Source organism: Vicia villosa, linkage group LG6 (assembly GCF_029867415.1).
Source record: "Vicia villosa cultivar HV-30 ecotype Madison, WI linkage group LG6, Vvil1.0, whole genome shotgun sequence".
Classification (NCBI taxonomy): domain Eukaryota; kingdom Viridiplantae; phylum Streptophyta; class Magnoliopsida; order Fabales; family Fabaceae; genus Vicia; species Vicia villosa.
The window spans coordinates 162,594,902-162,666,990 of record NC_081185.1 but is presented as its reverse complement, the minus strand read 5'-3'; the positions used below and the strand labels follow the sequence as shown (position 1 = coordinate 162,666,990).

Here is a 72,089-nt window from a genome sequence, read left to right as displayed (position 1 = left end):
ACCATAATAAGTAGCTTGAACCTTGATTTGAATTCCAAAACTCAATGTACCATTATTTTGAGCTCTATCTTTCCCTATTTTTTCCACCAAAGAACTCTCCACAAATGGCTTATATCGATCAGCTTCCCAATCAGCTGTCTCCATAGTCATGAACTTCAAATGCAGCTTTGTAACCTCACCTTGGTACAACGTAAAAGGGTCTGAAGAAGCAACCGAGAGAGCATCTTGTGGATTTTGTTTGTAAAATATTGTGAAATCAATGCTTGTAAAGGATATTTTGGAGACATTTGTGTTTGTGATTGTGAATTTCGCGTCCCATGTTGCGGCGAGACCTTTTGTTCCTACGGTGAAATTTGATATGTATATTGAATTGAGCTTGAAAATGGGTGCGATTGGGTCTTGTTTTGGTAATCCTGAACGTCTATAAAAAGGTAAGAATATTAGTAACATTAACATTGTAAAACCTAGAAGGTTTTGAATTTTGTCGCATGTATGAGGGCTAATGCTGAAGATGTCTTCTGAATTATTATCGTCGGAAATTGTTCGAATTCTTGTGTTTCTGGGGATTGGTAATGGTTGTTCTTCACGATGATTAGCTTCGGTTTCTGATTGAGGCAATGTTGAAAATCTATGTACTTGATTTCTCTCGTTTTGAGGTTCAACAGAAGCCATGTGTTTCTATATTGTTGATAAACAATAATTATGGTTTTGAGAATTGAAGGAAAAATGAGAAAAGCAAAATCCTAGGTTTCTATTATTCGTAGGTGGTCTTTTTGTATTTATGAGGATGAAAATTTGGTTATGATGAATTTTGTATAGCTAATGTGGTTGAGTTTGTTGCTAAAGAAAGAAACAAGAATTGGTTTCAACAAATGTGACAGTTATGGTTAGCTTGTTGGAAATAGATTTGATGAAATCAGTTAAGACACCATTTCTTACAACTATTTTTAACATATTTATCTTTTTCTTTTAAATTAAATTTTTAAAGGAGATTTTTCTAAAACTGTCGATTTAGATTGTTTTTTTTTTTTTGGTTAAATAAATAAATATAATACATAATACAATCACAACATAAAACATAAATACTTTAAAACACGATTGTTCTCCCACAAAATAGAATAAAGACTCTTATACAACTTGTCACATCTGGCATTCAATCATACTTTCACACATAAAACATAGTAAAAACTTCTATCTCTAGATCAAACTAAGAGCTTTGATGTCAATTGCTGAAAAATGGTAGACTATGGAAGCAACAATGGGAATAATGCTCAAGAACTACAAGAATAATGTTCAAGAACTACAAGAGAGGAAGATATTGTTGTTACTCTAAATATAAGAGGAGACGGGTGAATTGTGATATTCGAAATTTGTTATTAATTTATAAAACTTTTATTTTTGAAAATATTAGATGATTAAAAAAGATAAAAAGAAGATGGAAGAAGAGAAACAAATAGCAGGAGAAAATAATGGAAAATAAAGAGGGAAGAGATTGAGAGACTGAACTAAATATTTATACAAGTTTGGCATAACCACTTAACTTACTCTTGTTTCTAGTAAAATCAAATTTGAGCTTTTACATGATCAGTCTACGAACCTTCAACAAGAAACAAACAAACAAACAAATAGAGTTTTTAGACAGACTTAACTCAAGAGTCTTCACCCAAGATTTTTTCTCAAGTTTAATTTCCAAACTTCAAATCATTTACAAATATATTGCAGAAGAGAATTACACTTTAAAAAACAGATTCATCACAATACCCGTTACAATACAACTCTCAGAAGGACTTTTCAATCTTTCAACACTACAACAACTTTGTAAAAAGAAATTTCAAAAACAAACATAATAGAAGAATAATAGATATTTCTATATATTTAATTTGTGAATCCATGAAATCATTTACTTTGTTTTTTTTTTTTTCATGAGAGTGTTTGTGTTATTCTTCTACATATAATTTTTTTCAAGAAAGTAGAAACTCGTATAATTTTTTTAGACAAATTTGTTTCTATATATTTAATTTTTGAATCCATAAAATCATTTAATTTGGATTTTTGAATTGATTAAAAATACTTAATCAATTCCTTATGTGCCTTAATAGGTTTTAAGAAGTTTTAATGAAATTAGGTATAGCTGAAAAAATGTTTTGCGTGTGTTTGATTGCAGTAGTACTTTAAGACTTACACTTGATCTTTTACAATTTAAATTGATCACTCTAAGACACTGAGCGCGGGACCAGACAAAATTTTACACTTTCATACTTCAAGATCTTCTACTTAATTTCTACATTAGATCAACACTTATCTTAAACTTGAATAAAATGATTGATGAGACTTGAGATATCTTCTTCTTAATCACATGTCATCTTCCAGAACAATTGGATCATTGATATCACCCCTCCCTTTTGTCAATTGTCACAAAGAAATCATGAATAGAGTTAACAATATCCAAAACTCATTTGAATTATGGTTTCACCTTCTTTAAGATCTTAATTGACAATTATTATTAGTTGTCACCATTAAAAATTAACTAACAGTTATACCTGCACAACACATAGATCCAAATTTATCTCGTTTTTTTATGATGGCAACACATCTCTCTGAGTAGTAGAAAAAAATAAAGTTTAATTCATGTTTTGGTCCCATAACTTAATTAATTGTTTCACTTTGATCTCTTAACTAAAAAACCTTGCAAAGTAGTCCCTTAAAACTCATTATGTTACCTAAAATGGTCTATCCGTTAGTTTTTTTACAAAAAAACATTAACTCTTGCCTTGCTGGACATGAAAAATCTGAACAGGCTTTTGTTATTTCTCTTTTTTTAATTGTCTATGTAAATTATGAAATTTTAACAAAAGGAGATGAAAGGAAACTCCATGCATTTATTTTATCACTTTCAAACCCTAAACCCAGCTGGAGAAGACAAGTGGTGCAAAGAAGAGCAAGGAGAAGAAATGAAACTCGTTGAATCCCTTTGTATACTGAATGAGTGATAACAACCTTTGTGAATCTCCAAACAAAAAGTTATTCAAGGTACGATTACTAGTGTTAACCATTGTTTCTCATCGATATTTTTCTTTTTACCACTTTCTTCAGTAATGCATTTTTAGTAAAGCATTCTTCTTTATTTATCCTAATTAGGTTTACACTATGAGATTTGAGTGTGTTGTAGATCATGGATTGAGTTCCTTGAATTTAAAAATTAGGTTACAATGGGTTAGTGGAGGTTTAGGTTGTAGACCCTGATTACTAGAGTTATTTTGAAGTGTCCAGTGGTTAAAGGGACTTGGATATCCAGTTGTGGATAGTCTGTGGTATTATGATGCTATGGATATTAATGAGTTTGTTTTGTTGAAAGATGATATGGGAACCAAGAGAATTAAAACAATAGTAACGATTAATGAGTTTGTGCATTTATATGTCATTCATCTTATAGGAAAACTTGAAATTATTGAAAAGCCAATTATGTTCTTAGAATATGATGTAGTAACCAATGGAAATGAAGCAGAAAGGTACATTTTGGAAGCTACAATTAATGAAAAAACGACACTTTTGATTATGTGAATTTGGAGGACAAGCTTGAACAAGGAGGGACCACTAGTACTAAAGTGGATGTTAATTTGGAAGGGACCATTCATGGAGTTGACTATAACCAATAAGATGTTAATTTGGAAGAGACCAATGATGGAGTTGATTGTAACCAAGAAGCTATAGAGTTGGAGGGGACCACTTATGGAGTTTACTATAACCTAGCAAACATGGGGGGACCAAACTGTAATATAGAAGAAGTTGACAGAGTTGATTGTAACCAAGAAGCAGCGGAGGGGGAGGGGACCACTAATAGATTTAAGTGTAACCAAGCATACATTGAGGGACCAAACTGTGATGCAGAAGAAGTTGAGGGAGTTGATTATAACCAAGAATTTATGGAAGTGGAGGGGACCACTGATGGAGTTGACAGTAACCATGCAAGCATGGAGGGGCCAAACTTTAATGCGGAAGAAGTTGAGGGATTTAATTGTAACCTAGAAAGAGAGGTTGAAGGTAGTGAAGATAACCAAGAAGAAGTTGAGGGTGGTGAATATAATGCTTTCAATGTCAATTTTGAATACTCCGAAGATGATATAGGAATTGTTGGAGATAGTAGTTGATGATAAGGAATTAGCTTGTGAAAACCAAGTGAAAACAAAAAGGAAAAGGCAAGGCTAAAGGGAAAGGAGGGAGGCTAAAGGGAAGGGAAAGCTCAAGGCTAAATGGAAGGGGAAACAGAAGACTAAAGGAAAGGGGAAGGGGAAAGCCAAGGTTTAGAGACCATATAAACAAAGGGAAGTGGAAGGATCATATAAAGGGAGTGGTACACTTGATTATGTGAATGAAGAAGGTGAGGTCTTAAAGGAAAATTTAAAAGGATTAAGTGATATTGAGGACTATGATAGTGATGAGTTACCTCATGAGTATGATAGTGAAAATGATGAGATTTTAATGGATGAATTTTTAACCTTCAAGCCCTAAAAGAATGGAACCCTACAAGTGGAAATTAGGTACTTATTTTTCTACAAAAGATGAATTTAAAGAGGGAATAAGAATATATTCTATACATTATGGAAGGAACCTAAAATTTAAGAAAAGTGATAAGAAGAGATTGAGAGTGATCTGTAAGTCAGGTTGTCCGTGGAAGGTATACTGTGCAAATATCCAAGATGAAGATACTTGGAAATTGAGGAAAATAGCGGACAAGCATACTTGTAGTAATGATTACAAGGTCCTAGCCTCCTCTCAACAGGCCTCACCCACTTATCTTTGGGTGCATCTGATGTAGGCTTGAGGGAAGCCTGTTTGTTTGGGAAGAGGCCCTGGCCTCCTTGTTGCTGCTTCTTGGGAATTCCTCTCTTGTCGAAGATGTAGGAAGTCTTAGTGTCCCTCCAATTTTGCCTTCGACTAGCGATCTAAACCCTCTCAATATTCTCTGCAGCTTATCTATCATAGACATTGTTGCACCTTGGGCACAACATGACTTGTGACCTTTTCTTCTAGCATCTGTACAAGAATTCCACAATATTCTCATCCTATAGGATAAGCAATTTTTGTTGATCTTCCATGCACTGATTCACCTATTCGACTTTCTCGCTCAGAGAGACCATGTTCACCTTTCTGCTGGGACCATCAGTGATTCTGATTTTCTATAGTCGAACATTGAGGCCCTCAGTGGCCTCAACCATGTTAACTTTAGTGGGGCCAGTGTAATGAGCATCAGCTACCTATAAAGGATTGGAATCAACCTTCATTTGTGCTTTCGCCTTTTTTCCGAACCTTAGTCTTCCATCTTTGATAGGGTTCTGGACAAGATCCCTGAAAAGAAAACTCGGTGAGGTTATGTGGCCCCAAAAAAATTTGATATTTACAAAACCCTCTTTTCAAGGAGGGCGAAATTGACTAGTAAGTCAAAGATCTCGTCACACTTTGTTACGTCGAAGGACTAGGTTTTCTTAGGGAACTTATCATTTTTCTCTGATTTGACGGGATTTTTCCCATTTGAAGGTGCAGGCATTTTGCTAGAATAGGGAGGCCTTTGCTTTAACTTAGTCAAATCAATTTCGCCCTCCTTGAAACCTATGGGATCACTAAATATTTATTGGCCATCCTCGTCCATTTCGACATAGGCTATCCTTTATGTCCTATTGTCTTTATTTGCTCTAGCCTTTTCCGGTTTCAATCGTTCGACCTATCAAACTCTATCGGCTAGTTGGGCCATGTATCTCAAGTATTGGGTGTCTAATTTCTTCCTAATGAAATAGTCTAAACCACCTGCCGCTATTTCGACTAACTTGTGCTCAGGCATTTGTGTAAAACACCTAGCCAATTATTTAAGACTAATTTTTTATTGCCCCGTGTAGAATTATTCATGGAACAGTCTTTCAAAGCGAGTCTAATCATGGATGGAATTCACTGGGAGTATGATGAACCACATGAAAGCATTCTTAGTCAGGCTACTAGGGAAATATATTATTCTCAAGCTTTCACTGTTTGCAATATCCCCAACCTCGATTAGATATTTGGTTATATGTTCGACAGTTAATTCACTGGTGTCACCAGAAAATTTTATGAATTTAGGGACTTTACATCCCGTGGGAAGTTTAGCCTGTAAAAAATATTTTGATAACAGAGATGTATAGTTTGGCCTATGAAGGCCTATATTTATCCCATTTTGTGTGATTATCCTTTCGACCATGGCTACCAAATTATTCTCTCCTATGATGCCATCATTCCTAACCCGATGAATGACATCGTCAGCAACTTGGGTTACGATTGACCTTAACCAATCTTGGGGCTTCCTTCTGCCTAGGTATTTGTGGTTCGACCCTAAGTAGTTCACTGTTTTGGCCTGGTCCACTTCGACCCCATTGGGTATGAATTATTGGGTTGCATCTTCTTCTAGTATGCGTCCTTGATTTTCTACTACTCATTCTCGACGGAGTTCTCGAATTGGTGCCTGAGGAGTGCGAAAGAAATTTGCAATATGAGTCATTTTCACTATCAATTGTTGATTAGCCTGGGTAGATATTTCGATTACTCGCATTATCGACTAGATTGATCCTAAAGACTCATATGTGTTCAATTTCAATGAATTTAGGTTTTCTAGGCCTAAATATAAAGCTAATTTTAAAAGAAACAAGAATAAATGACACTGTAAGGATTTGTGCTTGAAAGTAAAAGACGAAAAGGATAAAGTTTGTGCAAGAAAAGTAAAGGGTTTTCGACAAAAAAGATAAAGAAAGATGTTAAAGACTTTGAATGTAAATAACTGATTTATAACTAAAAAATAATGGTGTTTCAAACGTACATTCTCATAGTGACTATTTTCTCAATACGCTAGATACTTTGAGTATATTTGAGTATTTGTACAAAGTTAAACACACGGATAGTCTGTTTACTAAGATCCATATATATATATATATATATATATATATATATATATATATATATATATATATATATATATATATATATATATATATATACACACACACACACACTAATTCATCTACAACAGACTTCTACTTCGAAGATGACACGTTTCTCGTCTGCATGCGCTTCGCCTCTTGCAAGCCTACACGCGTCCTTCTCAAGGACAGATAAGGCCAAAAATCCCGCCCTTGGCCTATTTTGAAATTCACTTTGTCGAATTCCAAGTCTGAATAAAAAGTATTTCTAAGTCCCAGATAACATAATCAACCCATTAGGGTGACCAACTGCTCGTCACATGACTTTGTCGAAATATACCTTCTTTCGTCAAAATCAATATTTCTTCACAAGATTCAATCCTTTTCCTTTTTGGAGAGCGTCGAATTTGCAGCTAACACCCCCGAAAAAAATATTTGCAAACCAACCAAATTCTGCTAGACTAAAACTAACATCTTCACTAAAGACAAAAAAAAACTGAAATAAAGTTTCACACCAAATTAAGCATGATCACCCTCCATCTAGGATTCATATACCTATTCTTTCAAAAAGTTAATCTCTTAAAGACAAACTGAACCAAAGGATCTTAAGTCCTATTCTTATTCAGGGTTAGATTCTCTAAAAGCTCTAAATACTTTAAAAATAAAAATAAAACCACTTTACATTCAAAAACGTCGTAACCTTATTAGAAAGAAAAAAGATATTCTTACACTGATTTTAACACCCACACTGTAACATTATACATAAATTCTACTAATTCCATTTTTCTAATAATTTATCTTCTTTGGTTTTTGTGGAAAAAAAAATCTTGCTATGTTGTTTTATACGGTGTAGTGGAATCCGGTGCAAGAAAAACTGTAAAAATAGCACCCCTTTATTAAAAAATATGTGTCTATCTTAATTCCATAAAGATAACTCTATAGTTTATAAAGTATCTTTAAGATAAGATATTATACTTACATATTATATTATAACTAATGGATTTTTTCTTCAAATCTAAACAATAAATTTAAGTCGTAGCATATATTAATCATCAATAACCTATACAATTTTATTCAAATATAGAACATCTCATTAGAATAAGAGTCTAATATAACATAGAATTAAATTAACATTAAATGATTTTTTAAAAAAATAACCCGGTAAAAAAATATGCAAATAATCACGTTTCAGAGAAAATTACGCAAATAACCATGTTTCAGAAATGGTTAACACCAAGGCGCCATCTAAAATGGCTTTCTCTGCTTTATTTTGCCTTAGGCGCCATCTGACATGGCTCCTTCAGTAAAACCAAGCCATGTAAGATGGCGCCTCCACTGTCTTTTTAGGATGAGGAGCCATCTCATATGACTCCTCCTTGTATATGTGTTTTCTATCAATATTACCCCTTTTCTCCACCATTCTTCACATTTTCTCACTGCACCTAGACATTTCCTCCCAAATTTTATCATATTGGGCTCTGAGATTTTCACAAGAGATGACTATGTATTTTTCTCGCCCCTGAAACCGGCGATAAAAATGAAATTTTGGCACATCCATTTCATGGAGCGTCTTAAGAGATAATTGAAACACTGGATAGACAGAGACATTCCAAAGGGCGAAGAAATTAGAATATTCCATAGAAGAAGAACCATCACCTCACTTGCAACTGGAACTTCTTGCACTTGGTTGGAAGAAGTTGGAAGAGACAGAGACGTAACAATGATGATGCATGGTTCTGATGACATTGTTTTGGTGCTTGTAATTTCTTAGATATTTTGTCGTGCATTTGCCTTTTTTTGTATCTGCTGTATGTGTTGTTTTTTTAGTCGTTATGTCATTTTATTTTTAGCAAGTGTATGTGTTGATTCAAATGTTGTTAATAAAAAACCCCATGTTTAGATCTTAAAAGAAGTGTGCATACAAATTTTAATTGGTTGAGCCACTAGCACGAGTCTGACAAATTTTTTTATTGTGTCCAACTTGATGATATAAACCATACTTTCTTTCTAGCTTGTCAAGCTCGTCCATTTCAGATGTGATTCGCTTGCTTTTGGGACGGCCCGTTTTATTTCTTCGCATTTGGTCGTTGTGCCAAACAATTTCCCCCTCGTAGGCAGGCCAATAATCCTCTATTGCTACCACTTCAAATCCATTGTTGTATAAGTGGAGCAAGGTCTTGGACTTGTAAATGGGAGACAGAACTATTAATGCATCTATGTGAGAATGCGCACATGCTGCAATGACATGGGAGCAACGCATATGAAATGTTTGAAACTTTCCACAATCGCACCAACGTTCTTCTAGTAGAATCCTATACTCTTGTCTTGGTAGCCCCTCATTATGGTCGATTGTCTCTTTGACCATGAAATTATGGTTATGTCGGTCAAACCTTGTAACCATATGTGTGTTAGCCTTCACACTTTCTGCTTTGTAAATCTTGTACAACATTCACTTCGCAATTGTCCAGATCATAACACCGCGTCCCACCTTTCACCTCTTTGTGCAAACAACGAAGCCATCCTAAAATATATTGATTTTACCAAAGCAATTACAGGGAGGTTTCGTATTCCTTTGAAGACACCGTTCATTGATTCAACAACATTTGTTGTCATGTGACCCCATCGTTTTCTATTGTCGTATGACCTAGTCCATTTCTCCACTAGAATATTATCAATCCAACTACCTGCATCCGGATTTGACAATATGATCTCTCTGTGATAATCTTTGAATGATGGTTGAGTTAATTGTTGACATATAAGATCATAATTTAGTTTACGATGATCTTCCGAGCGATTATATATGAAGTTGTAAGCTTGAATATACACTCAAAATTGGTACATTTGATTTCGTACAGTTCTGCAATTGTTCGATCCACTTTAAAATCCACGGAGTTTAACATGTGGAACTTTTTTATAGCTCACATGCATTCATCCTTTGAACGAAAGTTGTCTTTCTCTTTTAAAGTTGCATCTGATTGCTTGCATGGGTTGTGGAATATGTCTGATGACGGTTCATCTCCACCCATGTCAATGTTTGACATGTGCAAAGGTGGTGTGTATGTTTCAGTTGGAGGGATTGCACCTTGCACATCGTCTTCAGAATCATTGTTCACCATGTCATCAAATTCTAACTCTAGATCTTTTTCGTCTTCATCAACTACATCGACCTCATATTGTTCTTCTTTGATGGGATAAACAACATGTGACTCATTTGGTTGTTCGAGCAGGATGTACAACTCAATCAAGTCGTTCCTAGAAAATTCATGATTACAAAACATGTTTTGTAGATCTTCGTCATCCTTAACCTCCACCTGGTAAAATTTTGTTTGGTCTCCAAAAAAGACATGATGTTGATAAAAGATGTGTGCCACCGTACCTTGATTGAGTTTGATATCTAATCGATTTTTGAAATATACGAAATTATCTTTTCTACTTAAACAAAATTGGGTAACTTCGGTGTTCCGAAGTAAAAATTCGGATACACCACATTGGTAAGTCTCACCATTGACGTGTGCATTAATAATGTATTGTGGTGCAGAGGTCATGTTGTTGTTTAAGTGTATGAGTGTTTGAGAGTTAGCGTGTTTAAGTGTTTCATATGATATAAATAAGTGCAGATGAAAATATTGAGCCAAAAAATCATGTGTCACACATAGGATATATGGGATGGAGCATCAATCATATTATTACTTTGGATTGCAAAAACTGCAATCATACGGTTCAACATAGTGGAGATGCACCAGAGTGACCCTGTTAAAATAAAATTCGGCATGCTTCAAGACATTTTGTCTGACCCAACTTGCTTGACACCTTAGCATCAAAAAAGGGTCGATGCCCAGTGGAATATTTATAATTGGCAAGATTTCGCACCTGAGTGGTGTAGGATGTGGAGGAGACGTGGCCGGCATGTGTTGCGATTTCCGATTTTCCCCAATGACCATTGAAACAACTGGATCGAAATCATCAAGATGAAATCAATGAAGTCGCCATCGATTGTTTATTTATCCCAAAAAAAGGGAAAGGAAAACATCGACTAAAACCTAAAGGGAAAAACAAACAAAGATCTTATGACTCAGAGATACAGGTAAGGGTGTCGGTTACGCAAGGAGAAGGGGTTAGCACTCCTCACGTCCGTCGTACTCGACGGAATCCGCTCTTGTTAGTCTAAATCTATGGGTGTTATCTAAAAGTCTAGAACCTAAAAGCTAAGGGAAACACACGAAAAAGGAAGAGAAAAGAAACACGGGGAAAAGAAAGAAAATATATACAAGATTGTGCTTGTTCAGGCCCCGCGACCTAATGCCTACGTATCCCGATTAAGGAATCAGAGCAGATGTAGTTCGGCTCAAAAGATTTTGTGTGTGTGTGTGATGTTAAACGTCGTGTTCCACTGCTGCTCGACCTTTGGAGACCTATACAATTGTCGTGGAACGGAGTTAACAAGTGCATAAAAGAAAATAAAAGAAAATCGAACAAAACAGTTTGAAATGAAAAGAAAATATAAAAGATGAATATGTACAAATATAAGTAAAAAAAAAGAGGAAAATAAACAAATTAGTATTTTTTTATATGAAAATAAAAATAAAGTCGAAATTTAAAATAAAAGCATGTTTTTGTATTTTTGGAGATATTAGAAAGATAAAACAATTAGTAAAACAAAATTAACAATAGAAACAAATAACATGAAATAAAACCAAATGGGCCACAAAAACAGAAGTAGAAAAGGGGTGCAGATAAATGTGGGGCGTTGGGCCCATTACTGGCCCAAGAGAGAATAACACTTAAAACAAGGAACAGCCAGGTGGGATGCATCCGCAGGCCCGGCCCAAGGGCAAGGCAAGTAAGGCCTTCGCCTTGGGCCTCACATTTTTGGGTTATATTGGAGGCCTCTAAATAATTTTATCATTAAATATATAAAGCAAAGGTGAATGGATTACATAATATGTATGATAGCTCAGCGGTAAATTTAGTTTACTCTCATTTTTCAAATTTTCCTGTTCTTTAATCAATTTTCATCCGTAAGCATTTTCATTCAATATATATGGTAAATATTTAAAATTAATGTTAAATATATATAGTTATATTTTATTTTTTATTTAAGCAAATCATATATAATTTGGATTTTAATATCTTATATATATTTTCATTTGGTTATAAAAAAAATCACTATGATCTTCTATTGTTTTCACCCAACTAAAAATAAATATTTTGAATGAATAATTCTAAATTAAATTTCTAAAATCGTACTCTCTTTTTAATATAGTTTTTAAACTATATAAATATAATAAGTAATTATTTTTATTATGTAGTTCATGAATTCCAAAAAATTATAATATTTTAGTTCATGAATTCCAAAAAATTATAATATTTTATTCAAACTATTAAGATTATACAACATAATATGATATTTTTAATAATAATTAAGAATTAAATTTTTAAAATTAATATATTTAAAATATTATGAATTTAGTTTATATTATTTAAAGATTTAATTGAATAAAATAATAAATTAATTCAAACTATTAAGATAATAAAAAATAACATGATGTATTTTTTTTAATATAATGATTAAATTAATAAAATTAAATATTTAAAAGATTATAAATTAATTTTTTATTATTTAATGATTTAATTGAAGAAAATAATAATTTAAATTTTTCATTAATAGTTCTTATAAAAATAATTTATTTAAATTTTGCCTTAGGCCTCCAAATTCATTGGGCCGGCCCTGTGCATCCGTACAGGTTAGGGTAATAAGGCAGTAATTCGAATGGGCTGAAGGGGGTGCTGCATAGTAAAACGAGTTGGGTTTGACCCAACAAAGCCCAAGACAAGTCTAAAATAAAAAATAAACCCTAAAATGATCAGAGGGATCCGCCTCATCTTCAATCTCACGGCTCCCTCCCCTGCTCTGTTTTCTCTGCTTTTATTCTTCTTCTACATTCCACGGCCTCTGTTTCACACTCATGAATCAACAATAATAAATCCTATCTTCATCACTCTCACTCGATCTCCTATCTCTCTTACGCTCTCTCTCTCTCGCGGTTACCTCTCTACTCGAATCTCTCTGGTTTTCGCTCACACAACAAACAAGGAGCGAATAGTTTGAATAAACAGAGCAATACAACTTCCAACAACAACAATCATGGAAAAGCAATAGCAACATGGCATAGCAATTGAAATAACTTGATTCATGGCATCACAACAACAATCACACAACATCAAACAACAGCCAAATACACCACATAATAAAGTGAAGAGGATAGAACCTGGGTTTGAAGATTTGAATCCGAGATAAAAGACCAGAGATGAGGTAATAAACTTCTTGCTCCTCTTGTTCTGTTCCGTGAAGAAATGTGGAAATGTCGTTGTGCTATCGGAGAGTTGAATCAGAGATGAAGATTTGTTAATGTGAGATTTGGAATTGTTGCGATCTGAATCGATGAAGATGATATGATTTATTTGGACCGTGGAAGAAATCGCGATGATGATGTTGTCACGTGAATTGAATCGGATAGTGTGGACTTGCTTCGGTTCAGAGCTTCTTGTTGGTGCTTGCAGATCAGTTGTGGAATCGGTGAGTTTGTGCTGCTAACGGTTGAATCGATGAGACTTTGTTTTGAATTCAAGTGTGAACCGTGTGAACTTTTTGAAAAATCTCTCGCTGGAAACGTGAACATGCTGAGAAGTAGGGGTGCTGGCGGTGTGGTTTGGGCGGTTTGGACGAAAAAAATCATCCGAACCACAAGAGAAAAAATAATGCGGTTTGGTTCGGTTCGGTTGGTTCGATTTTTTACAAATATTTTATTGAGCCATACATACACATATAGATGATAACATAATTTTGTATTTATATATTCATACACTATCAAATAACAACAAAACTCGTCATATTTTGACAACAATTTTCCATTTAATATGTAAAAATTAAATTAGCAAAAAGTGAAATATTAAACATAAAATAATAGCATAAAACAATATAAAAATTATTATAACGAAACAAAAAAATAGAAGAGACGAAAGATTAGTGAAAGTGAAAAAGAAAAAAAGTGTTGAGAGATTAGAGAAGAAGATATGCGATAAAAACGAAACAGAAATACGGAACATTTACATAAAAAGGAGAAGGTGAAAAAGAAAGAATATGAGAGTAGAGATAATAGAAGAAGAGGGAAGATTATGTGGCAAAGAAGGTGCGATAATGTTATTAGAGATTTTAGAAGATCGGGACTGAAATTATAAGTGTAAGAATGAGAAAATTGTTCGTAATCATAATGCTAATGTATAATAATTTTAAGTTTGGGTTGGATGTGACTTAGTAAAATTTAGGTTGTAACATAGTGCGGTTTGATTCGGTGTGATTCGGTTTACAAAATACAAACCGCAAATCGAACCGAACCGTGCAGTTTTGTAAAAACTGACCCAAACTAATCCGAACCAAATGCGGTTTTTTGCAGTTTCGGTTTGGTTTGATTTGATTTGCGGTTTTCTGTTGGGTTGGTTTGGTTTTGATCACCCCTACTGAGAAGCATTGGCTTTGCTTTGAATTCAAGTGTGAACTGTGTGAACTTTTTGAGTGGGTCCACTTGCATTTTTCCTATTGACATAGAGATAAAAGAACAAATAATAATAAAAAGAAAAATGAAATGGTTAGTAGAAAAAACTAATAAAAGTAGCCTAGAGAATTAAATGGAAAAAGATTAAAATTGATTTTAATTTTAATTAAAAATTCAACTTAAATAAAATTCAAATTGAATTAAGAATTAAAATTCAAAAATCAAAATTAAGAAAAGAACTAAAAGTGATGAAAATGATTATATTTTTGAATGAGAAATAACACTATAAAATTAAAAAGAAGATAAGGGGACTTTAAACATCAAATTTGAATGAAATTGAAATATCGACTTTTATATCGACTACTTCGCATCATCTCGCAAATCTCGTCTTTTGATTCGGTCACTGTCTTACACAACAAAAGAGAAACAAAACATTTTTTTTTTGCAATTTTGATTTAATGGTTAGTAAACATATGATAACATAATGATGCAAATGAACGAGAATCGTAGGGTAAAAATCAGGGTGCAACAACCATCGTATGCAACACACACGTCAATATATCAGCTGGTACAAATCAGTTACTAACCCTGAAATGTTTATGGCTGAACCGAGGTATTTGATCGACCCATGCATACGTTGGGCATCGACGTCAAATCAACAACAACAATATCAAGTTATCAACCACCATACACCGCCCAACAAGAATACCAACAAGATTACCAACAATCGTTTACCACCCAAAAACAATACCAACATCAAACCCAACACGTAACAACCTCCCATTAAACACAACGGCGAAGGAGATCCACGAGCACCCAACCCCAATGCCAAGATCAATACCAATACACGCACATGCCCCACACACAATTACAGTACCAAGAACAAAGACAATACTTCCGACATCTCGATACGGGCCCTTCATCATTTCACCATAGCCTACACATGGGCATACCTAAAGCATATTCCCCAACCGACCCAACATATAGTCAGCCATCACACTGTAGCACCCAACAGAGATATGTGTACTAAACTCCCCAAAATCCAATTCCTGCTTACCCCACTTTTTTCGGATGAGCAATGCTATCGAGTTTGCATGGACCCCACCCCCCATCGATGAGACCTAACTTTGACAACATGAGTCAACGGTTGTTTGAAAGCGGGACTTCGGCAGTTTTTGATCTGACATATTACATGGACGCTGAACGCATTGACTTCGCAGGGCCCTCGACCCAACCACAACAAGAAGATCCTACAGTGCATCAACGACGTAGGCAAGGACACTCTAGTCGTTATCAAAATTCAGGCGACCAATATATTTGATGTAACTTTTTCTCCTATGATGTAATCGTTTTGTATCAATGAAAATCGAAGTCTCATTTCTCCACAAAATTGTCCTTTCTTTTTATAAAAAAAGAAACTATGGAATGCACCTAGGCGTCATCTGAGATGGCTTAGTGCAAAACAGATGCACATAGGCGCCATCTCATATGGCTCCTCCTCTAAAAAGTTCAATGGAGGCGCCATCTCACTTGGCTAAACCTTTTTAGTCATTTCTAAAACATGATTATTTGCGTAATTTTCTCCGAAACGTGATTATTTGCATAATTTTTTTTAATACCTGATTATTTTTATTAAAAAATCACATTAAATTAATCATCAAAAAAAATAAAGTAAAACTACCGTTAAATTACATGATTTCAAGTTTATACTCCAATTATCATCAAGAAATATATAAATATATATATATATATATATATATATATATATATATATATATATATATATATATATATATATATATATATATATATATATATATATATATATATATATATATATATTCACAAAGGAAATGTGAGGATAATATTTCTTGCTCTTGATGTACGGATAATACTTCTTGCTCTTGTTTCACCCCAATTCTTTCCGTCTCTGATTCTCGTTATGAAGGAATATTTTTTTCTCATCTCCATTTCTACAGATCCTCATGGTACTCATGAAAAATCATGAACATTGAATTTTATTTTTTTTAAATTTTTTATCAAAACTATGAAACTAATAAATTTTTTCTTTTATATATATATATATATATATATATATATATATATATATATATATATATATATATATATATATATATATATATATATATATATATATATTATATTGCTATTTCTTTTTCGAATAATAAAAACACAATTTGTATAATTGATAAAAAAAAATACTTGTAGTTGCTAATATTTCTTTTCATGTCAAAAAAAATAAATATCCAACATAATCATATAAAAACTCATAATCAAAATATCTCACAATACATAAAGAAAAAATCGCAAACTAAAATTATCAAATATTCAAAAAAACAAATCTATTGATAAACATGTCACAATGCATAAGAGTTAGATGATAATCCAAAATATCAAAATAATTGTTAAAAAAAATAAACAAATAAAATTATTTTGGACAAAGTTAATGTAAATAAATGAAAATATTACTTAAAAAAATTATATATAATTATATAATTATATATTATATAATATATTGTGTATATAAAATTAAATAATATAGCAGGAATTGAAATTCCTATCCATACTTGGTAAAATGAGAGTTCGCATCTTAGTTCATAAGCAACCAAAATTAATAACTATGGCCAACAGTTTCAAGAATAATTTTAAAATTATATTATTAGTACAACTTCATAAGCTGTCTAATATGAACCATATTCAAATCTAATTTTTTCTACCTTAAGTAAATTTTTGTAAATATTATTTTTATTTCTATTTTTTATATTAAATTCTTTTTGTTAGATTAAATTATAATATTTGTCCATTAATTTTACTTGATTCACGAAATTAGACACTCTATTTTAAATTTAAATAATTTTGATCTCTTTATTTAGAATTCAAACCGATTTAGTCTTTTTTACGTTTTTTTTTTTAAATTGATGAGATATTTTTTTAATTTATATTTTTATCTATAAAATTCATAAATAATTATTTTTATTAATATGTTTGTATACAATTATTTTTCATATTTTAGAAGTAAATTTTCATTTAAAAAAAATAAAAAGATGTTACGTATAAGTGCAAAAATATGACAGGGAGACCAAAATTATTTAATTTTAAAATAAATGAACCGAAACTCTTTAAATTTAAAATAAAAAAATCAATTTAGTGAATGAGGTAAAATAGGATGATAAACATTATGATTAAGTCATTTTATTATTATGATAGGATCAAATGACTCCAAAATATCAAAGTTTAATTTGACACTAAATCTCAACCGTTAAAATAATTAATCAAACGATCCTATTAAATGAAATAAAATAAATAAAAAAATATATATAGCCAATTTCTTCCCCATAAAATAAACTATTTACATAATAGTTTGATCGAATAATATTAACGGTTGAGATTTTATGTCAAATTAAACTTTGACACCTTAATATCATTTTATTCTATTCCTATTATTATAAATGGTAAAAGTATATTACTTTTACTTTTAAAAGTCCGTACTAACCTCAATTTCATAAAGTATTATTTATATGTGTTTGTTTCAACATTTTTAAAAGTTATTTTTTTTTAAAATTTTAGTTGGTGAAGTTTAATTTGAACCTAGTTTAAATATAAATTTAATTATTCTAGATAATTTTTACTTTTAAATATATATTGAATTATAAATGATAAAGTTTAGACAAATTTTTTGCGATTGACCCATTTTAATTATGTTGATGGATAGCTTTCTTTCAAAAAATAATTATTTTGAATAAAATTATCATACTTACAAGCAATTATTAAAAGTATAATTAAAGTAGCTTTTTTCACAAGACCTAAAAGTCATTTCTTACTTTTTAAAATAAAAAATTCTAATAAAACCAAATAAATCACCTCTTTCAAGAAAAACTTGAAGCATATTATAAGTTTGAGTGGTGATTGATATGTACAAGATAGATATATGGTTCATCATATAAAAATATATATATTTAATTTAACTAAAAATTTAATAAAATGTAAATAAAAAATTTTGCACTGTCATCATATAAAAATATACTATTCTAACATATCATACGAATAATTTAAAATTTTCAGTTTAATTTGACAGAATACATATTAATACTAATTAACAATGTAAAATTAATTTATACTTTTGCTGTGCCATTTTCTTTATAACTAAATAATACTACCTTATGTCTTATTAAAAAATGTTTTTAAATTTATTGAATAATCAATGTATCTGGTCATTATATAAATCAGATACATTGATTATTCAATAAATCTAAAAAACAAACTTTTTCATATAAATAGGTTAAGAGGCAATAAATTATATATTAAATTATAATTTATTCAACTATACAAATTAATTCAAATATTTTTCTTTAACTTGTTTTCTCTTTTTTTTCCCCTATTTTTCTTCTTTTCTTCTTGAAGGTGTAACAGCTTTAAACATTCTCTCTCCTAAATTTCTACTATTTATATCTTCTCCTCCACTTCTCCTACCATCCATTGCATTACCTTACACCTCCTTCCTCCGACAACATGTATCAACCACAACAGCAGCTCTCCGCCACAAAATCCCTCCTCTGCATCTTCATCTCCGTAATGTCCGCCATCGTAGTTTCCCTCGGCGTCATTATGTTGATCATTTATTTAGTTTTCAAGCCACGCAACCCAGAGTTCCAAGTATACTCAGCCCAACTCACCTCCCTCACTCTCTCCGGATACTACCTCACCGCCAAATGGAACTTCGACATCATCATTTCCAACCCTAACAAAAAACTCGACATCTCATATAACCCAGTTTCCGCCACCGTGTTTTACAGCAAAAATATTAACCAATTCGGGCCTATATCAAACATTCCTCTTAAACCTTTCTACCAACCCAAAAAGAGTAAAGCTCTTGTCCGGTTCGAAACTCAGGTTACCAATTTATTTGTCGGTAATGGCATTGCTAGCGGTATTGTAAACGGACAGTTTCAGCATTCGTTGCAATTTGGGATAGAGTTTAGGGCTTATGTAATTCGTAAAGGTTTGTTTCACCCAAAGAATAGTTGGTTGAAGGTTACATGCGCCCCTATGAACTTTGTAATTGGTTCCAGGGCTACTATTTGGGATTTAGAGCATCCTGTAAAATGTAACATATGATGTGAAGGAAGAGTGGCAATGTACAAGTTTTTTTGTATTTCAAGATAAGAAAAGTTAATAATATGAAGAAAAGAGTAATGCATTATGAACACAAATGTTTATTCAATCTATGGATTAAACTAAATACATCCTTTTATTATATTTTTAAAAACTATCCTTAAGTTTTGGTCAAAAAAAAACTATCCTTAAGTTTTATGTAAAGTTCACTTTTTTTTTTTTAAATTTATAGTTAATTACTTTTTATTTTTAAATATTATATTTTTTGTTTTTTATTTTCATTTCTAAAATACTAAATTAATTTTATTTTTTAATTTTAAATTTATTTTTAAACAATTTTGATTTAAAAATTAAAAAAAAGAAGCTAAAATTTGTTCCCAAAAATAACTAACCAAAGACTTTTTTTTGTTGGGTTCTATGTCTTTACAATTAGATCAATGTAAGTTATTGATAGGTGATTCTCAAAATTTATAGCAATATTAAATAATTTTAAACTTTAAAAAAAAAAATACAAACTTAAACCTCGTTAAGTTAATAATGATAAATACTTAATTTAATAATTTAGAAGAAACATTTATTTAGATACTTATTTACTTATTTCAAATATTGCACAAATTTAAAAATAAAATTAATAAAATGTAAATTATAAATATTATTAATAAAAAAATAAATTAATTCATATTTAATTGAATTAACATTAATTCATTTTTACATTGGTTATAAATTTTGTATTTTTTATTTTAAATTCTAAACGGTTTAATATTAGTACAAATCTTGAGAGTTCTCTATCACTACATTGGTTTTTTTTTTTTTTAATTCAGAATTAATTAATATTATTATTATGAGAATTTTTATCCTCATTGTACATTGGTCTTGGTAAATGCATAGGATAGGATGTGGGTTTAAGATACATGGTCCGGTTAAATTTTATAAGAGATTAAATTGAATTTTTTTTAGATAATTAATTTGGATTCATTAATTTTTGTTAGGACCAAAATTATCTTCACTATTTTAAACATTTAACCATTTAATATCAATGTTAGTAATTAATTATTGTTTTTTCAAAAAAAACACAGTCACACACAATTATCTTCTTCAAAAATGCCCAAATTCAAAAACACACAAATTCAATAATATAAATTGCTCAAATTAAAAAACACACAAATTCAATAATATAAATTGCAATCAATTATTATACTTAAAAACTATTAATTAGAAATATGATAATTAAAAATACTATTTTAAAAAATTAGCAATTATAAAAAAATTATTATCTTTCACATTGAGCAACACTCGTCTTGTATTTTATCGAAGAAGAAGTAGTTGTCGGGTAAGTTGTTGGAGGTGAAGGAGGTTCTTACGGATGGTGACTGGATTATTTGAGGGGATTTTAACGCCATTAAGCATCATAGTTACAAGAAAGAGAGAACGTTGAATGATAATAACATTGGTATGAATCTTTTTGCGGAGTTTGTTGAGAAAAGTGAGTTGGTGGATATTTTTTGCAAAGGAAAGAATTTTTCTTGGTATAGCGGGGATGAGAGGTCTATGAGCCGTATCCACCGATTTCTCTTATCGGATGCGATTGTCAATAGATGGAGTGTGATTGGTCAAAAGATAGGAGCTAGAGACATTTCGGATCATTGTCCTGTTTGGCTTGTTTTGGATAATAACAATTGGGATCCTAAACCTTTTAAGTTCAATAACGAATGGTTCTCTCTCAATTCTTTTATTCCTTTTGTGGAGAAGGAGTGGAAAGAGATTAAAGTGGAAGGTAGAGGTGATTTTATTTTGAAAGAAAAGCTTCGTCTCTTAAAAGATAGATTAAAGTGGTGGAATAAGAACGTGTTCGGTAAGATAGATTTGGAAGTGGAGGAGAATGTGAGGGCTAATAATTATGGGGATGAGTGCTTGGAAGTTGATTTAGACGATAATCATTCCGATATCTTGTTGAATAGGAAGGAGGCGACTAGTAGATTTTGGTTGAACTTGAGGATAAAAGAAAATATGCTTACCCAAAAATCAAAAGTCAAATGGTTGAGAGATGGTGATTGAAATAGTATTTTTTCACAAGGTTATGAAGGAGAGGAGAAGACATAGTCATATTGGTCATATCATGTCTTCGGGAACTTTATTAGAGTCGGTGGAGGAGGTGAAGGACGAGGTCTGACACCATTTTTCGAATAAATTTTTGGAACTGGATCACGTTAGGATGTTGTTGGAAGGGATTTCTTTCAATAAGATTCATAGGGAGGAGAGTTCGGGCTTGAGAATCCTTTTCTTGAGGAGGAGATTAAAGATGCTACTTGGAGTTGTGGTAATTCTAAGAGTCCGGGTTCGGACGGATACTCTTTTTTGTTAATAAAAAATTGTTGGGCTTTCCTTAAAGAGGATTTTGTTCGTTTCTTTAATTGTTGCGGTGACTTCTTCTTTTTTGACTTTGATTTCGAAATTCCCTAATTCGGTATCGTTTGATGATTATAGATCTATTTGTTTAGTAGGTTGTATGTACAACGTGATTGTGAAGCTTTTGGCGGGTATATTAAAAAGGGTGTTGAATTCTATTATATCGTCGTGTCAAAGTGCTTTTGTGTTGGGTCGTCAATTACTTGATAGAGTGTTGGTGGCAAATGAAGTGGTTGATTATGCCAAAAAGAAGGGGAGGAACTGTCTTCTTTTTAAAGTGGACTTTGAAAAGGCGTATGATAAAGTTAATTTGAATTTTCTAAGAATAATGTTAGCGAAAATGGGATTTGGTTCGGTTTGGAGAAGATGGATGGATCTTTTGATTTTTCAAAGCAAAATGTCTGTGTTGGTGAATGGTAGCCCTACTAAAGAGTTTGTGGTGGATAAAGGCTTGAGGCAAGGTGATCCTCTTTCACCGCTCCTCTTTGTGTTGGTAGCGGAGGGTTTAACGGGGTTAGTTAGGAAGTATTTGGAGATTGGGGAATTCTGTGGTTTTGCCGTAAAGGGGAGATGTTTAGTTGATATTCTTTAATTTGCGGATGATACGTTGTTGATAGGGGAAAGTTCTTGGAAGCATGTGTTGGCGATTAAATCAGTTTTGAAAGCTTTTGAACTTGTGTCGGGACTTGGTATTAACTATCACAAGAGCAAATTGATTGGTATTAATACTAATTGCTATTTTTGGAAGTCGCGTCGTATGTTCTTTCTTTTAGGGTGGAAGCTAGTACTTTTAATTTTCTTGGAATCCCAATTGGTGTCAACCTGAGGAATTAATCATCTTGGGTCCCTATTTTGAACAAGATGAAGAAACGCTTGTCTGGGTGGAAAAATTGATTACTTAATATTGGAGGTAGGATTACTCTCTCGAAGTCTATTCTTTGCTCTATTACTATCTTTGCTATGTCTTTTTAAAAAAAGGCCGAAGAAGGTGATCAAAGAGTTTACGAGTATCCAAGGTAATTTTTTGTGGGGTAGTGTTGAGGAAAAGAAAAAGATTCATTGTGTGAGTTGGAGGAAGGTTTGTCTTTCTAATGATTTGTGGGGTTTAGGCATTAAAAATTTGTTGGATTTTAATTTAGCCCTCCTTAACAAATGGAGATGGAGAATTTTAAAAGGCAATGATAATCTTTGGTATGATGTGTTGAGAGCCCGGTATGGTGATATTTCCATGAAGGTGTTTTGTGGAGATTCTAAGGATAAAGTTTCCTTATCTAAATCTTTTTGGTGGAAGGATATTATCAAAATAGGTTCTTTTCCTACTAAAGATCCTATGGTGCATTATTGTAAATTTGATATTGGTAAAGGTTTTTATACTCCATTTTAGGGAGCTAAGTGGTTGGAGGAAACTATATTAAAGGAGGAATTTCAGGATCTTTATTTTTATCTTGTTTTAAAAAAGTGTCGGTTGGCAGTATGGGAGGTTGGAGTAATGGTGTGTGGTGTTGGGGAGATTTTGGTATTAAAGATACTCTTTTGACTTCCGATATTTGTACTTCTATTTCTTCTCTTCGTTTGAAATTAGCGAATGTCGTTTTTGGGTAGGCCGACTATGACAAAGTGAGTTGGCACGTGGAACCGGGTGGTGATATTTCGGTAGCTTCTTGTTATCTTTTTTACGCTAGTTTCCGTATTCCTTTCGGTCCCCGAAATAGGAATGATGCGGTGTTGGACAAGATATGGAAGATGGATGTTTCTTATAAAATTAAGGTCTTTGGTTGGAGACTTTTTGTGAATAGACTTCCAACAAAAGATGTTTTGAAAATTAGAGATATTACCTTTCCTTTAAACTCTTTAGAGTGTGCTTTTTGTGACATTGATTTTGAAAGTATGAATCATTCCTTTTATAATTATAAAGTGGTGAAGATAATTTGGAATGATATCGCTCTTTGGATTGGTAAACCGGTAGGTTTTGAGGAGGATTGCTTAGCAAATTTTTTTTATTGGTATTTGTTTTGTAAGGGAAAGAAGGTTAGGGAAGGAAAATGGGGAGTGTTTGGTTAGCAACTTTGTGGTCTATATGGTTATCACGGAACTGATTTGCTTTCGGAACAACGGTTGGAATGTTGATAATACAGTGTGGAATATAAAGATTTTAGTTTTTGAAGTGGTCTTTTTGGGAGAAATTACTAATTCCAATTATAGCTTTTACGAGTTTATCAAGGATCCATTGTATTTCTTTTCGTAACTCCAATTGGTTAGTAATTTCTTCTCTTTTATTTTGTCGAGTTTTTTCCCGATTTATCGTTTAATCAGGTTGGAGAACCCTTAGTTCTCCCGTTTATATAATCTTTCTTACTAAAAAAAACATTGAGCAACACTAATAATAATTCTCTACAATATGCAAACAACCCCTTTTTCAAAAAAAAATCCTTCGAATTTATCAATAACTCATAAGAAGTCCAATATTTAAGTATAATTTTAAATAATTTCAAGTCTAACTAGCGAGGGAAACAATTATGTATGATGTATTATTCTCTTTGAGTATTATTACGCATATTTGAAAGGCTTTTAAAGGTATAATATCACTATTATTCAACACGTTTTAATATCACTATTACTAAATAAGATTTTTTATCTTGGTTGAAACAAGGATGTTATTCGGTTGGTGAGTGCAATGTAATGAATGGTGTAATAGAAAATTCACAATTATTTACTCTTTTCATTTTTATTGAGTTGAAATAAATAATTTTTTTGTTAAGAAATGATATTCTTACACTAAATGTGACACCTACACCTTAATATTATACTGTTTTGTGTATTTAGAATGTATAATAATTATTTTTCAATGTTTTGACATAGACAAACATATATCTATGTTGTATTTTCTACGGTGTAAATATATAGTGTATGATTTTTGGTGTAAGAAGAGCAAACCTCTTTTTTGTTAGTTAGTTTTACACCAAAGTGAAATCAGCATAACAAAATATTTCTCAAGAATTGCTAAGAGTAGATAAACATTTTGATCAAAGTGGTTAATATTCTCTTGTAATAATAATTACTAAAATTATTTTCTTCAATACATGTTTGGAAAAAAGATTTAATGTTGTTAGCAAAGTATGAATGTAGTAGTAGTTGTTGTTGAGTTATAATTTTTCTAACAACAACAACAACGTAATAGCAAACATTGCTAAGTAACTTTCGTGTTTTTTCAACTCGGAGTTTTGTTTTTGAAGGGACGAATGTTAGAATAATTAGTCCAATAAGATAAATTATATTTAACACACAGACAACAAGATAAATTATATTTAACACAGATGTGTTAGAATAATAATGCAAGTGTGAGTAAAGTGGGAAAATAGTCTCACATTGGATAGGAATGTGGTGAGTTGAGCATTTATAAGTGGGAGAATCCACTCACCTATCACCTTAAGGTTTTAGGTGAATAAGTGGTGTGTCTCTCACAAAGGTGCCTAGTCCTACACAATGTATCAATGCTCCCTAGTGAAAAACTTCCCCCAACAAGATGGACAACAACACAGAGTCAATGTAAAAGCAATAAATAACACCAGATATTGGTAACTCAGTTTGGTGAAAATAACACCTACGTCTGGAGGGCACTCTACCCAAGAAAGGAAATTCACTACTTCAAATTAGTATACTTAGTCTTCTATGAACACCAACTCCATGATGTTCAATGTCTCTTCCTAATCCTAGTGACTTTCTATTTAGTTCTCCCCCTAAATATGAGAATCCCTTTCACTTTCTCTCTATCATTAATTCCAAGTGATCAACTTCAATAACAACCCTATTGAATGTTAAATTTATAACTCAACTAAGACAAACCAACAATTATGCCAAGTTACTGAAACATAGAGTGGTGTACACAAAGATTCAACATTAATCCTTATGAAGGCATTAGCGTGAAATACAAGTTATAAAGACTCAAACCCTAGCACAAAGATGGTAAACCTTGCGTACAAAATTCATGTCTCAAGCATGATACTTGAGCCTCCTTATATAGCAATGTCTTCTGAGCTTTTCTCATTTAGATATTTGATTTGGTTAAGTTTAGAAAATATTTGATTCTGTTGGATATGATCTTCTCCATAAATGTCTCCAATAATAAAATCTTATTTGTTATATTCCAACTGTCAAACAAATCAAACAAACATTGCTAAATTAACTGCACCAAATCTGATTAAATCCCAATCAAAACTAGCGCACTAAATAACATCTATATGGCCTACTGTTAAGGTCAGATGTTGCACTGCACATGCCGGAACATCGAGTTCCACATGTTGCACCTGAACATCTAAATTAACTCTTCATTATGAATCTATAGATCTCTTTGTAGATTGAAACTTGGATAGAATAATTTTGAACCAAATTTGCAATAACATATATCTGTTGTAAGAGACCAGACGTTGCAGCACACATGCTAAAACATCGGGTTCCACATGTGTCCCATTTACACTAGAAGTTTAAACAAACTCCATGTTGTTTTGCATAATGCAGCAAACCCAAAAGGAACATAAATCTCCCCTTTGGAAAATTTTGGTAAAACAACTCTTCAAGCAGAAAACCCACTGAGTATCAGAGATCCCATACTCAGAACAAACATCAGCGGCATCATAAGTAAAATTATTAGAGCATATATCAGCTCCTGCAGAAGTCAGAGCAACAACAACATATTCTTAGCAAAGACATAAATCATGAGGTAGCTACACACACATGAGTTTGCATGTCAGAGGTCATGAGGTAGTTACACACACATGAGAATGCTACACTATCAAAAATTAGAATGCTCCAAAATAGTCATCCATGCAAACATTCATGATGAGTTAGTCATGCATGAAAATACAGTTAGTTGTCAGTAGTCAAAGATCAGAAGCTACTAATAACGCACATATTAGTTCACACAAGGGCCAGATGCTTTATCATGTGAGTACACATAATCAAATCAGAATTAGAATAGATAATTCCAACCACTTAGTAGATAGTACTAAGCACGCCAGGATATATCAGTAGAATCTAATATACCATAAAGGCAGTAGTGAAGATAGTTCCAACCACTCAGTATTCAAGTCAGTAGTTACACCACTCCACTACACACACCAATACTCCCCCTTATTACCATAATTTGGCAACTGTGTTCCTAAAATATGTCATACATTCAGCACAGAGGTTAGTATGTTAGCACATACACACATCAGATCATGAGTAGACAAATATTATCCAAAAGTACAGTTGTTCAAGATTCAAGAGAATTAGTCATAATTATTTACAACAAGGCCAATACATATCCATTCATAAAATAAAAATGGGCCCAAATGCAGGGGCTAAGAAAAAGAAACACCTGGAATCAACACCCTTCAATATTGATCTAGAGTCTATCTTCTGAATTCATGAAGGTAACCCAGTCTTCATCAGCCTCTGAGTCAAATTCATGAGTTTGAACAGGTCTCTTCTTCAAGGACTTCATCTTGGTCACGAATTTCTTTCCAATCAAGGATGCTCCACTTAATGATCCAGCATGTGTGACCCCGCCATTTGGAGAAGAGGTAGATCCAACTCCCTTGTTCTTTTTTTTCTCAGCCTCATGAAATATTTCAATAGTTTTCATGATTGATATTCCTTGTTTATAGGAACTCTTCCTTTAATATTTAGACTTTTGGCTCATCTTGACAACAATTGGTACTTGATGGAAAAGGGATGGAAGAGATTTTACAGAGCAAGATGGAGGAAGGAGAAAAATATTCTTACTTGTAATGAAGGTCCAAATAAAAAGAGGTTTTGAAGCAAGTAAAGTCTTCTTCATTTCATGTTCAGCATAGACCAAAAAGGAGAAAAACTCCCATGCACACCCCCATAGCTTTGACTTCTATAGACACTTACAGATGCAAATACCAAGGGCATCCCTCAGTTTTTCAAATTTATTTGCATCCAAAGTTTTAGGGAAAATGAAAGCTAATTGTTGGTCATTTGCCACATGCTCAAGAGTTGCAACTTTATCTTCAACAAGCTCCCTAATAAAATGATGACGAATGTCAATGTGTTTGGTTATGCTATATTAAACTTGATTCTTTTAAATATTTATGGCACTCATTTTGCGTTTTAGGAACATATCAGAAATAAAGAATAAGAAAATTTAAAGAGAAGTATGATCCCCAATGATACTCAGACATACTAAGGACTTGCAATATAAATCTTGCAGTAAATCACCTTTTATAAGGTCATATCACATGTATGGTATGATAAATATATTGGTACGAATGAGAATTTGCAATACTTTTATTAGATGTTACAAAAGTTATTTAACAATTATTTTTTATAACTTCAATTTGTCAAACAAAGAAATATACTAGGGCACAACATGCAAATATAATTTCTAAACTCCAAAAGACCCATAATATGAAAGTATAAGGGCAACAAGAAGATATGAAATAAAGTAAATAATTCTACCTTAACAATTCTCAAAACAATTTTCAACTAGATTAAGACTCGTACGATGCGTGGTTGTAAATTAGTTTTTATTTGATTTATATTGAATTTAAATTATGAATTCAATATAAATTAGATATGATTCATAGAAATGTTTCCACCAAGATATTTCTACTAGTGAATAATTAATATTACTTACCTAAAAAGTAAGACAAATACATTTCTTGATGCTCCTACCATGGATAAAACCTTTTTGTTATTTTGATATAATATGCATAAACACTTGAGCTAACATGTCTGCCAATAGTTTATTAATAATTTTATGCTTGACATTTGCCAAAGCAATAGGCCTGTATTTCTCAATAATCTCTGCCTCTTGAGATTTTGAAATTAGGACCACATTATTGGAATTATAGTTAGGAAAAATCTAGCTATCAATGAAGAATTACATTGTGGATTTTATGACATAATACTTAATCACCTTCCAATAGGTTTGATAAAAGAGAAGACCAAACCCATATGAACCAGCGGCACTATCTTTCCTCAAAATGAAGGTGGCATTATAAATTTCCTCCTAGCATAGTAAGTAGGTTATTAGCTTGAGGAAACATATTAACACACATCCAAGGTTCCGCAATGAAAATAAAAATGAGGTTTGTTGTTTATAATCAACCTCTTTAATCCAATTTTGAAGGAGAAAACAAGTGTATATCATTGTCATTTCTAAAAATATTAATATTTCTACAATAAAAATTTAATAATAAAACTTTTACTTTTATAAAAAATAAATAAAATAGAGAATCATAATTCATTTAGCTTCTCCCCAATAATTTAATAATATGGGAATTTACATAGTCATGTAATAGGGAAAAACCAAACTTAATACACAAATTAGAGGATAAGGAGTAGCTAATCATTGTCCATTACCCTACATTTGGCTAAATAATGAGACAGATAGAGACAAAAAATGAGACGTTGAAAAAGTTGGAAGAAATCTAACTCATTGTTTTACTACATCAATTCCAACAGAAACAAAAGACCAAAAACCTTCCCCAAATTCCTGTCAATCTATTTTTGTGTCTTCCATTCCTTGTTTTCATCTCATCAAAAAAACAAAAACAACAAATTACAAACAAAATAGAGAACAGCCTATTGGTTCTCTCCCCTCTCTCATTCTCTCTCTCAAAATTTTCATTGGGAGAGAGAATCAAGAAAAATCATCATGGCTGATTCATCCAACCATGGAAAAGACCAATCATCTTCCTCCGAACATCAACCCTCATCAAACACGGACACATCGTCGCCACCGGCACCACCACCGGTGGCCGCACCTCACATGATGTATTACCAACCAGGACCTGGTGGTTATCCTCATGGCCCACCACCACCACCCTTTCATCCATACCCCCCACCACCACATGGATACCCTCCATATCCTCCTCAACCGCAAGGATATAATAACTATCCTGGCCATGCACCATACTATCCTCCTCATCAAAACTATCATTCTGACGTAGGAAGTAGAAGCTTCCTTCGAGGTTTCATAATGTGTTCATGTTTCATATTCACAGGGTTCTTTGTTTCAACTATCATTATGGCATTCATGTTACATCCTCAACTTCCTGTTTACAAAGTTAGCGCCATGTCGGTGGAGAATTTCAACACGAGTTCAGTTTTAACAGGCGATTGGAGCATCAGCCTGACCGTTCAGAATCCAAACACAAAACTAAACGGCTTGTTTTCGGATTTTAAGGTTGATGTTGTGCATGGAACCAACGAGATAGCCATGAGTTTTGTTCCCGATTTTCAATTGGAAAAACATGAACAAAAACAAATGGACGTTAAAGCTTCTTCCAACAACGGAGGAAATGTTGTGTCGTTTCAAAAGTGGGATTTGGATAAGATGAGTAATGAAAAACTAAGTGGATCCATTAAGTTTGGTTTGAGGGTGTCTTCTATGACTGAGTTTAAGTCAACCTCAATGACCACGAGAAGTATGATTATGATGTTTATTTGTGACAGTTTAAAGATTGTGTTTCAAAACAATACTGGCACTGGTACGTTAGAGAATGGGGGTATTCCTGTCGAGTGCAAAATTTACACGTGAAAAGAAAAAATTATATGCTATGTACGAGTTTGTATTATTTCATAATTTTTTCTTTTATTTTTTGCTGTTTTAATGTGGAAAACAGTTGTTTTTTCTTTTTGCTTAGAGTTTTTAGAGTAATTAATTGGAACTAAACTTGTTTTCAAAGATCAAAGCTACCTTTTAAGGAAGACACTTGAATTAAACGTTTAATTTGGGCCGAAGCTACATTGTAAATTGCTTCCATTTTAATCATCGTTTCAGGCCAAAGCTAATAATGTAATGTCGAATTCAGATCGACGCTGCGTTTTAGTCTCTTTTTATTTTTAGCATTGTTTCGGACGAAGCTAATAATAATCAATAAATGAGGGCGAGAGTGATCACCATCATGAAGCAGGTTAATGGATTAAATTCTCTATTTTTTATGCAGTGTTAAGATCATCATGAAGTAGATGATACTACTATAAAAAGGATATACAATTACGCTCATGTTACCACGGCCACGGCCAAAGGATCCACTGCTCTTTGTGTGGACTAGTGCCCCGACTAACATTGAATTAATTTGTTCTAGCATGCATATGTTTGCTGGATGCTTATTAAATAATATGTACTGACGTGTTATTTTTATTAATTTCATTTAGCCTTTTCAAAATAAAAATAATAAACAATGGATTAACATAATGCAATTTAATATTAAAGAAATATTTTGAATATTGGATTAATTGAGAAATTTTCCCATACTTTAAAAATATAAATTATCATTTGAATTTGAATTTGAATTATTTTGTTCATCTAATATATTTTTTTGACTTATTAATTGAATTTATAAATTACTCATAAAGAAATATTAGTGATGTTTTAGTAGTTTAAATATAATTAAGGATTAAAGTGAGGGACTAAAACGACTATTTTTCAAAAATAAAATCATTACAAATCTCTTCATTCTTATTATTGCTTAATTATTTATATAGAATAATATTTTTATTCTTATTAAAATAAAAAAATTATAAATTATTTTTAAATATAAATTTTTTATAGAATAATCGTGATGTATATTTATATTTTTAAAAATAAATTAATATATCTTAATACTATAAATACATTGATATAGTGCCCACTATTTAATAATTTTGGCTCTGTTCCTATAAATACATAGATATAGTGCCCACTATTCAATAATTCTGCCTTTGTTCTTAGCCAGTGTTGTAAAATCTATTCAATTAGGCGTTTTTTTTTTTCATTTTTAAGACACTTTTCACTATTTAGAAATTTCAACCGTGATAAAAGGTGATTTATGGTCATAAGATCGAATCTTATTGTTATTTTACTCTTGTATTTTTTTATATCATCAACTATCAATCAACTATATAACTATTATTAAAAGATGCATACTACCATTTTTAACCTTCAGTTAAAAATAATTTGCAGTGTTTTAAAAACCGGACCGAACCGGCCGGTCGGACCGGTCGAACCGGGAACCGGCCAGGTAACCGGTCTGGTTCAATAGGTAGATCGGAAATGTCATTGAACCGGTGTGAACCGGTCAAAACCGGTTTAAACCGCTAAAACCGGGAAAACCGGTGGTTTTTGTGAACCGGCGGTTTAAATGCATTTTTAATTTTTTTAATTTTTTTTTATTTTAAAAAATTTAAAAAACATCGTTTTGACTATTTTAATTAAAAATTCAATTAAAAATTAAAATAAATAAAATAAAATAATAAAAAATTGTTACAGATGCGGTTGATTTTGTTACAGATGATTTTGATATTGAAGAAGGAGATCCCAACATAAACAATTTTTCTTTTATTGAAATTAAATTTAGTAGATATGAAATTATTTTGTTATAAATTACTCAATTAAATTATGTTGTGATTAAACTTTTGTTTGCAATTATATTTTATAATTATGTACTATTTTATTGTGTGCGATACCTATGTGTAAAATTTGAATTTAAATTATGAACTTGTGAATTTTTCTATAATATGATATTTTCAAAAAATTTAATTGCTAGTTATATTTTGTAGAGAATGAATCATCCGGTTCGACAGATTTTATACCTATATAATTTTGTTATAACGACCGATTTATTCAACCGAGTTATCCGGTTTAACCCGGTTTAGTCATGCGGTTCGACCAGTGACCCAGTGGTTCGACCAATAAACCAGTGACCCAGTACCCTCACCGGTTTGATGTCCGGTCCGGTTTTTAAAACACTGATAATTTGCACTAGCTAAAGGTTAAAAAGGTAAATACATAATCTTCCAAATTAATACCACTACAATGATATCATGTATTGACACATGGCAATGCAAAATTGAATACATCTTTGACCTCCTTTACTAACATGCCATGTCACCTATTTTCTTTACACTTTTATTTATTTTTTTTATTTTTAACTTATCTTTATTTCACCTTTTTGAACAATCATTTTATTCTCAATGCAAAGTATCAAATAAGTCTTAAGTTTTTTTTATTAAAATTGTATCATTAAATTATATGTTAAATTTTTTATTTTTAGATAAATATTTTTTTTATTATTCACATTAATATTAATTATGTTAAACTATATTTTTAGCTCTTACTTTTAAAATAATACAGTATTTATATTTTTCATTTTCATTTTTCTTTTTATTTTTTTAATTTTTTCATAATTATAGTATATGATTATTATATTAAATATTTATTGGTGTATAGATGTATACAATGTTGGCATTTAGTTTTATTTTTTCAATAAATTTAATCAATTCTATTTATTTATTATTATTAAAAATATTAATTAATCTAATTTTAAATTTTAATAAAATTAATAATTTATTTTATAAAATTGAATAATTCTCAATAGCTACTCACGCAACTAACTTTCCTTTTCATAGATCACTATCATAAAAATAGCTATTTTTTAATTAACAATTGTTATAAAATTCTTATTTTCAAATGTTAAAATTTCTTTTTTTCACGGGTCACTATCTGCAAAATACATATTTTATTTTAATTAACAATTGTCTTTATATGAGATACAATTTTTTTATTTTCAAATGTCAAAATTTCTCTCTTTCTCACAAGCCACTATTAGCAAAATACCTATTTTATTTTATTTATCAATTTTCTTTATTTGAGACACGAAATTCTTATTTTTAAATGTCAAAATTTCTCTTTTTCTCACTGGTCACTATAAAAAAATAACTAACAACTGTCTTTTATTTGAAACACAAAAATTCTTATTTTTAAATGTCAATTTTTAATTTTTTCCTTTCTCCATTTCAAAGACTTTTTTTCATTTTGTATGATTATTTAATACAATTGAGTTCATATTATCATTATTCATTTTATAAAAAAATAACTTATTTTAAATTTACAAGTATCCAAATAAAATTTATATTGTATTAAATAAATTTACCTGTGCAGACGCACGGGTATTTTGCTAGTTTTATTAAAAGACATACAAAAACGGTTGTATAATACAATCGTTGTTGTATATGTAGCACGCTATCCACTTTACTACTACGGTTGAAAGTTCTAACCATGGTGAAAAATCATTAAGGGTCATGGGGAAATATAAGCGTGTAATTTATTGAGTTTTTTTACCGTCCTTAAACAAATATTTGTCGTCCATTTAGTGAGTATCAACGCTCAAGACACTACCATTAATAATCCATGTGAAACCTAAAACTTAGACGAACTTCCAACTTAGAAGAACTTCATCTTCTACCTTCACACATCATCTTTCATTTACGACACTTTATTTCTCCACTAAACCAAGCTCGAAAATATCATTTCTTCCATAAACAAAACTCAAAAACATCATATCTTTCGTTAACAAATTTCAGAATTCCATCTCTTCTCCAACTTGAATGAGACAAGGAAAAAGTATGGATTCAAGTTAGCAATGTTAATTGGTGTTGTTCTTATTGTTCTTTTTTTTGTTATTGTTGTTCTTGTTTTTCTTGTTGTTATTATTATTGTGTTGTTGTTTTTGTTTTTTTTTTTCTTGTTGTTCTTGTTATTGTTCTTGTGGTTGTTGTTGTTCTATTGCTAAAAAAATTTATTCAACAACTATTGTTTAATACAACCATAGTTGTATGTAGAGCACAATTCAATTTACTACTACAGACAATAGACCGTGATAGTAAATAACTCATTTACAGTCACACTCTACCTATTAACGGTTGTTCAACCGTTATTATAGGTCTTTCGCAACTATTGTTATGTGTTTTTTGTAGTAGTGTGAATTGATTAAATTCTATTATTTAGGAGGCAAAAGAGCTTTAATCACAGAATAAAAATTTAAGAAAAATAATATCATAAATAATTTTGAGAATTAAATTGTTGTAGAAAGAAAGAGGGTACACAACCTTTGTACTTAGAAAGATAACAAATATGAAAAGAATTAATTTGATGCTGGAAAACCAAGATGAACAAAAACATGGGTGCATCAAAAATAGTTTGCCTCAGGGATGTATCAAAATAGTTTGGTTTAATCAAACTGGTCTCTAGTTCAATTCAATTTTCACAAAGTAGATGGAGATAACTATGTATCAACTATCACAATTCTCAATTTCCATCCTAAATGTATGTAAAATTTTCATTTTTTAGAACTCAAATTAAAACACAATCCTAATGTTAAAAACTAATAACTATTATATTGAATATAATGCCTTTTGAGGCACCAATTTGTTTCGAGTAACATCACAAATTAGAAAGTTTTTAAAGTTAAACAGAATCTCTAATCACGTGATAAGCTTCTTTAACTAATTATCTTTTTCACATGGGCTATGGTTCCATATTCATGCATCTACCATATTTTTCTCACAAGAAATGTTAGCCAGACCTATAAAAAAGCATTCTCACACAATACTGGATAAAAAAAATCATAAATGAAAAATAAATTAAGAAAAAAAAAGGAATTATAATATTCATTTCTAACAAATACATAAAATTTTGTTCAAAAATCAAAAAAACAATATGTGCCTATTGTTACAAATCATGCATCCTCTATTTAAATTTCACTCATCCTTGTCTTTCTTCTTCCCATTCAACAATACCTAAACATTCTATAGGTTTGGAATCAATCAGTGTACCTGTCTCACCTTTGAGATCATCCCTTTCAAATTTAACTTCCAAATTTTTGCATATTGGATACATATCAAATTGTATTACCATTCCATCACTAGATTGAACTAGTCCCACAACCAACATACGCAAACTAAACCTAGTATCACCTTTTTGCATATCTTGTGCAATAGATTGAATCGCACTATCATCCACAATTGGTTGATCCTTTTCCCAACCTGTTGTATTCAATTTAAAATGCACCTTCTTTGAATCTTTCCCTATCAAGGAGAAACCCGGGTTATATTGAGGCTCTATTGGAATTTTCGATGCCAATGTTTCATCTTCTTTGTAATATATCTTAGTCTCAACTCTTCCTATGTTTATTGTCGCATTCAGAACATTGGATATAGTTAATGTTATTTCCCATGTAGCCGTTAATTCACCATCAATAATTTTGATTTCAGGAATGTGAAGCTTGTCGATGAAGATTCTTGGTGGATTTAGAATTGTTTTTGGTTTGAGTATTCCTGTTTCTCGTATGGAAACCCCAACGAGTAATGTTCCGACCAAGGCCAAACGTAACATTATAACTAAGAAATCCCAATCAAAAGGTTCCTCAATAGGCTCGATTACTACGGGCCGAATATTATTGACCTGAATGTGATTACGATCATTGTTGTTATTCAATGTTTGGTCGTGATCATGTTGAGGAATAGGTGTAAATTCGATTGTAGATTCAACTTGAGGAGATGAAAAAGACATGATTAGAAATATTTAGGGAAATTGATTAATTTTCGATGAATTTGGATGTATTTGATAAATTTAAGGATGTTGCTATTAAATATATCCATGTTTGTAAATCAGGTAATTTGTAATCAGTTAAGTTGCAAATGTTGACAATGTTACAACTAAAGTTAATTCCATAATGAGGAAAAAATTGTAACTATTATTTGGTTGTTTATGTTGTAAATTATTTTTGTTAGTTGTATATTCTAGAAATCATCTTTGTTAGTTGTATATTAACATATCTTATCATTGTTGTAAAAGTTGTTCTAAAAACAAACGAGTAGTTAGATAGGTGACTTTATAATTTGTGTTTAATGTGATAGGTCATTCAAGGTTTCTATTTAGAATTATTTTTCCTTAAATAGTAGTAATGTATTATCCATTCATTGAGTTTGTGTTTATTCAAAATAAACACAAATTGTTTGAGAGCCAGCTGAAATGAAGCCAATTGATTAGCTAAATTTTAGAAAGTTATTCCAAACATATAAGTCTTTAAATATTCTTTCTATAGACCATGCGGTGTTTACGAAAGACTCCTTTAAATAAAATTTAAATTGGAAAAAAGAGATAGTAGTTTTAAAATATAAAAAATATTATATATATATATATATATATATATATATATATATATATATATATATATATATATATATATATATATATATATATATATATATATATATATATATATATATATATATATATATATATATATATATATCAAAAAAATTGAAAAAAGAGATAGTAGTTTTAAATATAAAAAATATTTAAAATCTCAAACAAATGAATATGTTATGGGTCGCTCGTAAGGTTCAAGACGAGTGTCCAATGATAAAGCTAAGGTAGCAAGCGCGAATAACAAGTAGTTCTCTAATCTTTCTGAAGTAGGTCATTTTTTCTTCAAGACCCACGCCTCACTCCATGCTTACTGTTTCAAGTTATTCCAATTATTTAAGAGGAAAAGCGCGTTATTCTCAGGTATTCAAATTCATTTTTATTCTCACATCACTTTTCTTTTCTACTGGCTTGGGCATTGGAGTACTAACCTTGCAAGTCAGTCTCCTCTACACCGCATCGAAAGCTCAAGTCCATCGTAGCAAGCACTACTTTATCATTCACCGAACAATTTTGGTTCCACCACATAACATTAGCACCGTCTATAAGAATCGAAATATGATTTCTGCATATTTCTACATTCAGATCTCCTCTAATCTAGAGATATAGATATTCTCTCTTAAAATTCCGTATATCCATTTCTCAATATTCTTCCTCGAAATCTAAACTTCTTTTTCCAACTGATCCTTCTTCAGATTTATTAACCATGGTGGTATCCAAAGTCACTTGATCCGCCGTTCAACGACAAGTCGCCACTGTAGCTACTATAACTGTTAAAGATATTTCTCTCATTCCTCAAATAGAGGATGATCCGGTCACAATAGCATCTTAGAACGGAAACATTCCTCATCCTTTAGTTGTTAGGCTAACCTTGGGGTACAATGAGCTACTGATTTGTTGAACAGCGTTGGTGCAACAACATAATTCACAATTTATAGCAGAAAGGTTGTTCAGGATTGAAGAGAGTTTATAACACATCAATCCAAAGGATAGTACTGTTAGGGGGGGCAAAACGGGCCGCCCGTCTCGTCTCGCCTTATGCCCGCCAAAAAAAGAGTAAGGCGCGCAAGGCCGCCAAGTCGAAATGGGCCAGAAAATCGTGTTCGCCCCGCCAAGGTGGCGGGCTGGCGGGCGGCGTGCTTGCCCGCCTATTTTTTTATTAATTTATTTTTACATTCTTTTAATAGATTAATAGACTTTTTACCTTTTAATTAGATTTTAGACATATTTTTTTAAACAATTTTTTATAAAACATCTCTTTAACAAATTTTACTTAAAAAAATGTTGCATATATTTATAAATAAATGTATAAATTAAACCATCAGGAATTAGAATTATCATAATTAACTAAAAAAATGTGGACTTAAGGCGGAATAGACTGAACGAATAGGAGATGCGAGCTGTGGCAGGCGGCGGGTTTTGGCGGGGCGAGCATGGACGGGCGGCGAGTTTTGTCGGGGAGGGCTTTGGTGGGCGGCGGGTTTTGTCGAGGAGAACTCGTAATCGTACCTGAAGACATGACTCATCACCCCCCCCCCCCCTTGATCCTAAAAGAGGAGGCTATGGTGATACTCCCCCATAGGTTTGTAGTCCTTGAATGAGGGAGATTTACAAAGAAGATAGTTTAGTCCTAAAGCAAAAATGAATTCCTATATTCGCTCACATACTCAATAGATGGATTCTGAGGTCACTAGAGAAACCTTTGAAGCTTCAAATCTATGATGGAAATAGGGACCCACACAAATACGTCGAGCACGTGCACAATCGGTTAGACTATTACCACGCCCAATGGGCAGTAAAAAGTAAGTTTTTTGCACTAACTTTGACTAGATCTGCGATGAATTGGTTTAAGATCCTCCTAGATGGGAGTATAGATTCTTTGAGAGATCACTCTGTAGCCTTCACATCTGATTTCACCGTCCTAAAGTGGTAGCCCACGAAAATGCTCGAGAGGTGAGTTTAGACAGTTTTTTTTTATATTTTGTGTTATAATTGACCCTTATATATGGTGCGCCGTAATTTTTTCTCCAAACTTATTGTATCTACGGATATCAAGCCAATTGATGTCAAGGTAGATGTTGGCAACCAATTTACAAATGAACAAGAGTTTGTTATTCGTGTTCATATACTCCAAAGAATCCGCACAAAAGCTGACAAATTGGGGTTCGACACTGTAAATTGGTAGGTCATATAATGGTTGAGATGGATTACTTGTATTTGGGACATTAAGATGCAAAATAAGTGGCAAGTACATAATTCCTATCCGGAAGTTAAAACGAGATAACACATGTTCGAGAAAATGTGAGTGTCCTTTTAAGTTGTGTGGATACACATAATTATGACATGTGTTTCATGTTAGTTGATCATCTCATTGCATTTAGCCTTATGGTCGAAGACAGGGAAATCTTTTCTAACCTGACATTGAACATAGTACTGCTCAAAAATGTACTTGTAACTTTGAAACGAAAAAAAGCTCAAAATATCTCAAATATCAAACAAGTATAGAATGTTTATTCCTGAAACAACAAGGGGATAAGAAGGGATATAACTCAAATGCAACAATTATTGAAGCTTTGGGATGATAGCGATTATGTATCTAGGTATCAACTATGCGAGGATGGAGAAAACGTTCAAAATATATTTTGAACTCATCTTGATTCCATAAAGTTGTTAAACACACTTCCCACTATTGAAAGTACAATTCTAGACTAGTTAAAGAAAAAGATTGTTTGTGCTTTGACCGATCGAGTTAGTGCTTTGGCCGATCAAGTTAGACACTTTAGAAATACAACAACTAACCGAATTGAATCTACCCATGCTACTTTGAAGAATTGGTTGAGAAATAGTAAAGGTGATTTGTGTAGATATTAAAACTCTATGAACCAAATGATTTAAAATCAGCATAATAAGATACATGCACATTTGGTCACAGCATTACAATGTTGGAACACATATTCAAAGACAGCAATCAACATTCACGGTTGGTGGGCAATATATCTCGAGCGAGATTGAATTTTATTTTTCACGAATTCAAACGAGTTGAGAAAGTATGTACAGCTAGCTCAAAGTGTGGTTGTACAATTAAGAATACATACGGTCTACCATGTGCTTGTTTAATTTCAAAGAAAATGAAACTTAATAGTCCAATATGAATAGATGGGGTTTACATCCACTAGAAAAAAGCTCTGCTTTGATGATGATGGTGTGATAAAGGACAGTAAATCGAATACATCTATGTTGACCGAATGGAATGTGATTCAAGAGAGATTTTTGAAAGCCAGTGACAACATGAAACTCCACATCAAAGAGAAATTGAGGAAGATTGTCTATCCAAAAATCACATATTTAAAACCAATGTCACAACTGGTAAAAACAAAAGGTACTCCTAAGAAAGTCAAACCAACACTGAGTAACAACTCAACAATGTGGTCTCCTTCCAATTTTGAACATGTTAACACCCTTTTTTTGGATTATCCAACTTCAAAATATCATAGAAGTGTTTTCGAAGGTGCTCGCTATAGAAAACCATCTCTTATACCATCTTTACCAAAAAAACAAATACATCGAAGAGATGTCGGTTTTTATGCACAAATACATTGAACAATTCTAAATGTTGAGAGTGACGGTAACTGCGGTTATCGAGCGGTTTCTGCCTTGCTTGGTAAAGGAGAAGAGAATCATACATTTTTCCACCAACAGCTTCTCAAAGATTTTAATATGCATAAAGAATTATACATAACACTATACGGGAAAAAAGAGCATTTTTGATGCAATTAATTAATCTCTTATTCCTTGTGTTAAAAGTCCGGCACCCAAGGAAAGTGGATTCAATTTCTTAAAAAGGGTCATCTTATAGAAAGTGCATATAATATGGTGTGTATTAATTTGATAAGATATGGTTTCTCAAAAAAAAAAAATCACTTCGGAGTATCCCGCCCCAAAATCCAACCGATTGAATTATGTGTATTGGATGGTTTTCTAAATCAATGCATTTAGTTCGAATTTATTTGAAACTGTGATTCTATAGTGGACAACTCATTCAACAAAGGAAGCTAAAACTTGATCGAATCTTTTGAATAGGATGCAAGAATTCACTAAATTGAGCTAGATTGAAAGAGAATCAAATAAAAAAAGTTAAAGACGGAATCACCCATAGATATCAATTTAGGTGAAGACACATATTTTGATTCATTTTAATTTTTTATCTTACAATGTATTTAAGTGATTACACGTGTTTTATATGTTACATTGGTTTGATATTAACGATGTAAATTTTATATGTTTTGATACATTTTAATGTATATTTCAATTTTCTATATTTTTCAACATTTTTGTCTTTCATAACAGATTTTGTTTCTATAACCCGTGTTGTGTGAACAGTTAAGGGTGAATTTGAAAATACATTTTCATATGCATCTCAATCACTAAAAAAAATGCTAACTGAGGTTTATTTGGAAATTCATTTTAGGACTCACTTCATATTATTAAAAAGATGATAGCAAAAGTTTATTCGGATATTATTTTCATACTCACCTTAATTTTAATAAAACAAAACAGGGTGTTAATATATGTTAATTTTTTGTATTTATTTCTGCTTTTATTTCTAATTTGTTAAGCACAACCAATTCTAGAAGTACAGTTCCAAATTTTTCTGATAATTTAACGAGTCCGAAAATATATTTCTGTATTTTAAATGTATCTTAGATATTTCACGAGAGTGCGGAATTAACACATGAAGTGAAAAAAGTAATCTCCTAAAATAAAAATAAAGAGTCAAATAATCCTCTAAAGTTACAAGAGAAGTCCATGATTTTATTGCCAACGCAACTACTCAACTTGACAACATGAGTCAGCTTCAACAAACATCAAATGAAACAAACCGCCGTGAAACTAACCCTAAATCTCTTTTTAGAAAGAGATTAAAAACTTAAACAATAACAGTGACATACCGTTAATGTTATACTATAACAGACATTTTTAATAAAAACATCTTTCGTTAACTCTAATTTACAAATTAAAATTTAGTGGTGTTTGAATTGCATATTTAACTACTAGTACCTACAAATTTAATTAATAAATATAATAATAAAAATATTTTTCATATTTAGTTATTCAACATGATAAAGTAGATTTCAAAAACTAAATTCTCCAGTAGGTTTTATGATTTTCTTAACTATAATCAGTTTTTTTTTAATTAGAATATTAATTTTTTTTTCATTTTCTCTAAAACAATTTTGAAAATTTAAACTAAACCAAACAACTTTTTTTTCAATTATCTTTTTTATAAACTTTTAAAACAAATTTTAAAAATTAAATACTAGAGATTCAAAGAGACCCTTATTCTCTACACCTCTAAATTCCTTCCCTCCTTTTATCTAAAATTTAAAATATACAGTTTGCCTTTGCCTGTATTTCAAAAAGAACCAAAAGAACTACAAAATTTTCCAACTTTCCAACTTGACTTAAAAGAGACAGAGACAATCAGTGTGAAAAATCAATTAATCATTCCAAATAATCATGTAAAACAAAATATCCCTATCGCTTATGAGCAATAAACATAACGCAAAGTATGACATTAATCATTTTTGGTTCTTTAAGTGGAACGTCGCATGGAGTCCTGAAGTGGCACTATTACGGTACTTTCTGCGAGCGACCTAGCCACGGACTGTCACAAGAGACTATCGGATGGAACTATACATAGCCACTGACAATTGGAGCAAAAGTTATACCTCAAAATTGCTTGCTAGCATACCTCAAAATTGCTTGCAGAATAAACTTGGAAAAAGAAGGTAGAATGTTTACAATTTTACATCCACTAAGATTTTCATAACTGTTCCCGAGCTACGCCATACACCCTAAGTTCAAGGAACAAAAAAGACAACTCAGAGACAATCTAAAAGATATAGAAGGCAACAAAACAAAGTCAGTTCAGATATGAATGCATAGAATGAACATGATAATTTGATTTTTATTTTATTTTTTTCTACCACAAAGCTCAGTTGAAGTCTGCCTGTGAATATGACAATAGAGGTAATGCTTCTATGTCAATAATGTCTGTAAGTATCCCGTCAAAGTTTTTTTTTTTTTATAGAGTGCTCAACTCTAACTGGTCACTAGTCAGACAAAAACGATAAAAACAGTAGAGGATATGTGCCCCCGTGACATTAGTCGCCTAAAAAACGGACAACTTTTTTTGTAGAAATTGAAGTGAGAAATTCCAACAGCTAATAAATATTTTTCTTTATGTCCAGCTGTACATATATTAAATAGTAATGGGCAAGATGCGAATTTTTTATGACAGACAGATTTGGCACACCCTAAAATTAGGAATGCACTTCAGTTCTGTGTATAAAATACAGAATTATAGACGCTCTCGAGAAATTTAATTATTGATATTTAAACAAAAGCAACTTGATGATTTGTTACACATTAACACGTATGTTATCACAATCTAAATGATTTTCAACCAATGCTCATCCACCCTTTCATTTTAGAGAAGACAAATCCATCACACGCATGAAGATAAATAATATATCAAAAAATAAGAGTTAAGAACACAATAGCAATCAAAATTTGAAAAACTCACGTGTACAAGTTTCTCACTCAACATCTTTCTTGAGCATTGTTATTTTGTTAAAATAGTCAGTTGATCCAATGCACATTGTATTTTATGTGTTACTTCAATTTTTCGACTAATTTGCTCGTAAGACTGCAAAAAAAAAAAAAAAAGCAAATGAGCAAGGAATAACTACAACAGTTTCTGGAAAACTGAATAAGTTAACAAAACAATAAGACAACTAAAAGTGACAATATTTCTAAATCTTGAAAGAGCTATATCAAATTAAGCATTGCTTGGCCAGGAATATTGCAATTTTCCTTGTTGACCAGACATCATTTTAGCCAATTTCACTATGGCATTGGCTTGACCATCTCTGGCTGAAACTGACCTATGATTACAGCATAAATAAAGTCTCTTTAAGGATAAATTTGAGAAAACAAAATCAACTACTAACATTTATTATTACTCCTAACTTACTTAATTCTAGTGATTTAGTCCACGGAATCTATATTTACGGACAGAGAGAGGAATATTTAAGAATAGGTAGTGTCAATACCAAATCATAATTGCTCATCAATGATAAATTACCTTTAACAAACCAACTAAGTGTGTAATGTTACCAATATCCTCCTTGAATTCAGACATAATATGTTGCAATTTTGCATCCTTGTGCATCAACACAAGTACAGATACCACAGTGTTTACCCTAGTCAAGCAGTTCCCCATATGTTGAGTGCCATTATCATTTTTCAATGACAAACTACTTTCCGTTATAGCTGATCCCATTGTCTTCAATACATAACCCATAAGTTTATGGCACCGATCGAACAATAAGAAACAAGGTAGGAGATAATAAATGGTACTTAATCGATTGGATGGAATGCACTGCTCCTCACCATCTTCTTGAATGAGCTGTGGGACAGTGAAATATATGATCGAAAGTTGAGACCCGATGCTTTATTTAAAAATAAAGAAAACTAAAATAATGTACAATGTGCACTTACTAGTCAGAAAACAAACACACTAGGGATCTAACAAAAAGTTTAAATAGATAGATGTTCTTAAAATTATAAATAACCATGGCAAAATGGGAACCATACAAGTTCAATACTTGTCAAAACTCTTCAAACATATATTTTTAGTTGGCAAGAAGATTTGAGAAAGCATAATTACCTGCATAGCGTCCATTAGATATGCAGAAAGACAAGGGCCTAGAGTGATAATGCTTTGTTCAGAAAGTCTTGTGGGCTTGTTATCCACTGTAACAAGCATTCTTAGGAGAGAACAACTATTATCCAAAGAAGGCTTTAAAACCTGTGACACAAAATAGTAGAATGATAAATCATGCTTCTAGAAAGTCTCAGAACAAGTCAACAAGTACCAGAGAAAAGTAACAACGGCAAATAAATGCACAAGTAAAAAGTGCAGGAAAAAAAAAAACAAATGTAGAAGAATTCTCAATTGAGTAAACTTACTATTTGATCGATTATCACTTTCTCTATAATCTGTAGAACAAGAGAATTATTGCCGATTTGTTCCATGTATGAGCAAAGAACAGCCGTCATTGACTTTAAAGTTTTGCAGTGTGGATCACGCTTCAAGACAGCATCACCAACTTCTGAAAATTTAAAAAGAATGACATTTCTGATTCTGATGCCAAGAGACTACAAAAGGTAGTTAAAAACATTGACAAGCATGGCCAATTCAATCATCCTTAATGATCAGATCAAACTGTTCTAGCCAAGGGTCAAACAAAATCTACCTAGCAAGTTATACAATACATACATATCAATGACTAAATATTTTCCCCATTTTAGTACCTTCACTAGCTGAAGAAGAACATGTCAAGAATGCTATATAATCTTGTAACCTAGTAGTTAATGAGAAGAAAGATAAAGGATTGCATGTGGGATGTAATTGTGAATATAACTTAGCAAGGTAAACACATAGTTGATTGTCATGAATTAATCATTTTAACCCCCTTCCGGTTCTCTGTGATCACTCATATTGAGAATAGTGGACAGAAGTACTAAAGGAAAATCAGAAATGGACATTATCAAAATTACAAGTTCAAACTGGTTTTCTAAATAAATTTCTGAAACCTACCTGAAGAAACTTTGAAACGCAAGACTAAGGTGATGAAGACACTCAAGTAATCAGCGATATTTATATGCCCCTCTTTATAGGATGAATGGAGAATCTCTATGGTCCGAAACAACAAATAGGGATCTAGATCAGGACCTGTAAAAAGAAAAATAAATATGTATAAGTTTTAATCCAGAAAGATTGACAGCATTTAACTATAGTTAGCATCAAATTCTCACTCTAATGGAATTAGCTATGTTTCACATAAAAAGCATTTGTAATTGAAGTGATGGAGAAGAATTATCCAAAAGTGTCCTCCACAGTTTTAGCCTTATCGAGATACTTCTCAATAATAATATGTTTTCTTATGAATCTCTCCAATGTAATCAAGATTTATGTTTTTGCAAATGATGAGGAGGGTATATGGGAAGTGTAGAACAGAAGGAATAAAGAAGACAATTAGAAGTTAGGTGATTAGGAGGATTAGATGGACAGTGGGTTAAATAACTGAAATTGTACAGGGGCGGCATCTTTTTAGTGAAGAGAATGGTTGAGCAGAGCTCATTACTCTGTTATAAAGGTAAAACTCTCGGGGAGGATAGACTTCTTGATTTATTAATTCTTCAATAACAGAAACAATCCTCTCTCTCTCTCTCTCTCCCTAGTTTATTACTGCAGTTCTTAAACTCCCTATGATTCTATCACTGCCATGATTACCTAAGAGAATAAGTGCCAAGTTTCGAAATAATATCCAGAATTTTAACAAATGGAAAGTACATTTTAAACATCTAGATCAAAAAGTTCGAACTTATTTGTCTAAACATTGATCACAAATATATATCCAAATAATATTATCAAGTTAGAAAAATACCACCATGTATGAGTGTGGTCATTTTAAATGATAAACCTTCCAATCACTCACCATCATGTATCATAGTAAAATTCAATATTTTTACATCAATTATGCAAATGTTAACTGGTAAAATATATAAGTGAAAATATATGGTGAAAATAAAAATAATTAGAAATTAAGTTGTCGAAATATAAAAACAAACATGAAAAACTTACTTAGGCAACAACCAGCTAATGACTTTAAAAAAGGTAAGTCCAAATGAGAAAAATAGTAAAGGGAACATAAAGAAAGCTCTTGAGATTCTCTAGGAAGTCGGAGAAAAGGACCAAAGCTTATATGTTCTGCAATATGAAATGGAAAACAATTAGAGGCCGAATAGTATCTCTATGTGAAGAATATTATCCATACTGAAGTTAACAGCATATCGATGTTTACCTCCATGACACGTAGAATAAAAATCTTGCAAAGAGTTCTGCATGTTGTTGTACGCGCAAACAAGTGCTGAGTTCAACAAAGCATGTTGTCCAATACGAAGTTGAAGCCTTACTAAAGCCTAAATGAACATTGAATATTTTAAGGAGAGAAATATAATTTTAAGATCATAAATGTTGAAGCACATTAATCTCCACAAAGTACGCCAGATTCATGAACTTTGCATAAAGAACTGCTATTGAAATTATAAATCATGATTACCAAGGAGCAGGTTGGGTGTTTATCACCAAGCTGGATAAGCAACAGAGGAAGCTCTTCGATCCATGCACATAAAGCTTTTTGAAGTTCTACATTTTGTGGATTGTTTGTCTCCCGGGAAAGCATGCTTTGGATCTACATTAGAATCAATAACAAAATCATATAAATTTGTAAAAGAAAGAAGAGGGGCCTCGATGGATTCCAAAACTCAAGAATTTCAAGGGCGCCCATGGGATAGTATGATAAAGCTTAACTTACAGGAGCTAGCATATCTTCCATAGCAGAGAGACAGGCCAATTTCAATAAGGATCCTGGCTTGCTTTCCTTAAATGTCTGGGTAAATGCCTGCAATGGTTGCAAATTTCATGTAAAAACAGCACCTTGGGAACCTTTATTAGAAAGAAAAAAAATGAAGAAAAATAAAGATAAACATGGAACAAGAATCCGAAAGGTAAAAAATCAAAGGCCTGTTTGGCTTTTCGCATTAACATTTAATTCCAAAATATCTCCTTGATTTCATTTTGTTTCTTGCTCCAAAGTTTTATACATGAAAAAAAGACTGAAAACAAGAAACAGATTGAAAATAAAGTGGCATTTTCTTAATTAAAAATGAAAAACAGGAAATGAATATAGAACATTTTCTTAAACTGTTGTATCAGTTGGCCGTACTTTTTTGGCTTTAAAAGCTATTCTGGTGTTAAAACGTAAGTCTTTTAAAAGTAAAGATGGAGCTGTTTGTTGTTCTCAATTTTTTAACTTCAAAATAACTTTTAACCTAAAAGATGTTTAATAAAATATGCAAATACAAAACTTTGTTTAAAATTTTTTTTGACTTGGGAGAGGCCCAGAAGGACCGATTACAAAAGCACAAGTTGTGAGGAATACAAATGTGCATAGCATCCTAAATAAGGGGAATACTGCACATCACTGTGGGCTATCAAACATTCTACAACCCAAATCAAAATTAAGATTGATTTGCAAGGAGGAAAAAAGAGAGGTTAAGGGCAATTAGTAACTACTAGTTCTAAGGATAACACCAAAAACTGTTGAGCCAAACACTTCTAAAATAGGCCCTTAGATGTTGTTTGCTTTATTTTATTATTGTCGTTTTGACATGTTATAACTAATAACAAAAATGTCATCTTATGTTCAAAAGTTTTTTGTTTTCAATAATTTGCTTAAGAAAGTTGAAACAAAAAAAAAATACTGCTTTCAATAATTTGCATAGGAAAGTAGAAAAAAATACTGTTTTCATCATTTCCTTCACGGTATCTGGGAATTAGAAATCATCTTGTAAATTATAAATGAAAAAAGATGTCAAATTCCAGGTAATATTTGAAAGACAGAATATCTAAGCAATAGCTTTCGACAAAAGATAAATTAATTTCAGAATTCATGTAACGAGTCAAACCCAAATAAGACGAGACGTCCAATCGCTTGCTCCACGTGAAAGAAATTTGGGAATAAAACGAAGGAGTTGAACTAGATGCTTCTCCCAGACAGCCTTACCAGACTGTGCAGCTCTGCCAAACTGCATATTAACACTTCTAGTCAAGCTCAGATTTAAAATGACAATTGTTTTCAACTTCATAAAAATTAAAAGGATTTCATTAGCGCATGTATCAGACCTTCCCAAGAAGTGCATTTTCAAGAAATTCTAGAAATTTCTCCAACAAAAAAGGAGGAAGGCAGATCCATTCATTTAATTCAAAAAATATTTTTGCAATGACCAAGTTCAAGTCAAGCAACCTATCATAATCCTGCAAAAGGAAGAAAAGGTTAGTATGACATAATCCTGCTGGGCGTTTTATTCCCTATCTTGTGCTACAAAGCAAGGGGATCACTATAACACAACAAATAAATTTAACTAAATACAAAACAGTTTATAGGGGCAAACTAACTTTAACCCAAACAACTAGACAAACCAAGATGAACTCCGACAAGAATGCATCGCCAAGCCTCCAAATTACTTGTCAATATAGAAGGCTAGAAGCTGTCACTTAGATATAAATACATTTCATCAAAGCACGCCAGTTGAAAATTTGAAAACCCATAGCAAAAGTTATATTTCTTCAATCATACAGTACTAAGATATCCTCCAAAACAGGGGAAACAATTAGATAATCCTCAGGCCTAGTTAGGAAAAGCAGTCTTTTCCTTGGTAGGCATGCAAATAAACTAGAGAGCTATCCATCCTTATTTGTACTATATTTTGAAGATGAGTGTATTCTTAAGAATAAAAACATACAACTTAATAGATAACTTAGCAAATTTATTATATTTGATGAAATGAGTCCAGATTAGCATTGAACGGGTTATAAGAGAGACGAAAATAACTAATCTAAATAGCTATGGCTTCTCTTTCAACTTCTACAATTATTGTTCTTCTTACTAGTCACCTCTAAAAGGTAAAAGAAATAAATGTGTGTCTACCTTTTGCGGAAGTCCATGCCCTGGATCAAGAGGAAAAAGAGGAAATAATTTCTTCAAGAATGTAGAAGAGACCAATACATCCCATATAGCCACATTGGCTCCACCTTGAGAACTTGTGCATTCCGACTTTTTATCAATCCCATAAACAAATGACCTTACAATAAGATCTATGCTATGAAGAATGGATGACATACAACCGAAAGACCTCCCTTCAAGATTCTCCTTAGCATTAAACAAAGTAGTAAATTCCTGAAAACTATTTACTAATATTGCCACTAGATCCTTTAGTTTCATTATGATATGAGAAAAACCTACACAAAATAAATCAAAGAAATACAGTCAAACCATTATAAAGAATATAAAAGCTTCAAAAATGTTTAGTTATTCAAAATTATGCAAACTTGAACTAGATACAACATTAAATTAGTCATTTCATTCAAATCTAAATTGTATTTTTGAGATACCGTACCAGTAGAGCTCATAGAGTTATCAGCTTCAAAAGCATGCAATACCCTTTGTCCAATATCATCCTATTAAAAATTAGATAAAGCATTAGAAATATATTGGATAAGGCAGCAGAATAAAAACAATGTTTTCATAAATCACAGCGGGAAACAAAGTAGGTGGTTTAAGTCTTGAGATGTTATGCTTTGAAACGCTAATATATAATCACATCTAACAAAAAGATATAGAAGAAAAAAAAGTAATAAGATATAGAAAGCTTTTTTTTAATCAATAAGAAATATAAAGCTTGAGAGACGAACAAAAATTGCTATTGCAATAGTGTTGATCCAGGTCACAAAGACTAACTAGTATTCGCAATTAAACGAAACCAAAGATACCTTATTTTGCAAATCAGTTTCTTCTTTATTCCATGGCAAAAGTGAAAGGCAGCGAACCAACCCGGCAAAAGTATCCTTTAGTTTTTCTTTGTCCTGTAAATGGTACTGGTTCTTCCTTAGGATATCGTCGTAATTCTGAAAAATCTGTTAACAATGCAACCAACATTACAGAGAATTCTTAGTTCCAACAGTGAATACAATCTAAGGACCAATATAACTCAAATTCAGGACATGTTTACAGAATAAAGTTTGCAGATGAATAAAACATAACAAAGAACAAGCTCAAAAATAGATAAGATGATGGTACATAAACGAGTTACAAGTAACCGTGCAAAACTGATATGCAATCATAGTCTGCATCTCTTACCAATACAACTAAGAAACAAATGGTGACAACATTTTGTGAAGCAAATTTTACAAGCCTTTTAATAAAAAGCTGAAAACACATTTTGTTAACTAATATAACCAAGCATACAAAAAAGAATATAAAAGGTAACTGTACTGCAATTTATTCACTAAAAACTGGGGATCAAACCCTTTTTTACAAAATGGAAAAGTATCATCCAACAAAAGAAGATAACTCCTGAACAATGGAATGGAGAGGAATCTCCTTGCAAAATGTAGAAAGATAAATGATTGTCTAAACAATGAGAACACCACCCACCACAATAGAGATTGAAACCGCCTCAATACTCATCCCCATTAATTCCACACAAGATTATACCTCTCTCACTTGGTTACCCTCCTGTAAATACAACTCTTTCTCTCTCACTCCTTCCAAGAATCCTATGTCCCCCTCTATTCTCTTACACTGCCACCTGTCTTATTTTGTATGCCCATTTTAACTGTTTCTTCTTCTTCCAATCCCCACCACACCCTAGCACTCTTACTCTTAACTTGTTACCTCCAACTGAAGGCCCAATAAGCCCAGCAAGTCAGCAACCCATCATTAACCATACGGTAATGCAAAAAAAGTACAGCTTTAAAAAATTATGTGTCAAAGGATTTCAAGAAGCCTAGATAACATATTATTAAGAAAAGAATTTACAATGTGGACGATATATTACCTTTTCAGCATAAGAAGAAAAGGAAGGAGGATAATACTCAAGAGTAAGGTCTAAGAAATCAAATGCCATGAACCGAATGTCAACTGCCAAATGAGTCATTGCATTAAATATGTAAGCCATCATTAGAGAAGTGATCAGCTCTTGATTATCCTACAAAATATAGGGAGAATCAAGTAATAATAAGATGAATGAACTTGACGGGAGAGCAATCATTAGTATATTGATATGATTGTATGATAAATAGAGGATATGTCAACTGAAAACAAACTATATCCTTGTAAACCAATGAAGGAAGCAATCAATAAGACAGGGTACAATTATTACAGCCAGACATAATAACCAGAAGCAAATATAACAGAACAAAAAATCAAAAGAAAAAGGCATTAACTACATTATCACAAGAGAGAAAATTTTTGTCAATGCTACTTCAAAGTGAGTAAATAGAGGGTTAATTCATTCTTAAGTTCTAGTAGGTTGAGATTAAAATTTAAATAACATATCAATGGGTGGATACATCCTTAGTAGCTCATATAAATTACAGTGATTTGTATGTGTACCAATCTCACTTACTTCATAGTATATTTTAACATCACTTTTTTCTTTATCAGCATTAGTGTCTAAATATAAAATCCAACATCCTTAATAAAGTGGAATGACGAGGCACCCCCACGCCGCAGGGAGGTTATAAATTTTGTTTGTACCCCGAACAAAATTATGCAAAGATGTACAAGTTATAAAATCTTCCAGGAAAACATTGCGTCCCAATAAATGAGTAATTGTTTGAGCAACTAAATATGTGTTAGTCATAAGCTGAAAGCATTACTAGAAAAAAACATATTCATATTGAGTTTAGAAAAAAACATATTCATATCAATGCAATTATCCCTGATTGGAATATTGATTAAAAATGCTATATTTTCGAGTTTATTTCAAGGGAAGAAAAGTTCCCTACAAATATTCTGGGCCTCTGGCAAATATTCAACTAGTCACAATGGGTCAACGTTTATTTTTGGTAGATGATTGGTTTTGGGAGTAGGATAAATACTGAGATGCTTTGGTGTTGTGCTTTTAATTTTGAAGTGTGGCTAATTTGGCAGCAGCATAATTCTAGAGCCATAAGCCATAAATTCCTTCCACTCCATTTTTTTGGGCCCGCGGGGACTTTCACTCATAAACTTGTTAAGGTTGGGTCTCTGTATGTCACTGCTTTTGGGAGGCAATGTAATGTGCCATTATTTAAATTTCTGCCATCCCCTATGAAACTTCAGTAGGACTCTTGATCCCCGCGCTTGGTGTCATTTTCTTGTTTGTACAATAACAATGGCGAAGAGCTAGACTATTCTATTATTCAGAATGATAATGGAGCGTCATTTCAACACGTAAGTATAGTAAATTAAGTAAACAGAAGAGAAAGTACCTCTTTACAACTAGGTAAAATCACAAGTTTAAAAAGATCATATAATGATTTCCGAACCACTTTATCATCATCGCTAATACGCTCGCGGAGCTTTTCTACAACACGATACTTGTGCGACGTCAGTTCTTCTGGATGTTTACTGAATAAATCCTTAATTCCCATCAATGCATCTGTATTTGGATGGTGGAGTGGAAAAATATTATTAATATTAATATGATATATAAAGGAAATTTTGAATTCTTGACTCGCTCAGTAAAACATCAAAACCAAATCATAAATTGGCGTAAGCAACCCTTAAGTAATCACTAACGACCATGATTAATAGTCAACTTCATTCCTATTCAATAGCTTTCAAAATAATTATTGATATTAACAGTTTCATGATCCAAATTTATTTGGTCTGAGGCTTATAATCGAACAAAATTGACCTCCATCATTCCTTAAATTTTAGAAACTAAACCAGGTCCGAGGTATTGCATTTCAGTTCATAGCATTGTTTTATTAATTAAAACAACAAGATATGCATCCCACATCCAACCAATACAGAGAATTAGCTATGTAGCTCCCATCTATTCAAAATGAGAGAATTATCTATGTAACTCACATCTATTTAAGGTTTCTAAACAACTAAATAAATCAATTGCTTCTATACTGAGAACTTTTATTCAACTTAGTTGGTCAAAATTAATGTTTCCAAAGATTCTATTACTCTAACATACAAAATTCCTACTATATAGAACCAACGACGCAGCTATCCAAACTTAAAGACTGCTAAACAACAACAACATATCCAGCAAAACAAATATACGAACCTCTTCGAACTTTTCCATTGTGATGAGATGTTTGCTGAAGAAGCTCTTTTAAAGTCAAACCCTTCTTGTTTACAGCCAAACCTTCCTTATCAGCTGCTACACTCTGCTCCGGCAGAATAATTGCTGTACGAAACGCCGTAAAATTATTTCATTACATTACTTCATTTACTTATATCCTAAATAAAGCATTAAAAAAACTCTATTCATAAACTATTAACGAACTTCAACAAATAAAAAGGTTAAATAATTGGTGAAAAACAAAACCTAAGCAAATTCTAGGCAAATTCTGGAGGAAAGGATATGAAATTTACCTTTAGATTTCACTTCAGTATTTGTTGAATTTTTAGGTGGAGGCAATCTCCTACCAATCTTCACCTTTCTTTTCTGAAATTATGAGCAAGACAAAAACACCAATGAGCATTGAAAAGCTTTGGAAAATCATGAATAACGTTAAGCATGTATAGAATGTAAACGAGAGAATGGTGATAGTGCATAGAGAAAACCTTGAAGTCGACGACGCCGCTCTTTTTCTTCGACTTGGCTTTAGGACGAGTCATGTTGCGTTAATTGGGAGAATGAAAAGCAACAGAAGAAGAAGAAGTAAAAGCTTTGTTTAGATTCCGGTAGGGTTCAGTTTAAGCTATAAGTACGGCGGATAGTGTGACGGCGATGACGGTGGTAAGAAGCTGAGGAACGGCCGTTAGAGGGAAGAGAGGCCTTGGTTGTTTAGTTTGTGCGTGGTGGTGACTGGTTAGAGAAAGAGAATTGACAAGTTTTTATAGGGTTTGATCCAACTGGGCTAATTGGGTCCGACTCAGATTTTCGTTTTTGAAATTTATTTTTACAAGTCAATTTTAAAAAGTTATTTTTGAAGAAAAAATAAAATATGTTTGTTGATTATATATGGTTTTTTTTTGGGGGGGGGGGGGGGTTTGTTGATTATATTTTGAAAATATTTTGAGGATTAAAAAAAAAACTTATTTTATACATATTTTTTTAACATTTTTAAAGTTAATATAGAAATTGTTTATGGGTGGTGTCTAAATGAGGGTTTAATTAAGTCTCTCACTAATGGAACTTAATAAAATAACTATTAAATTTAACTAAGGGTTAAGATTTGTTAAAAACAAAGCATAAACATTTATACATTTTCACATGTTATCTTATATTTCAAATTAACTCAAACTGGAAATTTTAGGGGTAGCAAACGGGCATGTCCGTCCCGTTTAGGTTCGTCCCATAAAAGTCTGCGAAAAAATTGGGCGGGCGGGACAAACATATTTGAGAGTGTTAGTCTAAAACTTTGCTCCGTCCCACAAAAAAGTGACAGCGGTAAAGACCCGCGGACATTGAACTTTTCATGCCTAAAAATAATAAAATTGTATGAAAAACTCATGCCCGTAAAAAAAGGAGCGGGGCGGACACATTAAAGAGAGTGGGCCTAAAATTTTGTCCCGCTCCACAGAAAAGTGCGGGGAAAATGGGCTTTTCCCGCGGGCCGTGTCCGTTTTGCCACCCCTAATAAATTTCATTTGTGAAAAATATTAAACAATTTATTTTTATCAAAACTCATAAATTTTAGAAATCATAATTTTTTTTTCAAACTTGAAAAAAAAATTCAAAGGTATCATTTTCTTCTTCTCGTTAAGAGAATCCAAATCTCATTCATTATTCCTAACATGTTCCACTAGTATATCCTAACAAAGCCACACATATACGATCAATCATTTTAATAAATTCATCCTAAAATTCCACTTCAGATCAGTACATCGACATTGTGTCATGGCTGTCGTGGGTTAGCATCCACCACTATTATGTTCGTATGACATCTCTGTCTGTCCAATCTTAATGTTCTTCGCACTGTTTTGATACCAACGTTACTAGCTAACTCTTTCCAGTTCGACCCCAATGTTAAGGCTATGTTTGCGAGTTTGGAGGGGAGAGAAGGGGAAGGCTTCCGAAAACAAAATTTAAGAAAAATATAGAAAAATATTTGACATTTTTTGAAAAAAATGATTTTGTTTAGAATGATAAAAAAGTTATTATCATTACTAAATTGTTAATTTTCAAAATAGTATAACAACCTAAATGATATTTGGAAAATTTATGCAAACCCTCCAAAACCTTCCTTCAATACAATTTTTGAGTTCCCCCATTTTATGGGGTTTTTGGTGTTATGAATAAAATCAAACCCTCCAAAACCCTCATACCCAAAATCTTTGTATTCCTTTCAACCAATTCTTTCTATTTTCCAAAGTCCTCCCCTCCCTTCCCCTCCAAACTCCCAAACAAAGCCTAAGTGTTTGTTTATTCCCTCTCATGTATATATTGCATGCTGCATTTTGTAACATGTAACAGCCCGAATTTTATTATTTGGCTAATTAAATTAAATAAGGATTTATTTACTTAATTTGGACGAAGTTTGATAATTAATTGGATCGTCGGTGTTATTGAGAAACGTGTTCAAATTATTAAGTGAAGTTAGAATTTATTCGGTTAATCGAAGAATTAATAAAGTGGAGTATGTAGAGAAATAATATTAGAAATAATATTATTATTGAATTTTACTTATTTGAGAAAAAGTCGGATTTAATTGGATTAATCGAAATATAATATTAAGGATAATAATATTATTTGTTGGAGCATATTATTTATTGGGCCTATTTATTAGAAGTAGAAGTAATTTGGGGGTGTTATTTTTCTTAAGCCCATTAAGATAATAAGTTATTAAGTTAGTAAGGGTTTTATGAGAAGGAGAGTTACCATTTCATTTGCTGATTTTTTTTTTTTAAAGAGAAGAGAAAGTGGAGAAAGGAGACTAAGAGAAGAAGAAAAGGGGAAGAACAACAAGGGGCAAAAGCTAGGGTTTTGGAGGAGAAATCAAGAGGTAAGGGGGAGAATCCCTAATCATTGTGGGCTAGTATAATGGGGTGATTGGTAAATTAACATAGTTATATTTGTTCATAGTGAATCTTATAATATATGTGTTTTAATTTCTATTGGTAAACTGGAATCGGTAGAGGAATTGGAAGTTTAAAACAAAGATTAATACTGGAAAATGAACACTCCTGTGTTCATATGCTTATGAAAACGAAATAGACATGTAGTATAGGTTAGAGAACCGTTTGCTATGCAGGCGAGAAAACGTGTCGCATTCCTCTTTGTTGTTTTTCCTTTATTCATTTCTTGGCTGCTGTGTTACTTTTGTTCAAATCCAACATGAACCAATAATACATTTAATTGCTAGCTAATAACTAAGTAGGACGTGTGCCACTAGCATTTGGTTGATTTGAAAACACACTGTAGTTCCTTGACCAATTAAATGGCACAATGAGCAGGTGAGTCTTTGCATAGGTTGATAGAACACACACTGTAGCATCTAATTTAATTGGAACAGTGGAATCACCAATATATTTATAGGATGGGACAATACCACTGCTGCTAACTGTTGCACAGGGAAGAAACGTGAACCACTCAATTTCTCTAATGGATAGATAGAACACATACCTTATTGACTAGCTTTTGGCCAAAAAGGATAATAGGCTTGTTTCATTTAAATGTCTCCTTTAATAATTTATTAGACTGATGATGTTATTTGCTAAACATCAGCATGTGAATCCTATATTGAATTATTAATAGAGGTGACAACCAAGTAATAGCTACCATATGTGTAATTAAATATGAACAAAACATGTTGACCATGATGCCATAGCTAGTGACGACGGTATCACATGTGAAGGAGAAGAGGGTGTCGTACGGTAACCTCCCTTGTAGGTAATAGGTCCCATTTCAATATGTGTATATATATTATGTGTGTGGCTGTAATACTTATCCTGCTGCATTTTATTCATTGGCTACTACTTGTTCAACTTTTACCAATGAAAATGAGAGATAATATGTTACTTAATTAATAGAAATGTATAAGTGACAAATTTTATAAATTAATTAGTATACTAAAAGAATTAATATAATAATGTTTCTAACTTACTGTAGCGTACACCAATATGAAGAAACAAGAAATAAGTAGTGTTATATATAATTCAAATAGTCCCGTTTGACCGAATAGCGGAATTAAGCAGTATAATTAACTGTCCGGAATTTGATGAAAATTTACGTGGTAGCTAAGTTTAATTAGTAGATTAACATGGTGATGTTATTTTTGTTGAAAATGTGATATTTACGAACCGTCCGAAATAGTTAGGATTTAAATATCTTTTATATTAAATATTAGTTTTTGGAATAGAAAATGAATTAGAAACTTGGAACTAATGTAGTGTAATTATTAATTAGTTGATTTACTTAATAGTTGAATTAATTTCAATAAGTATAATTGATTGGATTATAATAAGTATTGAAATTGATTATTCGGTTGTCGGTAACTTACGGTATTTTGGAAAGTTGACCGTAATTGTATTTTGACCAAATACTAATGAATTGATACTTGGTTTAGAAGTGTATTCTTATATTTTGTTACGATATGAATTAACAGGAGATAGTATGGTTTGCTAGTGTTAATTATATTTTGGTGAATCATAATTGAATATTTGTTTCTATTATGTGGATTGATATCAATGTGTTGTGAATGTTTTGTACAATTTGATATATAATTCATAGAGTTGAATTATTATGGGTATGCGATAAGTTAAGATTGATGAGATAATCTTAATTGCATAAGTTTGTTAACATTGTACATACATTCATGTCATGGTGTGCCTTGAAACAAAGGTGGTTTGCTTTGAAACAAAAGCGAGGCTTAGATTCTAGAGTGAATCGGAAGCGGTAAACTATATGTTTACGTTTGGTGGGCTTTGGTCTTGTCCGGATCGGAAGCGTGGCTTGGATTCTAGATATTGAATCGGAAAGCGGTGAAACCTTGGGTTCACAATTTGGTACCACATGCATAGCGTCACATATCTTGCATTGAGTCACATTAAAATTATGCGATAATTGAGTATGTGAAGTTGATGTAATTGTGATATGTGTATGAGTTTGATAATTGAAACGAGTGAAGTTTGAATGCCTATTTGATTAAATGTGTGAATATGTGAGAGTTATGATTGTGTACTTAATTGAGAATATAATAGTAGAATTGAAATATTATACTATTTGAAGCTTGTTGTATACTCGATAACATGTGAAATATGTGTTGATTACTATTATCTATTCCGTTTTACATAGTATGACTAATTACTTGAAGTGTTGATTTAACCATTATATTCTGTTATACTTTCTTCATAATGGTTCGTATTCTCACCCTTCTGTTTTAATGTTGCCCTCGTTTGGCGACATGCAGGCTCTGGAGTTTAGTAGCCGCGTGTGACCTAGCCGGAGGTTCTTCCTTGGTTATTGGAGATTAGGTAGTGAGTCGATGCTCTGGTCATGTAACACTGGGTAGACTAGGTGTATTGAACTCATGTATGTTTGTGTATGTATTATGCTATGACTGGTGAACTTATTTATTGGTTACATGTCTTTTGAGAGGCTTACAAGCCAAACCTTTTGATTATGTTTTATGTTGGATTGAGACTACTAGACGATGTATGATCATGGTATGGGACATGAATCATTATAAATCACATGAGTATCATATATTTTCCGCTGTGAATGCATATCCAGGTTAAACTGTGATTTTATATTAAGTGTTATTAAAATGACCAGGTGTATCGTGTTGTATAGATAAATGCTGTCAGTTTTTTTTAAAGGTTTTTATTTATTTATTTATTTTTTTAAAACATCGATGTGACGCCCTTTTGAATTATATGCATGCTATTCTCTGATTATATGTTAAATATTTTGGGGTATAAGAAAAGGGGTGTTACATTAGTGGTATCAGAGCATGGTCGACCAGTTGGTCAAGGTTATTAATGTCTTTTATCCTATTGTATTTGATTCGTGTATCTGACACGATCAATACTGTTTTGTCTGGTTGTTTGGTTGTTTAGGACGATGGCTGCAGGAAGGAATGTTGACATTAATGTTGAGGCAATGACGAGGTGGACTGGTGCGATTGGACAAGCGCCGCAAGAGAATATCGGTTATGGAGGAAAGGATGAGTTCCGTGCTTTTGAAGACTTTCAAAGGTGCAACCCGCCGATATTTGAAGGAGGGTATGGACCGGACAAAGCGCACGCATGGATGTGAGAAATCGAGAAGATCTTTCAAGTCGTGAGTTGTACTGATGTACAGTTTGGTACTCACGTGCTGACAAAAGAAGCTGACGTTTGGTGGAGTAATACTATGCGGATATTTGAAATAGAAGGTATTGAAGTTACTTGGAATCTTTTCCGTGATGCATTTTTGGGAAACTGTTTTCCAGAAGATATGCGTGGAAAGAAAGAAATGATGTTTCTATAGTTGAAACGAGGAGGAGAACAGTTCCGTGGGAAATCGTATGATGACAAGAAGGAACAATCTGGTCATGGCAAGAAGCCAAGTGGGGGAGGAGCTTCTACTCCGATTAAGTGCTACAGGTGTGGCGAGACACGTCACAAAACTGTTGATTGTGGAGTTGATTCGAGTAGGATTTGCTACAGTTGTGGTGAGCAAGGACACAATTGTGCCATGTGCGATAAGCCAAAAAAAAGATCAAGCGAAAGGAAAAGTGTCTGCGTTGTCTGGTGCTGAGACTAATACTAAGGATAAGTTAATCTGAGGTACGTGCCTTATTATTGATAATGGTGCAACGCATACTTTCATTCTTTGGATTGTCCTATGAGATTGGACCTTGTTTTACCTGTTATGCGTAGAAGTATGGTTATTGATACAACTGTTGTGGTTTTGTTTCTACTTCTTTTGCGTGTTTGAGTTATCCGTTGAGCATCTTTGGTAGAGATTTTGGAATTGATTTAGTTTGTTCTCCGTTAGACCAATTTGATGAGAATTTTGGTATGAATTGTTTGGAGTTGAATCAAGTAATTGTAACTTCAAGGGGAGATTTTGAATCTTGGTGTTTTAAGTGATTTCGAGTGCGAGTTCTGAAGGAACACTATTATAGTTTAGTAACGGTAGTTTATGTTTCATTATGATTGTCGATTGTCTATTGACAAATTGAGGACTTGATCACCCTTAATCTATTGTCAATAGGAGACGATATCGTATTGAACGAGATAAACTTGTCTTACTAACTTAGTAGCGTGTAAAGCAACTAAGGAGAAGTTGAAGAGTATATTTGAGGAATCGTTTGAGAAGAGGTTCATTGTCTGAGGGTATAGTCGTAGAGTTACCCTGTTTGTCGAGTAAGAAGAAGGAAGGTTCTATGAGGTAATGTTTCTTGAGGATATTTAATTCTAAGAGCGACGATGATCATGTTAAACATTTAAGGATTGTGTTATCGGTGCTGAAAGATAAGGAGGTTATGTAAAGCTTTCTGAATGTGAGTTTTGGTTGGAAGAAGTGAATTTTCTTGGATGTGGGATTTCGAGTTGAGGTGTGTTGATGCAGATATCGATAAGTGATAGCTTATACTTCAAGGTAACTTAAAGTACATAAGAGGAATTATTCGATGTATGTATTGGAGTTTCTTGCCGCTGTGTTTGTTTTGGAATGTAAGAGGCATTGTTTGTTTGGATCAAGGTTTGATGAGTTGAGTGATCACAAGAGTTGAGTTTGGTTGTGAAGCGAAGTCTTCGTGTGTTAAGTTGGTATGTTGAAGCCTACTTGTGATATTTTGACAAGATGATATTAATTAATCAAGGAAAAAGAGAATTTTGGATGAGGAACATCGTAATGATTTGAGTATTAATCATGGTGTTAATGATGTATCGAGATTTGAGGAAATGTGTAGTGGTAAAATATGAAGAGGGATATGCTGGAATTGTATATTTAAGTTGGATTTGTCAGGAACTGTTTTGTTTGGTGGAACAGTTATCTATTTTCGAGTGGAAGTGAGATAGTATCTCTATGGATTTGGTTTCGAGATTGGCGAGACATCGAGTAATTGTGAAGTGAGTTGGGTCAGTGGGGATAGTTGACGAAATGTGCTCGTTTTATTCCGATGAAGATGGATTATTCGATGAAGAGACTTGCTAAGTTGTGCATCGAAAGGATTGTGTGTTTGCATGGTATTTTCTTCAGATATTGGAATGACATCTTTTGAAGCTTTGTATGGTCGTAAGTGTAGAACGTTTTGTATCAGTATGAATCGAGAGAGAGAGAGAGAGAGTGGATGTGGTTTTGGTGTTGAGATGGTTGTGTCGACTGAATTTTCGAGGACGAAAATATTTTAAGTGGGGGAGAGTTGTAACAGCCCGAATTTTATTATTTGGCTAATTAAATTAAATAAGGATTTATTTACTTAATTTGGACGAAGTTTGATAATTAATTGGATCGTCGGTGTTATTGAGAAACGTGTTCAAATTATTAAGTGAAGTTAGAATTTATTCGGTTAATCGAAGAATTAATAAAGTGGAGTATGTAGAGAAATAATATTAGAAATAATATTATTATTGAATTTTACTTATTTGAGAAAAAGTCGGATTTAATTGGATTAATCGGAATATAATATTAAGGATAATAATATTATTTGTTGGAGCATATTATTTATTGGGCCTATTTATTAGAAGTAGAAGTAATTTGGGGGTGTTATTTTTCTTAAGCCCATTAAGATAATAAGTTATTAAGTTAGTAAGGGTTTTATGAGAAGGAGAGTTACCATTTCATTTGCTGAATTTTTTTTTTTTAAAGAGAAGAGAAAGTGGAGAAAGGAGACTAAGAGAAGAAGAAAAGGGGAAGAACAACAAGGGGCAAAAGCTAGGGTTTTGGAGGAGAAATCAAGAGGTAAGGGGGAGAATCCCTAATCATTGTGGGCTAGTATAATGGGGTGATTGGTAAATTAACATAGTTATATTTGTTCATAGTGAATCTTATAATATATGTGTTTTAATTTCTATTGGTAAACTGGAATCGGTAGAGGAATTGGAAGTTTAAAACAAAGATTAATACTGGAAAATGAACACTCCTGTGTTCATATGCTTATGAAAACGAAATAGACATGTAGTATAGGTTAGAGAACCGTTTGCTATGCAGGCGAGAAAACGTGTCGCATTCCTCTTTGTTGTTTTTCCTTTATTCATTTCTTGGCTGCTGTGTTACTTTTGTTCAAATCCAACATGAACCAATAATACATTTAATTGCTAGCTAATAACTAAGTAGGACGTGTGCCACTAGCATTTGGTTGATTTGAAAACACACTGTAGTTCCTTGACCAATTAAATGGCACAATGAGCAGGTGAGTCTTTGCATAGGTTGATAGAACACACACTGTAGCATCTAATTTAATTGGAACAGTGGAATCACCAATATATTTATAGGATGGGACAATACCACTGCTGCTAACTGTTGCACAGGGAAGAAACGTGAACCACTCAATTTCTCTTATGGATAGATAGAACACATACCTTATTGACTAGCTTTTGGCCAAAAAGGATAATAGGCTTGTTTCATTTAAATGTCTCCTTTAATAATTTATTAGACTGATGATGTTATTTGCTAAACATCAGCATGTGAATCTTATATTGAATTATTAATAGAGGTGACAACCAAGTAATAGCTACCATATGTGTAATTAAATATGAACAAATCATGTTGACCATGATGCCATAGCTAGTGACGACGGTATCACATGTGAAGGAGAAGAGGGTGTCGTACGGTAACCTCCCTTGTAGGTTATAGGTCCCATTTCAATATGTGTATATATATTATGTGTGTGGCTGTAATACTTATCCTGCTGCATTTTATTCATTGGCTACTACTTGTTCAACTTTTACCAATGAAAATGAGAGATAATATGTTACTTAATTAATAGAAATGTATAAGTGACAAATTTTATAAATTAATTAGTATACTAAAAGAATTAATATAATAATGTTTCTAACTTACTGTAGCGTACACCAATATGAAGAAACAAGAAATAAGTAGTGTTATATATAATTCAAATAGTCCCGTTTGACCGAATAGCGGAATTAAGCAGTATAATTAACTGTCCGGAATTTGATGAAAATTTACGTGGTAGCTAAGTTTAATTAGTAGATTAACATGGTGATGTTATTTTTGTTGAAAATGTGATATTTACGAACCGTCCGAAATAGTTAGGATTTAAATATCTTTTATATTAAATATTAGTTTTTGGAATAGAAAATGAATTAGAAACTTGGAACTAATGTAGTGTAATTATTAATTAGTTGATTTACTTAATAGTTGAATTAATTTCAATAAGTATAATTGATTGGATTATAATAAGTATTGAAATTGATTATTCGGTTGTCGGTAACTTACGGTATTTTGGAAAGTTGACCGTAATTGTATTTTGACCAAATACTAATGAATTGATACTTGGTTTAGAAGTGTATTCTTATATTTTGTTACGATATGAATTAACAGGAGATAGTATGGTTTGCTAGTGTTAATTATATTTTGGTGAATCATAATTGAATATTGTTTCTATTATGTGGATTGATATCAATGTGTTGTGAATGTTTTGTACAATTTGATATATAATTCATAGAGTTGAATTATTATGGGTATGCGATAAGTTAAGATTGATGAGATAATCTTAATTGCATAAGTTTGTTAACATTGTACATACATTCATGTCATGGTGTGCCTTGAAACAAAGGTGGTTTGCTTTGAAACAAAAGCGAGGCTTAGATTCTAGAGTGAATCGGAAGCGGTAAACTATATGTTTACGTTTGGTGGGCTTTGGTCTTGTCCGGATCGGAAGCGTGGCTTGGATTCTAGATATTGAATCGGAAAGCGGTGAAACCTTGGGTTCACAATTTGGTACCACATGCATAGCGTCACATATCTTGCATTGAGTCACATTAAAATTATGCGATAATTGAGTATGTGAAGTTGATGTAATTGTGATATGTGTATGAGTTTGATAATTGAAACAAGTGAAGTTTGAATGCCTATTTGATTAAATGTGTGAATATGTGAGAGTTATGATTGTGTACTTAATTGAGAATATAATAGTAGAATTGAAATATTATACTATTTGAAGCTTGTTGTATACTCGATAACATGTGAAATATGTGTTGATTACTATTATCTATTCCGTTTTACATAGTATGACTAATTACTTGAAGTGTTGATTTAACCATTATATTCTGTTATACTTTCTTCATAATGGTTCGTATTCTCACCCTTCTGTTTTAATGTTGCCCTCGTTTGGCGACATGCAGGCTCTGGAGTTTAGTAGCCGCGTGTGACCTAGCCGGAGGTTCTTCCTTGGTTATTGGAGATTAGGTAGTGAGTCGATGCTCTGGTCATGTAACACTGGGTAGACTAGGTGTATTGAACTCATGTATGTTTGTGTATGTATTATGCTATGACTGGTGAACTTATTTATTGGTTACATGTCTTTTGAGAGGCTTACAAGCCAAACCTTTTGATTATGTTTTACGTTGGATTGAGACTACTAGACGATGTATGATCATGGTATGGGACATGAATCATTATAAATCACATGAGTATCATATATTTTCCGCTGTGAATGCATATCCAGGTTAAACTGTGATTTTATATTAAGTGTTATTAAAATGACCAGGTGTATCGTGTTGTATAGATAAATGCTGTCAGTTTTTTTTAAAGGTTTTTATTTATTTATTTATTTTTTTAAAACATCGATGTGACGCCCTTTTGAATTATATGCATGCTATTCTCTGATTATATGTTAAATATTTTGGGGTATAAGAAAAGGGGTGTTACATAGCACGTTTTAATGGAGGTTGAATATATTTGGTTAAAAATATAGTTTTTAGAATCAACTTTCAGAACAAATTCATCTTGTCATGAAGTGATTGGAAAACAACAATAAATACATATTCAATTGTACATAATTTTTATTTAAGAAACAGAAGAAATAAATTGGGGGTGGTGAGAAGAAAGAATTGAAAAGGGTGGTTGATTAATTTGAATTTCACAATTACCATCGCTATTATATATATATATATATATATATATATATATATACCCCTTAACTTGTTTTATCAAGTATCATCAATAATATAATCAAAATTGTGAAAATATACATGCACTCTGATCCGTGTAATATTGTTGGCTCTAATCTTTGGTACGTGAATATCTCTTTGTGATCGAAAAGCTTGTAGAACGCTATAATAAAATATAAACGACTATTTAAAACAATCTCACATAGATAAATAAATATATTCACGAATATTTAGAACAATCTCACTTACGTATCAATCATCGTCTTCAAATTTGGGTATGTTGTCCAATCATTGTCTAACAAATCCAGATGATATACAATTTCTCTTACAGGATTAATCGCAACCAATAATCAATGTCCACTGTAAGATTAAACAAAGGTTAGATGGAAAGTTTATACACAATGTAAAAAAAAACAAAAAATTATAATAACTGAAGTTAGGAAGAAAATCTAACTCGTTGCCAATATTATATGGTAAAAAGAACAACTTTTTTGTATCTTTGCTGGCCAAAAATAAACTGAGTACATATGCTATGACATCATCTAGTTTTGTTACGATTAACCCTGAGTTAACAGTGTTGGGAGCTAAGAAAGCAAAAATATTCATTTTTCATGCCCAAAAAATATACTTATAGATGGCATTTGATACTATATTATAGCAAAAATAATTGGCCAAGAAGCTCATAAGGACTAAAAGATATGGATTGATCAATTTGGCATCTCAAAATTGTCAAATACTTAGAATTTTTTCTAAGTGTTTTCCAACTTATTTTTCCAATTTTGTTGACAAGTTTTCTCCAAGATACAATTTGAATTTCTTCAAGTGCCCAACATGAAAGTTGTAGTATGTTATCTCGTCTTTCCAAAGAGTCTAATAACATGAATTTATCTTACTTGAGCATCAAGTTTCAAAGAGGGGGAGTTGTTATGCCAAAACTGTTTTTGAGGTTCAAAACCATGTTCATTTTCATACCCAACATCTACACCAACTATGCAATCTTGCTTTGCAGCCTATGTTGCTTATAAATCTCAATTTAAACGATGCTTTACACAAGTTCATGATGAATTTCACAAGTGATTTAATCACAAAGCTTTTGCATTGAGCTACAAACTTGTCCATAACTAATCACACCCAACCTCTATGATCAGAAGCAACGCCCTAAGTCACCCTATTATCCATCAATCAAGCCATGCTAAAACTTGAAACTTCCAATTTTCATGTACCTTCACTTAGAATCCAAATAAGTTAATTCTTGATAGAGAGCTCATTTTCAATTGATTCTTTCACACACAAACCACATATCATGCCTATAAATAACACACCTTGGCTCTAAAGTCCAACACACAACAATTCTCGAACTCATCATTGATCACAAAGCTCATTTTTACCTCAAAATCCATTTCTTCGAAATTCTCATTCTCCTCAAATTTCTTGCAAACCAACAATCCAAATAACTTTCATACAACATATGTATGCTTTTGTATCCATAAATTTGCATCTGTAAACACCAGATCATCATCTTCCATTTCTCATTTTTCACTGTTGCAAGTTGATTTAGTTAGAAGGATAGATGTACTCTCATTGCAAAGTAAATATCTCATTAGCTTCTTAGAGGTTCAAGGAAGTTATTTGCATCATCACATCACTTTTGTAAGTGCTAGAAGAGGCATTGAACCTTGCTCCAATAGGTACATTTATACAACTTAGAACTCTCTCATATAAGCATCATTTTGTGCATTTCTTGATATCATAATACTTGTCATATTCCCATGAGCTGAAGCCCTATGAAAATAGGCATTGATTGTACCTATGTGTGATTTAAATTTGATTTGAAGAATTAAGGTTCTTGAGTTTTCTGGAGAAATTCTTAAGATACAATTAATATTCATTTTTATATGCTTATTTTTGAAATCCTTATGAAAATTCAAGGAAAATGGTTTTCACACTTTAGGGATTAAGATTTAAGAGCCTAAGTCAAAATCACGTTTTATGGAAATCTTAAGGTTGAAGATGATGGAGTTTGGCGCCATTTTGAACTTTGAAACGCTTTTTATAATATACTTAATTGTTTGCATTTTGGTTAATGGGTGTATCACCACCCCCAGTGGTTAAGGCTTTTGTGTGTGTAGCATGATGTCTGAGGTTTAAATCCCCATCGCCCAACCTAGGGATGGCAAGTAGACCTAAACCCGCGGGGCCCACTCGAACCCGAGTCAACGGGTGAAAATCCGAGTTGACTGGGTTTGAGTTCGGGTGTCATCCAATATTTCGGGTTTGGGTAGTGTGAAACCCGTACCCGAAATCACACCCGCTTATATATATATATATATATATATATATATATATATATATATATATATATATATATATATATATATATATATATATATATATATATATATATATATATATAGGGGATGACTCAAGTGAGAACACTTGGTTATTATGAGAAATGAGAACAATGAATCACGACCATTAAATTTTGATTTTGTTGATTTTAATGGATTAGATTGGTTTCTTTTTCTATGATCCTTAATATTTATTTTAAATCAAAATAGAAATAGAAACCAATCCAGTCCATTAAAATCAACAAAATCAAAATTTAATGGTCGTGATTCATTGTTCTCATTTCTCATAATAACCAAGTGTTCTCACTTGAGTCGTCCCATATATATATATATATATATATATATATATATATATATATATATATATATATATATATATATATATATATATATATATATATATATATATATATATATATATATATATATATATATATGGGAGCATATCAAGTGAGAGCATTTTTAAATGAGAGATGAGAGGAAGAAATATCAATCATTGGATTCATCAAGAGAGAGAAATTAATAGCCTCATTAATGTATTAACATTCTCTCTCTTGATGAATCCAATGGTTGATATTTCTTCCTCTCATCTCTCATTTAAAAATGCTCTCACTTGATATGCTCCCATATATATATATATATATATATATATATATATATATATATATATATATATATATATATATATAATATTATATATATATATAATATTATATATATATATATATAATATATTTTGGAAAGTTGTAGGAAAAATGTATTTTGTGTATTTTGTTACGGGTTCGGGTTTGGGTGAAAAAACCCGAAACCCAGCGGGTGTGGGCGTGTGTGTTGTTTTGCCATCCGAACAATATTTGGGTTTGGGTGCCGATTTCGGGTGAGGGTTTGGGTAGTGTGAAACTCGCACCCGATCCGACCCGTTGTCATCCCTACCCCAGACTTTGTTGGTTCATTTTATTTTTTACATTTTATGAAGCGTGTTTAATATATATTTTATTGGGTATGTATTTTACAATGGATGTATCACCACCCCATTGTTTAAGGCGTTTATGCGTGTAACATGAGCTCTAGGGTTCGAATCCACCTCGCCGCAGACCTTTTACTTCTTTTTTTCTAAATCATTCGGCACCTTGTTTCATATTATTTTTTATGATTGCATGTTATGTCAAGCCACAACATGTGACCTAATGGCTAGTATTTTGTGTAACGTTGAGGTCAGGGGTTCAAACCCCTTTGCATCGCCCCTTTATTAATCACTATTTTCTTTGTTATTTTTGCTTTTAATTTTTTTCTTTTAATTTTTTTTAGTATTTTATTAATATATTTTATCATTTCTAAATTTAATACTTCAAAAACCCTTTTTTTATTATTTATTTAATCAATTGTTGTTTTATTTTAAATAGTTTTATTTATTAAATGAAAAATACAAAAAAAATATGTTTATTATTTAATTAATATTTTTAGGCCTTTGATAGAGTCTGTGACATAATTTTTTATGAACTTGATACCATGAATACCTTAATTTATTTATCTAAGCATGATTACTTGTTTCTTTAAAAGTTATAACATGTAAATGATGATTAATTCCATGGACATGTTTGAATTCAATTTTATTTTGCTTTTGATAGATGATTAGGATTTTGAATGGTTTGATTTCTTTGAGAATGCCTTGATGTCTCCTTCATGAGTTTGTGTTTGTTTTTTATCCATGATTGTTCCTTCTCTAGGATTTAAATGTTTTGAATTAATGTGGTATGTTCAATGTTGGTTTGTATACCTATTGTGGAACCTTTAGGGTTTTGTGTTTGTTTCTACATGTTTGAATCACACCTTTGCCTTTACTGCTTAATGTTAATAGCCCATAACCCTATCACTAAGAGCATGGGTGTAGAGATAACTCTTTTATTCCTAGATCGCGGGGAGACGATTTTCCTCTCATCTTCATGTCATTCCTCCGTCATATCCACAGGCTGAGCGAGACAAATCATGGGCGTGTGGCTTAAATCCTGTTATGCGACTAGCCATTCTCATTCGAGTGACACGCCACTTTGGGCGACTATCCCACTTTTTGTCTCTAGCCGAACTTTAACCAAAGTGTACTTTGTCACAAACCATTTTCTATTTAGGCCCAAATCATTTATCTTAACCCAAAATTGTAAATCATAATTTAATAATTTAGTCACAAACCATTTTCTAAAACCCATTTAAGATTAAAGACTTCTCAGATTGAATATTTGATATTGAAAACAATAAATACAACTCAAATGAGTGCGATGAGAAATCATCCAAATTTCTATCGACTCGTTTGTGACAAATTCATAAAATTCTCTATTATCTTTGGTTAAGACATCATATCAATTATTTTTGCAAAACATGAATAATTTTCTACATTATAAAAAGATAAATAATGTTTTCTTTAGCAAAATTATTCTTTTTTGATGAATATGTTGTCGTGTTGTAAAGTTTGTTTCACACTAAAATTTTAAATGATAAGAAATATTCATGAGTTTCAAATCATCGATTAAGATGCAGTCCAAGAAGCTCTAAATTAAAACAACATTGCTCATAGATGAATTGTATATAGTAGAAACTCTTTAAATTAATAAACTCTCTAAAATAATAAATTTGTCCGGTCCCGACTTGGGCCAATGTAAAAAATTGAAAAACTCGATAAAATAATAAGATAATAACTTTGCGGGAGATCCCTTTATAATTTTTGGTCCTAAGAAAATCATAAATTAATAATTCATAGAAACTGAAAAAATAATATTACACTCTATTGAAATATGATTCAATAGTTGTTTGTTTTCCTTTAAAGTTCAAAAGTCATTATTGATTTCCAATGCATATGAGCATAGTAGTTACTAATTTACCTTGAGTCTCAAGGTTCGCTGTAACGTAATTCTAAGAGGCATAAACTAATTTTCCTTTTTGTTTGGTATGTACAGTATAATTACTTAAAAACTCTTTAAATTAATAATTATTAATTTATCGATAAATTAATAACTCTCTAAATTAATAAATTTCTCCAGTCCTGACATTATTAATTTAAAGAGTTTCTACTGTACAAATAAAATATAAGAGATTCAAACATTGCATTATAGTTGATTATTGATATGTGAAGTGGGTTAATTATTGAGTTAAAGTTGTATTATTTGATGGGCCTTTTACTATTGATAGAGGCCCTATCCGAGTTGTACGAAAAATACTAACCGAGTTAGAACCCATTAACTTTGTTAGCATCTCAAGAACCAAAAAAACAATGCAAATGCAACAAACTCAGCAAGCCACCGCGGCAACTATCTCAACCCCCACTCCTCCTCCCTCTTCCCCCGGTCGCCCCACGGCCGAGGCACCGCCGAAGCAAGTCGCTGTCGCAATGGACAAACTCGGAGAAGCCGAAAGAATAATCGCCGACATCAGAATCGGCGCCGATCGCCTCCTTGAAGCTCTTTTCATTTCCGCCGGGCAACCTCACCAAGGCAGTAAGCCGCTTCAAGTGCTCCTCAAGGAAAATGCTTGCATGCAACAGCATTTTCAAGAGCTTCGATCACTAGGTATGTAATTCTGGTTCTGGTATGGTTTGATTGATTTTCGGTTTGTGATTAGGGTTTTAGAATTTTTTCTGTTTTTTGATTTGCTAGGAAAGGAGCTTGAAGAAGCTGGAGTTGTTAGTGAATCGGCTCGAACGCGGAAGGATTTTTGGGGTCTGCATATGCCACTGGTTTGCCCAGATGGTGCAGTTGTAGCTTATGCGTGGAAACGGCAACTCGCTGGTCAAGCTGGTGCTTCTGCAGTTGATAGGACAAGGTTCAATTTTAGGCTCTTTTGGATTTGTGAATGTTTGCTAGCTTACACTTTTCCCTTTTGTAGTTAGTTCATTTTGATGAATGTTGGGAAAGGAATTGGAAATAATAAAAAACAATGGAATCAGCCATCTTTTATTATGAATTAATTATATTAAATGAGTACAAGATAGTGAAATGTTGTTAAATATTCGCATCACGCCCTGACTTTGACACGTC

The 72,089-nt window shown here is 32.1% G+C and overlaps 4 protein-coding genes across 5 annotated transcripts in view; 3 read left to right on the top strand and 1 right to left on the bottom strand.

Annotated features, from left to right (window-relative positions):
- The first annotated feature begins 18,971 nt into the window (after positions 1–18,971).
- Positions 18,972–19,711, top strand: LOC131613053 (NDR1/HIN1-like protein 6). Its single transcript, XM_058884771.1, has one exon. It carries the CDS (start codon positions 19,022–19,024, stop codon positions 19,625–19,627), a length of 606 nt encoding a protein of 201 aa, XP_058740754.1. The 5' UTR covers positions 18,972–19,021; the 3' UTR covers positions 19,628–19,711.
- Positions 19,712–29,525: 9,814 nt separating this feature from the next.
- LOC131613052 (uncharacterized) lies at positions 29,526–30,674 on the top strand. The gene has a single exon (XM_058884770.1). The coding sequence runs from the start codon at positions 29,694–29,696 to the stop codon at positions 30,576–30,578; it is 885 nt and encodes a 294-aa protein (XP_058740753.1). The 5' UTR covers positions 29,526–29,693; the 3' UTR covers positions 30,579–30,674.
- An 11,776-nt stretch (positions 30,675–42,450) lies between these two features.
- Positions 42,451–54,565, bottom strand: LOC131610924 (uncharacterized). The gene is made up of 20 exons (XM_058883012.1): positions 54,272–54,565; positions 54,080–54,152; positions 53,769–53,891; positions 52,957–53,126; positions 51,540–51,689; positions 50,473–50,616; positions 50,100–50,160; positions 49,631–49,941; positions 48,826–48,957; positions 48,609–48,728; positions 47,456–47,542; positions 47,201–47,332; positions 46,943–47,060; positions 46,723–46,848; positions 45,676–45,810; positions 45,045–45,187; positions 44,743–44,883; positions 44,158–44,481; positions 43,597–43,719; positions 42,451–42,865 (listed from the first exon to the last, which is right to left on the bottom strand). Exons 1-19 carry the CDS (start codon positions 54,323–54,325, stop codon positions 43,636–43,638), a joined length of 2,628 nt encoding a protein of 875 aa, XP_058738995.1. The 5' UTR covers positions 54,326–54,565; the 3' UTR covers positions 42,451–42,865; positions 43,597–43,635.
- A 16,723-nt stretch (positions 54,566–71,288) lies between these two features.
- The window catches only part of LOC131610923 (mediator of RNA polymerase II transcription subunit 27), a 7,010-nt gene continuing 6,209 nt past the window's right edge, over positions 71,289–72,089 (top strand). The window contains exons 1-2 of one of the 2 annotated variants that reach the window (XM_058883011.1): positions 71,289–71,621; positions 71,709–71,874. In XM_058883011.1, coding sequence (XP_058738994.1) covers positions 71,327–71,621; positions 71,709–71,874 — 461 coding nt within the window. In that variant the 5' untranslated portion in view covers positions 71,289–71,326. The remainder of the gene's footprint in view (positions 71,622–71,708; positions 71,875–72,089) is intronic. The other variant, XM_058883010.1, reaches the window with a different exon arrangement.

Coding starts and splice junctions, on each gene's coding strand:
- LOC131613053 (XM_058884771.1), top strand. CDS start 19,022: ATGTATCAACCACAACAGCAGCTCTCCGCCACAAAATCCCTCCTCTGC.
- LOC131613052 (XM_058884770.1), top strand. CDS start 29,694: ATGGCTGATTCATCCAACCATGGAAAAGACCAATCATCTTCCTCCGAA.
- LOC131610924 (XM_058883012.1), bottom strand. CDS start 54,325: ATGACTCGTCCTAAAGCCAAGTCGAAGAAAAAGAGCGGCGTCGTCGAC. Junction 53,127..53,768: donor CAATGGAAAAGTTCGAAGAG/GTTCGTATATTT, acceptor ATCCAAATACAG/ATGCATTGATGGGAATTAAG. Junction 47,543..48,608: donor GGACGTCTCGTCTTATTTGG/GTTTGACTCGTT, acceptor CAACCATTGCAG/GCATTTACCCAGACATTTAA.